This window comes from Phyllobates terribilis, unplaced genomic scaffold (genome assembly GCF_046119375.1).
Source record: "Phyllobates terribilis strain yellow unplaced genomic scaffold, ASM4611937v1 Scaffold_3__8_contigs__length_932513732, whole genome shotgun sequence".
NCBI classification, from domain to species: Eukaryota; Metazoa; Chordata; class Amphibia; order Anura; family Dendrobatidae; genus Phyllobates; species Phyllobates terribilis.
Genome location: NW_027362763.1, coordinates 59,502,549 through 59,574,637, shown reverse-complemented (window position 1 = coordinate 59,574,637; position 72,089 = coordinate 59,502,549). Strand labels below are relative to the sequence as shown.

At 44.2% G+C, this 72,089-nt stretch overlaps 1 protein-coding gene across 2 annotated transcripts; it reads right to left on the bottom strand.

Moving 5' to 3' along the window:
* Positions 1-14,963: 14,963 nt before the first annotated feature.
* On the bottom strand, positions 14,964-64,035 carry XKR5 (XK related 5). Of its 2 annotated transcripts, XM_073673905.1 has the most exons (7): positions 63,878-64,035; positions 51,824-52,007; positions 51,110-51,297; positions 26,348-26,557; positions 25,913-26,082; positions 22,341-22,452; positions 14,964-20,658 (listed from the first exon to the last, which is right to left on the bottom strand). In XM_073673905.1, the coding sequence occupies exons 1-7, from the start codon at positions 63,948-63,950 to the stop codon at positions 19,586-19,588; spliced, it is 2,010 nt and encodes a 669-aa protein (XP_073530006.1). In that variant the 5' UTR covers positions 63,951-64,035; the 3' UTR covers positions 14,964-19,585. The 2 variants fall into 2 exon arrangements, with proteins under 2 accessions (XP_073530006.1, XP_073530008.1); XM_073673907.1 differs by lacking the exon at positions 26,348-26,557.
* Positions 64,036-72,089: the final 8,054 nt, after the last annotated feature.

Here is a 72,089-nt window from a genome sequence, read left to right as displayed (position 1 = left end):
ATAATAATGCTGCTATGTACAAGAATATAACTACTATAATTCTTCCCCCTATGTACAAGAATATAACTACTATAATACTGCCCTATGTACAAGAATATAACTACTATAATACTGCTCCTATGTACAAGAATATAACTACTATAATACTGCTCCTATGTACAAGAATATAACTACTATAATACTGCTCCTATGTGCAAGAATATAACTACTATAATACTGCCCCCTATGTACAAGAATATAACTACTATAATACTGCCCCTATGTACAAGAATATAACTACTATAATACTGCCCCTATGAACAAGAATATAACTACTATAATACTGCTCCTATGTACAAGAATATAACTACTATAATGCTGCCCCCTATGTACAAGAATATAACTACTATAATACTGCTCCTATGTACAAGAATATAACTACTATAATACTGCTCCTATGTACAAGAATATGACTACTATAATACTGCTCCTATGTACAAGAATATAACTACTATAATACTGCCCCTATGTACAAGAATATAACTACTATAATACTGCCCCCTATATACAAGAATATAACTACTATAATACTGCCCCCTATGTACAAGAATATAACTACTATAATACTTCTCCTATGTACAAGAATATAACTACTATAATACTGTCCCCTATGTGCAAGAATATAACTACTATAATACTGCTCCTATGTACAAGAATATAACTACTATAATACTGTCCCCTATGTGCAAGAATATAACTACTATAATACTGCTCCTATGTACAAGAATATAACTACTATAATACTGCCCCCTATGTACAAGAATATAACTACTATAATACTGCTCCTATGTACAAGAATATAACTACTATAATACTGTCCCCTATGTGCAAGAATATAACTGCTATAATACTGCCCCTATGTACAAGAATATAACTGCTATAATACTGCCCATATGTACAGGAATATAACTGCTATAATACTGCCCCCTATGTACAAGAATATAACTACTATAATACTGCCCCCTATGTACAAGAATATAACTACTATAATAATGCTCCTATGTACAAGAATATAACTACTATAATACTTCCCCCTATGTACAAGAATATAACTATTATAATACTGCCCCTATGTACAAGAATATAACTACTATAATACTGCCCCCTATGTACAAGAATATAACTACTATAATAATGCTCCTATGTACAAGAATATAACTACTATAATACTTCCCCCTATGTACAAGAATATAACTACTATAATACTGCCCTATGTACAAGAATATAACTACTATAATACTGCTCCTATGTACAAGAATATAACTACTATAATACTGCTCCTATGTGCAAGAATATAACTACTACAATACTGCCCCCTATGTACAAGAATATAACTACTATAATACTGCTCCCTATGTACAAGAATATAACTACTATAATACTGCCCCTATGTACGAGAATATAACTACTATAATACTGCCCCTATGAACAAGAATATAACTACTATAATACTGCTCCTATGTACAAGAATATAACTACTATAATACTGCCCCCTATGTACAAGAATATAACTACTATAATACTGCTCCTATGTACAAGAATATAACTACTATAATACTGCTCCTATGTACAAGAATATAACTACTATAATACTGCTCCTATGTACAAGAATATAACTACTATAATACTGCCCCTATGTACAAGAATATAACTACTATAATACTGCCCCCTATATACAAGAATATAACTACTATAATACTGCCCCCTATGTACAAGAATATAACTACTATAATACTGTCCCCTATGTGCAAGAATATAACTACTATAATACTGCTCCTATGTACAAGAATATAACTACTATAATACTGTCCCCTATGTGCAAGAATATAACTACTATAATACTGCTCCTATGTACAAGAATATAACTACTATAATACTGCCCCCTATGTACAAGAATATAACTACTATAATACTGCTCCTATGTACAAGAATATAACTACTATAATACTGTCCCCTATGTGCAAGAATATAACTGCTATAATACTGCCCCTATGTACAAGAATATAACTGCTATAATACTGCCCCTATGTACAAGAATATAACTACTATAATACTGCCCATATGTACAGGAATATAACTGCTATAATACTGCCCATATGTACAGGAATATAACTGCTATAATACTGCTCCTATGTGCAAGAATATAACTGCTATAATACTGCCCCTATGTACAAGAATATAAGTGCTATAATACTGCCCCTATGTGCAAGAATATAACTACTATAATACTGCCTCCTATGTGCAAGAATATAACTACTATAATACTGCCCCTATGTACAAGAATATAACTACTATAATACTGCTCCTATGTGCAAGAATATAACTACTATAATACTGCCTCCTATGTACAAGAATATTACTACTATAATACTGCCCCCTATGTACAAAAATATAACTACTATAATACTGCCCCCTATGTACAAGAATATAACTACTATAATACTGCCCCTATGTACAAGAATATAACTACTATAATACTGCCCCCTATGTACAAGAATATAACTACTATTTTACTGCCCCTATGTACAGGAATATAACTACTATAATACTGCCCCTATGTGCAAGAATATAACTACTATAATACTGTTCCTATGTGCAAGAATATAACTACTATAATACTGCTCCTATGTACAAGAATATAACTACTATAATACTGCTCCTATGTACAAGAATTTAACTACTATAATACTGCCCCCTATGTACAAGAATATAACTACTATAATACTGCCCCCTATGTACAAGAATATAACTACTATAATACTGCTCCCTGTGTACAAGAATATAACTACTATAATACTGCTCCCTGTGTACAAGAATATAACTACTATAATACTGCCTCTATGTACAAGAATATAACTACTATAATACTGCCCCTATGAACAAGAATATAACTACTATAATACTGCTCCTATGTGCAAGAATATAACTACTATAAAACTGCCTCCTATGTACAAGAATATTACTACTATAATACTGCCCCCTATGTACAAGAATATAACTACTATAATACTGCCCCCTATGTACAAGAATATAACTACTATAATACTGCCCCTATGTACAAGAATATAACTACTATAATACTGCTCCTATTTACAAGAATATAACTACTATAATACTGCCTCCTATGTGCAAGATTATAATTACTATAATACTGCCCCTATGTACAAGAATATAACTACTATAATACTGCTCCTATGTGCAAGAATATAACTACTATAATACTGCCTCCTATGTACAAGAATATTACTACTATAATACTGCCCCCTATGTACAAGAATATAACTACTATAATACTGCCCCCTATGTACAAGAATATAACTACTATAATACTGCCCCTATGTACAAGAATATAACTACTATAATACTGCTCCTATTTACAAGAATATAACTACTATAATACTGCCCCCTATGTACAAGAATATAACTACTATAATACTGCCCCCTATGTACAAGAATATAACTACTATAATAATGCTGCTATGTACAAGAATATAACTACTATAATTCTTCCCCCTATGTACAAGAATATAACTACTATAATACTGCTCCTATGTACAAGAATATAACTACTATAATACTGCTCCTATGTACAAGAATATAACTACTATAATACTGCTCCTATGTGCAAGAATATAACTACTATAATACTGCCCCCTATGTACAAGAATATAACTACTATAATACTGCCCCTATGTACAAGAATATAACTACTATAATACTGCCCCTATGAACAAGAATATAACTACTATAATACTGCTCCTATGTACAAGAATATAACTACTATAATGCTGCCCCCTATGTACAAGAATATAACTACTATAATACTGCTCCTATGTACAAGAATATAACTACTATAATACTGCTCCTATGTACAAGAATATGACTACTATAATACTGCTCCTATGTACAAGAATATAACTACTATAATACTGCCCCTATGTACAAGAATATAACTACTATAATACTGCCCCTATATACAAGAATATAACTACTATAATACTGCCCCCTATGTACAAGAATATAACTACTATAATACTTCTCCTATGTACAAGAATATAACTACTATAATACTGTCCCCTATGTGCAAGAATATAACTACTATAATACTGCTCCTATGTACAAGAATATAACTACTATAATACTGTCCCCTATGTGCAAGAATATAACTACTATAATACTGCTCCTATGTACAAGAATATAACTACTATAATACTGCCCCCTATGTACAAGAATATAACTACTATAATACTGCTCCTATGTACAAGAATATAACTACTATAATACTGTCCCCTATGTGCAAGAATATAACTGCTATAATACTGCCCCTATGTACAAGAATATAACTGCTATAATACTGCCCATATGTACAGGAATATAACTGCTATAATACTGCCCCCTATGTACAAGAATATAACTACTATAATACTGCCCCCTATGTACAAGAATATAACTACTATAATAATGCTCCTATGTACAAGAATATAACTACTATAATACTTCCCCCTATGTACAAGAATATAACTATTATAATACTGCCCCTATGTACAAGAATATAACTACTATAATACTGCCCCCTATGTACAAGAATATAACTACTATAATAATGCTCCTATGTACAAGAATATAACTACTATAATACTTCCCCCTATGTACAAGAATATAACTACTATAATACTGCCCTATGTACAAGAATATAACTACTATAATACTGCTCCTATGTACAAGAATATAACTACTATAATACTGCTCCTATGTGCAAGAATATAACTACTACAATACTGCCCCCTATGTACAAGAATATAACTACTATAATACTGCTCCCTATGTACAAGAATATAACTACTATAATACTGCCCCTATGTACGAGAATATAACTACTATAATACTGCCCCTATGAACAAGAATATAACTACTATAATACTGCTCCTATGTACAAGAATATAACTACTATAATACTGCCCCCTATGTACAAGAATATAACTACTATAATACTGCTCCTATGTACAAGAATATAACTACTATAATACTGCTCCTATGTACAAGAATATAACTACTATAATACTGCTCCTATGTACAAGAATATAACTACTATAATACTGCCCCTATGTACAAGAATATAACTACTATAATACTGCCCCCTATATACAAGAATATAACTACTATAATACTGCCCCCTATGTACAAGAATATAACTACTATAATACTGCTCCTATGTACAAGAATATAACTACTATAATACTGTCCCCTATGTGCAAGAATATAACTACTATAATACTGCTCCTATGTACAAGAATATAACTACTATAATACTGTCCCCTATGTGCAAGAATATAACTACTATAATACTGCTCCTATGTACAAGAATATAACTACTATAATACTGCCCCCTATGTACAAGAATATAACTACTATAATACTGCTCCTATGTACAAGAATATAACTACTATAATACTGTCCCCTATGTGCAAGAATATAACTGCTATAATACTGCCCCTATGTACAAGAATATAACTGCTATAATACTGCCCCTATGTACAAGAATATAACTGCTATAATACTGCCCATATGTACAGGAATATAACTGCTATAATACTGCCCATATGTACAGGAATATAACTGCTATAATAATGCTCCTATGTGCAAGAATATAACTGCTATAATACTGCCCCTATGTACAAGAATATAAGTGCTATAATACTGCCCCTATGTGCAAGAATATAACTACTATAATACTGCCTCCTATGTGCAAGAATATAACTACTATAATACTGCCCCTATGTACAAGAATATAACTACTATAATACTGCTCCTATGTGCAAGAATATAACTACTATAATACTGCCTCCTATGTACAAGAATATTACTACTATAATACTGCCCCCTATGTACAAAAATATAACTACTATAATACTGCCCCCTATGTACAAGAATATAACTACTATAATACTGCCCCTATGTACAAGAATATAACTACTATAATACTGCCCCCTATGTACAAGAATATAACTACTATTTTACTGCCCCTATGTAGAGGAATATAACTACTATAATACTGCTCCTATTTACAAGAATATAACTACTATAATACTGCCCCCTATGTACAAGAATATAACTACTATAATACTGCCCCCTATGTACAAGAATATAACTACTATAATAATGCTCCTATGTACAAGAATATAACTACTATAATACTGCTCCTATGTGCAAGAATATAACTACTATAATACTGCCCCCTATGTACAAGAATATAACTACTATAATACTGCTCCCTATGTACAAGAATATAACTACTATAATACTGCCCCTATGTACAAGAATATAACTACTATAATACTGCCCCTATGAACAAGAATATAACTACTATAATACTGCTCCTATGTACAAGAATATAACTACTATAATGCTGCCCCCTATGTACAAGAATATAACTACTATAATACTGCTCCTATGTACAAGAATATAACTACTATAATACTGCTCCTATGTACAAGAATATAACTACTATAATGCTGCCCTCTATGTACAAGAATATAACTACTATAATACTGCTCCTATGTACAAGAATATAACTACTATAATACTGCTCCTATGTACAAGAATATAACTACTATAATACTGCTCCTATGTACAAGAATATAACTACTATAATACTGCCCCTATGTACAAGAATATAACTACTATAATACTGCCCCCTATATACAAGAATAAAACTACTATAATACTGCCCCCTATGTAGAAGAATATAACTACTATAATACTGCCCCTATGTACAAGAATATAACTACTATAATACTGTCCCCTATGTGCAAGAATATAACTACTATAATACTGCTCCTATGTACAAGAATATAACTACTATAATACTGTCCCCTATGTGCAAGAATATAACTACTATAATACTGCTCCTATGTACAAGAATATAACTACTATAATACTGCCCCCTATGTACAAGAATATAACTACTATAATACTGCTCCTATGTACAAGAATTTAACTACTATAATACTGTCCCCTATGTGCAAGAATATAACTGCTATAATACTGCCCCTATGTACAAGAATATAACTGCTATAATACTGCCCCTATGTACAAGAATATAACTACTATAATACTGCCCATATGTACAGGAATATAACTGCTATAATACTGCCCCCTATGTACAAGAATATAACTACTATAATACTGCCCCCTATGTACAAGAATATAACTACTATAATAATGCTCCTATGTAGAAGAATATAATTACTATAATACTTCCCCCTATGTACAAGAATATAACTACTATAATACTGCCCCCTATGTACAAGAATATAACTACTATAATACTGCCCCCTATGTACAAGAATATAACTACTATAATAATGCTCCTATGTACAAGAATATAACTACTATAATACTTCCCCCTATGTACAAGAATATAACTACTATAATACTGCCCTATGTACAAGAATATAACTACTATAATACTGCTCCTATGTACAAGAATATAACTACTATAATACTGCTCCTATGTGCAAGAATATAACTACTATAATACTGCCCCCTATGTACAAGAATATAACTACTATAATACTGCTCCCTATGTACAAGAATATAACTACTATAATACTGCCCCTATGTACAAGAATATAACTACTATAATACTGCCCCTATGAACAAGAATATAACTACTATAATACTGCTCCTATGTACAAGAATATAACTACTATAATACTGCTCCTATGTACAAGAATATAACTACTATAATACTGCCCCTATGTACAAGAATATAACTACTATAATACTGCCCCCTATATACAAGAATATAACTACTATAATACTGCCCCCTATGTACAAGAATATAACTACTATAATACTGCTCCTATGTACAAGAATATAACTACTATAATACTGTCCCCTATGTGCAAGAATATAACTACTATAATACTGCTCCTATGTACAAGAATATAACTACTATAATACTGTCCCCTATGTGCAAGAATATAACTACTATAATACTGCTCCTATGTACAAGAATATAACTACTATAATACTGCCCCCTATGTACAAGAATATAACTACTACAATACTGCTCCTATGTACAAGAATATAACTACTATAATACTGTCCCCTATGTGCAAGAATATAACTGCTATAATACTGCCCCTATGTACAAGAATATAACTGCTATAATACTGCCCCTATGTACAAGAATATAACTACTATAATACTGCCCATATGTACAGGAATATAACTGCTATAATACTGCTCCTATGTGCAAGAATATAACTGCTATAATACTGCCCCTATGTACAAGAATATAAGTGCTATAATACTGCCCCTATGTACAAGAATATAACTGCTATAATACTGCCTCCTATGTGCAAGAATATAACTACTATAATACTGCCTCCTATGTGCAAGAATATAACTACTATAATACTGCACCTATGTACAAGAATATAACTACTATAATACTGTCCCCTATGTGCAAGAATATAACTACTATAATACTGCTCCTATGTATAAGAATATAACTACTATAATACTGTCCCCTATGTGCAAGAATATAACTACTATAATACTGCTCCTATGTACAAGAATATAACTACTATAATACTGCCCCCTATGTACAAGAATATAACTACTATAATACTGCTCTTATGTACAAGAATATAACTACTATAATACTGCCCATATGTACAGGAATATAACTGCTATAATACTGCCCCCTATGTACAAGAATATAACTACTATAATACTGCCCCCTATGTACAAGAATATAACTACTATAATAATGCTCCTATGTAGAAGAATATAACTACTATAATACTTCCCCCTATGTACAAGAATATAACTACTATAATACTGCCCCCTATGTACAAGAATATAACTACTATAATACTGCCCCCTATGTACAAGAATATAACTACTATAATAATGCTCCTATGTACAAGAATATAACTACTATAATACTTCCCCCTATGTACAAGAATATAACTACTATAATACTGCCCTATGTACAAGAATATAACTACTATAATACTGCTCCTATGTACAAGAATATAACTACTATAATACTGCTCCTATGTGCAAGAATATAACTACTATAATACTGCCCCCTATGTACAAGAATATAACTACTATAATACTGCTCCCTATGTACAAGAATATAACTACTATAATACTGCCCCTATGTACAAGAATATAACTACTATAATACTGCCCCTATGAACAAGAATATAACTACTCTAATACTGCTCCTATGTACAAGAATATAATTACTATAATACTGCCCCTATGTACAAGAATATAACTACTATAATACTGCCCCCTATATACACGAATATAACTACTATAATACTGCCCCCTATGTACAAGAATATAACTACTATAATACTGCTCCTATGTACAAGAATATAACTACTATAATACTGTCCCCTATGTGCAAGAATATAACTACTATAATACTGCTCCTATGTACAAGAATATAACTACTATAATACTGCCCCCTATGTACAAGAATATAACTACTATAATACTGCTCCTATGTACAAGAATATAACTACTATAATACTGTCCCCTATGTGCAAGAATATAACTGCTATAATACTGCCCCTATGTACAAGAATATAACTGCTATAATACTGCCCCTATGTACAAGAATATAACTGCTATAATACTGCCCCTATGTACAAGAATATAACTACTATAATACTGCCCATATGTACAGGAATATAACTGCTATAATACTGCTCCTATGTGCAAGAATATAACTGCTATAATACTGCCCCTATGTACAAGAATATAAGTGCTATAATACTGCCCCTATGTACAAGAATATAACTGCTATAATACTGCCTCCTATGTGCAAGAATATAACTACTATAATACTGCCTCCTATGTGCAAGAATATAACTACTATAATACTGCCCCTATGTACAAGAATATAACTACTATAATACTGCTCCTATGTGCAAGAATATAGCTACTATAATACTGCCTCCTATGTACAAGAATATTACTACTATAATACTGCCCCCTATGTACAAGAATATAACTACTATAATACTGCCCCCTATGTACAAGAATATAACTACTATAATACTGCCCCTATGTACAAGAATATAACTACTATAATACTGCCCCCTATGTACAAGAATATAACTACTATTTTACTGCCCCTATGTACAGGAATATAACTACTATAATACTGCTCCTATGTAGAAGAATATAACTACTATAATACTGCTCCTATGTACAAGAATATAACTACTATAATACTGCTCCCTATGTACAAGAATATAACTACTATAATACTGCTCCTATGTTGAAGAATATAACTACTATAATACTGCTATGTACAAGAATATAACTACTATAATACTGCTCCTATGTACAAGAATATAACTACTATAATACTGCCCCCTATGTACAAGAATATAACAACTATGATACTGCTCCTATGTACAAGAATATAACTACTATAATACTGTCCCCTATGTGCAAGAATATAACTGCTATAATACTGCCCCTATGTACAAGAATATAACTGCTATAATACTGCCCCTATGTACAAGAATATAACTACTATAATACTGCCCATATGTACAGGAATATAACTGCTATAATACTGCTCCTATGTGCAAGAATATAACTGCTATAATACTGCCCCTATGTACAAGAATATAAGTGCTATAATATTGCCCCTATGTACAAGAATATATCTGCTATAATACTGCCTCCTATGTGCAAGAATATAACTACTATAATACTGCCTCCTATGTGCAAGAATATAACTACTATAATACTGCCCCTATGTACAAGAATATAACTACTATAATACTGCTCCTATGTGCAAGAATATAACTACTATAATACTGCCTCCTATGTACAAGAATATTACTACTATAATACTGCCCCCTATGTACAAGAATATTACTACTATAATACTGCCCCCTATGTACAAGAATATAACTACTATAATACTGCCCCCTATGTACAAGAATATAACTACTATAATACTGCCCCTATGTACAAGAATATAACTACTATAATACTGCCCCCTATGTACAAGAATATAACTACTATTTTACTGCCCCTATGTACAGGAATATAACTACTATAATACTGCTCCTATGTAGAAGAATATAACTACTATAATACTGCTCCTATGTACAAGAATATAACTACTATAATACTGCTCCCTATGTACAAGAATATAACTACTATAATACTGCTCCTATGTAGAAGAATATAACTACTATAATACTGCTCCTATGTACAAGAATATAACTACTATAATACTGCTCCTATGTACAAGAATATAACTACTATAATACTGCCCCCTATGTACAAGAATATAACAACTATGATAGTAGTAAAAAACAAAAGGCACCAAATGAGAAATTCAGATTGATCGACAACTTGTTGATGGTTTCCTGTTAGGAACATAAGTATTAGTAGAGAGTGGGGATACTATATATTATATTATGTAGATACTGAAGCCGGGGCTTTCACTTTAGTGCTGTTTTGTATTTTGACTTATAAGATACATGGCTCCTTCATCCCCCGGTATCAGTAATGTGCTGCTCATCACTCTTCGCTGGATGAATATCTGCTGAATCAATTTCCCGTCATCAGTTTTTGGGATTACAACAGGCGATCCGTAACATAAACAGGAATAAAATGACAACGTGTGATAAAGTACAATGTAATCCCGTCAGAACGGATCCCTGTATCAGCAGAATTACTTTTTTTTGGGGGCCGGATATCTGTGCTGGCCGGTGACGATCTGCGCAGTACTTACCTTTCTGGGAAAGCCATTTCCTTTACTCCCCCCCATATCAAATTTTCACAACTAATTGTACACAGAGGTGAGAGGGCTCCTCAGAGGTGAGAGGGTTCCTCATAGAGGTGAGAGGGCTCCTCAGAGGTGAGAGGGCTCCTCAGAGGTGAGAGGGCTCCTCATAGAGGTGAGAGGGCTCCTCATAGAGGTGAGAGGGCTCCTCAGAGGTGAGAGGGCTCCTCATAGAGGTGAGAGGGCGCCTCATAGAGGTGAGAGGGCTCCTCAGAGGTGAGAGGGCTCCTCATAGAGGTGAGAGGGCGCCTCATAGAGGTGAGAGGGCTCCTCAGAGGTGAGAGGGCTCCTCATAGAGGTGAGAGGGCTCCTCATAGAGGTGAGAGGGAGCCTCATAGAGGTGAGAGGGCTCCTCATAGTGGTGAGAGGGCTCCTCAGAGGTGAGAGGGCTCCTCAGAGGTGAGAGGGCTCCTCATAGAGGTGAGAGGGCTCCTCAGAGGTGAGAGGGCTCCTCATAGAGGTGAGAGGGCTCCTCAGAGGTGAGAGGGCTCCTCATAGAGGTGAGCGGGCTCCTCAGAGGTGAGAGGGCTCCTCATAGAGGTGAGAGGGCTCCTCATTAAAGCGTAACACTGGTTCTAGTTTTGGCAGCCCCCCTAACCACCTGGGTGCATATTTGATGCCATCCCATTTCCAGGATCCTTGCTTTAATCTCCAGCCCCTTGTTTGTAGGATAGGAGCAGAGCGGATCACCCATTGGTTGCCATCACCTATCAAAATAATGGATTGTACATCACTAATATTTGCATATATTTTTCCCAGGGGGCATTGCCAGGACTAGAAGTCTCCTGCTGAAAAAAGAAAAACGTCTGCAGGGGAGTGGTTTACCTTGAAGCCGTCCTACACCACCGGCCAGTCTCCGCTCTATTAGACAAGCATCCAACCTGTTCTGAGGGCCCAACAGATGGACAACCCTTTTAAAAATGCTACAGAGTGCTGAGAAGTGGAAGGTTTAGATATTTTGGGGTATAAAATTTTACCTGCTAATTCCTCAATGTGTCGCTATAGGGAGGTTTCCGCAATGGAGAAACATTATAGCGCTCAATGCCAGTCTGCTGCATCAAAAGCCAACCAGAAACTGCCTTGTATCCAACCTGGAGGAGAAAGGGTTTATTGTACTTTTCGATAAGGCACTGGCATGGCCGTCTTTTGGGTCTGCAGTTCAGTTCTGTAAAACCCCCATAAAAAAAAAAAAATGTATTTAAATGGGATTTTAAAATGTAACACCCCAAAGGTTTGACTGAAAGTAATAAATCACTCATTAATTCCAGTAGTTCCCAAGCTGCCTCACTGTTGATCCAAACCTAAGGCTACAATGATGACATCATGGATTCACGCAGGTGACCGCTGCAGCCCATCCGCGAGCTCTAACCTGACATGGTCGCTGTACCCAGTGATCCTGCTGGAGAAGGAGGTAAGTAATGACGACATAGATATTTTCAAGAGGGTCACATCTTCTGGATATTACATTTTTTGAAGCTGGAGACTTTCCCTTCAGAGACATATGGGGTTGCCATGATGTAATGAAGGATATAAAGTCAAATGAGAGGATGAAGACTGATAGAGGCAGTGCTACCAGCAGCACAGAGCGTTTCAGGTGTGTGCTGATCTTGTTGTGATTGGTCCATTCGTCTTATATCGCAGGCATTGGCCACAGCCGAGGATTTTAAGAGGTTTCCGGGATTAAAAAACAAACAAAACAAAACTGTATAAAAGCTGGAAATAAAATAACCATTTACATGTACAGGAGGGGGAGGAGGAGGTGAGCTGTGACATCACCTATTGCAAATGGTGGATCCTGGGTTATCTACTGTATATAGGAGGAGTTATCAATCATTGTACAGGAGGAGGTGAGCTGTGACATCACCTATTGTAAATGGTGGATCCTGGGTTATCTACTGTATATAGAGGAGTTATCAATCATTGTACAGGAGGAGGTGAGCTGTGACATCACCTATTGTGAATGGTGGATCCTGTTATCTACTGTATATAGAGGTGTTATCAGTCATTGTACAGGAGGAGGAGGTGAGCTGTGACATCACCTATTGTAAATGGTGGATCCTGGGTTATCTACTGTATATAGAGGAGTTATCAATCATTGTACAGGAGGAGGTGAGCTGTGACATCACCTATTGTGAATGGTGGATCCTGTTATCTACTGTATATAGAGGTGTTATCAGTCATTGTACAGGAGGAGGAGGTGAGCTGTGACATCACCTATTGTAAATGGTGGATCCTGGGTTATCTACTGTATATAGAGGAGTTATCAATCATTGTACAGGAGGAGGTGAGCTGTGACATCACCTATTGTGAATGGTGGATCCTGTGTTATCTACTGTATATAGCGGTTTTATCAGTCATGGTACAGGAGGAGGAGGTGAGCTGTGACATCACCTATTATGAATGGTGGATTCTGTGTTATCTACTGTATATAGAGGTGTTATCAATCATTGTACAGGAGGAGGAGGTGAGCTGTGACATCACCTATTGTGGATCCTGTGTTATCTACTGTATATAGAGGTGCTATCAGTCGTCATTGTACAGTAGGAGGAGGAGGTGATCTGTGACATCTATTGTGAATGGTGGATCCGGTGTCATCAGTGATTGTGGAGGTGACTAATTGTGACATCTTCTGCTGTCGATGGTGGATCCTGTGTATAGGTAGACAGTAATACAAAAATAGAACTTTAAGGAGTTGGTTGAGTTTTAAAGGAGAACCTTTTTAGTTTAGTAGCAGTGTGAGAAAGGAGAGGACACTTTCCTGTTAGTTTGATATGTTTCTCCAACATGGACCTTAAAAGGAATGTTCTAGGATTCATAAAACATCGCTGCTTTCCTTCAAACACAACGCCACACTAGTCTACAGGTTGTGTGTGGTACTGCAGCTCAGCCCACTTCTCTTCAGTGGAGCGCCACAGCCACTCAGGCATGACATTGTTTCTAGAGCAAAACAGCCATGTTTTATAATCCCGGACAATCCCCTTTCTATAAGAAAACCCTCGGACGACGTAATCAGAGCCGCACACGGTGTAACCATGATCTTTATTTCATATAGAAAGAGATACAAAAGTCTTATCATACCATATTAGTAACAGTCAAAAGATACATCCGGTCACTAAAATATTTAGAGCGGACCCTCCGTATCATACATATAAGAACATACATAGTCATGGCCAAAAGTGTCAGCACCCTTCAAATTGTTCCAGAAAATGAAGTATTTCGCCGAGAAAATTATTGTGATTGCACACGTTTATTTCCATTGTGTGTATTGGAACAACCCAAAACAAAGAACAGGACAAAACAAACAACTTAGTTTCAAGCATGTGATGCTCGTTCACACTCACCTGTGGCAAGTAACATATGTGGACAATATGAAAATCACACCAAAAAAACAGATAAAAAGAGAAGAAGTTGACTCAATCTTTGCATTGTGTCTGTGTGTGCCACACAAAGCATGGAGAACAGAGAGAGGAGAAGAGAACGGTCTGAGGACTTGAGAACCAAAATTGTTTAACAATATCAAGGTTACATTCAAGTCCATCTCAAGAGATCTTGATGTTTCTTTGTCCACGGCGCGCAACATAATCAAGAAGTTTACAACCCATGGCTCTGTAGTTAATCTCCCTGGTTGTGGACAGCAGAGAAACATTGATGAAAGGTTAGTCCAGATGGTGGATAAGCAGCCCCAATCAAGTTCCAAAGAAATTCAAGCTGTCCTGCAGGCTCAGGGTGCATCAATGTCAGCGCAAACTATCCATCAACATCTGAATGAAATGAAATGCTATGGCAGGAGACCGAAGAGGACCCCACTGCTGACAGAGAAACATGAAAAAGCTAGACTGCAGTTTGCCAAAATCTACGTAAGCCAAAATCCTTCTGGGAAAGCATCTTGTGGACGGATGAGACCAAGATAAAGCTTTTTGGTAAAGCACATCATTCTACTGTTTACCGAAAACAGAATGAAGCCTACAAAGAGAAGAACACAGTACCTTCAGTCAAATATGGTGGAGGTTCAAAGATGTTTTGGGGTTGTTTTGCTGCCACTGGCAGTGGGTGCCTTGACTGTGTGCAAGGCATCATGAAATCTGAAGAAAGGATTTCGGGTCACAATGTAGTGCCCAGTGTCAGAAAGCTGGGTTTGCGTCCTAGGTCATAAGTCTTCCAGCAGGACCATGACCCCAAACATACTTCAAGAAGCCCCCAGAAATGTGTGGAAACAAAGCGCTAGAGAAGTCTGAAATGGCAGTAATGAGTCCGGATCTAAATCCCATTGACACCTGTGGAGAGATCTTAACATTGCTGTGAAGAGAAGATGTCTTCAGATATGAGAGACCTGGAGCAGATTGTAAGAAGAGTCCAGGATTCCAGCTGAGAGGTGTAAGAAGCTGATGGTTATAGGAAGCGATTGATTGTAGATATTTATTCCAAAGGGCGCAACCAAATATTAAGCTGAGGGGGACAACAATTTTGTCCGGCCCATTTTTGGAGTTTTTTGTGAAATTATATCCAATTTGCCTTTTTCTCAGTTTTTTTTTTTTATGGTTGTTCCAATACACACAAAAGGAAATAAACATGTGTAGAACCAAACATGTATAAGTGCAATAATTTTCTGGGAGAAATACTTCATTTTCTGCAACAATTTCAAGGGTGCCAACACTTTCGGCCATGACTGTAACTAAGGCATTTCAGCAGCGTACTATCGGGACCCTTAAGACATATGTACATAAACCTTGTGCAGCGCAACCACCTTTTTAGAAGTGGTTCTCAGGTTTCTCCTAAGCTCAAGGACCCCAAACATACATGTATATAAATCTCATTTGAAGGTGGTCCTCAGGTGCCACCCCCTCTTTAGTGGTGGTTCTAAGGTTGTACCCAACATAGAGGAACTCCCCATTTAGGAGGTGGTCCTCGGGCGGAACTCCCCATTTAGGAGGTGGTCCTCGGGCGCCACTCCCCATTTAGGAGGTGGTCCTCGGGCGCCACTCCCCATTTAGGAGGTGGTCCTCGGGCGCCACTCCCCATTTAGGAGGTGGTCCTCGGGCGCCACTCCCCATTTAGGAGGTGGTCCTCGGGCGCCACTCCCCATTTAGGAGGTGGTCCTCGGGCGCCACTCCCCATTTAGGAGGTGGTCCTCGGGCGCCACTCCCCATTTAGGAGGTGGTCCTCGGGCGCCACTCCCCATTTAGGAGGTGGTCCTCGGGCGCCACTCCCCATTTAGGAGGTGGTCCTCGGGCGCCACTCCCCATTTAGGAGGTGGTCCTCGGGCGCCACTCCCCATTTAGGAGGTGGTCCTCGGGCGCCACTCCCCATTTAGGAGGTAATCCTCCTGTCTTCCCCAACATCCAGTGCTTCATGGAAGGTGGAGGTATTTACCATTGTGGACCCCCCATTATGTAATGTATACATTAGAGGGAACCTACTTAAAAAAAAAAATAATGGGGAAAATAAAATTGCTTGAGGACCATTTTCTTTTCAATACCGGGGGGTATTGCCCCCAAGCAACAGAATATGTTAAAAAGGAGTCATTTAAAGCAGGGCCTACCCCTTTAAACCTGCCCCCCCCTTAGTACCATCTCTAAGCATTATTGCGGCCGTACAGTCTGTATATTCGGTCACACACTGTATATTACGCTCAGAATACGACTACATGAACCGTGTATCAGTCGTACAAACATGAAGCACAAGTTCCTGCGGCACAGCAAAGCATCATGGGATGCGAGGAGACTTTAGTACCGCAGTGATATCATTCAATAAGAGGAAATGTGAGAACGCAGGGTTAAATAAATACTTGACATTAATATATAGAAATGTATATAAAAGCTATAGAGGCTACAAAATATATTAATAAATTATTAAGACCGCTATTAAATGTAATAAGCCGCAGATTCAGTTCCAGGCGTCGCCCTCCGTTCAGTATAACGTATGCATGAGATATACAGGAGAAGTCCAATAATCCAGCATGTAAGGGGCGGCCGGATTACTGGAAATAGATCAGATATATTTAGACCTATATATGACCTTAAGGTGGCGCCGACACCCATGAGCGGGATTTCCAAACTTTAGTTACTGTATATATTAAAGTCCAATAATCCGGCACGATTAATAAATGATCCGATTTTCCCTGATTATGAGAAGGATAAGACAGAACCGTTATTTTGGGAGCCCGGACTCATTTCTTCAGATAATAACCAATATAATAAATCAAAAATTCCAGATCGTAGGATGGTTCCGGATTAGGAGGCAGAAGATTCCGGTCTGAACTAGGGCAGAGGTTCATATATTTATTTATTTATTTTTTTTTTTTAACTTATTTCCATTCATTTGGAGCTAAAAAATGTTGTTGTTTTATTTTTGCATTAGACCTTTATTATAATAAATTATTATTAATATTTTGCAGTTTGGCTTTTCTGGGCTCTTTGTTTTCCTGCATATTCAACTTTGATGCGGACCGTGGTCATAAAATCAGCTAATAAAAAAAAAAAAATTATATATTTTTAAAGCTTTTACTCAAGACTAAAAGAAAGAGCTCACTGACTGATCCTCAGTTACCTCATTCTGCAAACACAGAGGCTGCAGAAAGAAAACGGTGCAACATTTTTAATGGAACCCAATTATAAAAATCATTTTTAGCCCCAAATACATGCATTTAAGAAAAAAAAAAAATATTGTCCCTTTAAAAAGGTGGACAACCCCTTTAAGTTGCATCTGTGGGACTCTGGGATGTTACATTGCCCCCTGAAGAAGTTGATAAAACATTTTGGGTTCTTCTTGTACCGTAACCGATAGAGAAGGGGTGGAGTCATCAACGTTCTACAGTTTAATCCAATGTTTCACACAAACAGTCCTTAAAGGGCCAGTCTTGAATTTGCAAAAAAATTGGTTTTCTCCAAAAAAAAAACAACATCACACCTGATTACAGGTTGTATGTGGTACTGCAGCTCAGGTCTTTACTAAGGGGCAGTATATTGAATAAACCCCCCAACTCAGAGTTCAGGTGGGCTTCCATCATCCTACTCTTGGGGTAGTTTACCCCCAATTCAGGAGCCCGTGTACCCCCCATTATTTTCGGGTCATCATATAGCTCTCCTATTTAAAGTGCAGCATCTGGTTTATCATGTATCAGTCTCATGGCCATGCCCACTTGAATGTTATGCAAAATTCCCTTTAACACCCTCTAAACCCAAAGAAATAACTATATAGAAGAACCATGGCCACTTTTTTTTTTTTCTTCCAAAACAGCACCACCCCTAAAATCAGGTTGTGTCAGGTATTGCAGCACAATTCTAAAATTAAATGGGGTTGAGCTGCACTACCACAAGCAACCTGTGGACAAGGGCGGCGCTGTTTTTTTTTTTTTTTTTTTTAAGAAGGAAGCCATGTTTTTCAATTTACGACATAGGATAGCAATGGGCATACACATATATCCCAACGTACGATCTTGTAAAAGGACTTATGTTGAGGAGGAGTTTGGTGGTGAGATGAAGAAACAACTTGGATGGGCGGGGGGCTACACCTCACATGGAAATCTTCAAATACTGATCTTGGTTAATGACGTGCCGGGGGACGCAGCGTTTACCGTCCATACTATCTATATTAATGGGTCTCCTTTGTTTCGGCGATGGGATCCATCAAGTACCATATAACGTACCCATCTCATATGGTCCCATCTAGAGACCACCATTTTCTCCAGAAGAGGTCACGTAGGACCTAAGTTCTTGAGATCACATGCTCGAGTCTTCTCCTGGCTTTGGTCTCTTCCCGTGGTCCTACATCTACTGCCGAAGCTTGAGGTTTCGGAGTTGACGTGAAGCAAGGTTGTTCTTCTTGGAAGAGTCTTCCCTTAACGGCAGGAGGCAGAACCCCGGTAGATAACAGATGGAAGCCTTTTGTTCTTGAAGGCTCGGTAATGCCAGAGTCATCGTTGGTCATCTCGGACTCTTCACACAGACTTCCCACGTCTTCTGCCACGCTCCGGTGGAAGTTACTATTGGTGGCCAGGCTGAGAATGGGGCTGACGCACATGACTTGGAGATCTTTGCTTTCCACCGGTTCTAGGTCTTTTATGGGGGTGTCCATCGGGGCTTTCATGGGGACCTCTAGAACGCACACTGTGCCGTTGCCGGATGGCATCATACCATCCGTATGGGCACTGAAGTACAATGTGCCGCTTCCAATCATGCCGTTGCTTGGAGAGCAAGCGTTGGCCACCTCTGAGGACTTGCCAGAGCCAACACCAGGAGGCTCATTACCAACCACACCATCATGAAGGCTATCATAAGTGGAAGATCCTTGAGGTCCATACTTGTGTCCTTGACCACCGTCTACCGGTGTTTTGCCCAAAGACCACGACTCAGACATCAAGAACCCGCTTTTGATGTGGCCTCCTGAAACACTTCCGCTCTTCACCAGAGGATGCTGGGCATCTCCTGCCCCTTGAAGACAGAAGAGGTCTCCGATGCCACCTTCACCAAAGGCCGCGTTGATTTTTGACAGGTTTCCGGTCTTCATGGCTAGCTTCAGGAGCAGGAGGCGATGCTGTTTTTCAGCGACCTTCCTCCACGGAAGATCTTCCTGATCGACCTTTTCCCGGTCTGTCAAGTTTTCTCCAGGAAATGCATCGTCCACCGCCTCTTTCTGAGAAGTCTTATGCCACCATTTGAAGGAGTAAGGAGACTCCTCGTCCCTGCAGTGGAGGCCAGATCCAGGTTTTTTGAAGCTCTGAGAGATTTCTGTCGATTTGGGGTGCAGAAGGGTGTAATAAATGATTAAGGCAGCACAGCCTGAAAAGCACAAGAGAGAGGAAATTACAACAAAATTAATAATAATAATAAAAAAATAAGTATCTAAATTGTCAGATTATCTGCAAACAACTGTGGTCCCCTTATCCCCAATAGTCACAGCAGTAACTTCCTACATTTCCTCAGTAATCACAGCAATGGAATAGTCACAGCAGTACCCAATTACCTTTCATCACTGCATACGGCAGGGCTTTCATTTACCCCCAGTAGTCACAGCAATGGAATCCCTTTTCCCTTGAGAACCCAATTTCCCCAGCAGTATCTTTTCACCTTCCATCACTACACACAATATTGCTTTCCTCTACCCACCCCCAGTAGTCACAGCAATGGAATCCTTTTTCCCCCTTCAGAGAACCCTACCCCCAGTAGTTACAGCAGAATCCCTTTACCTTCCACAGCAGGGCCTCCTTTTACCCCCAGTAGTCACAGCAATGGAATTATTTTTCCCTTAAGAGCTCCCTTATATCCAGTAGTTATAGCAGTACCCAATCACCTTGCATCACTGCATACAGCAGGGCTTTCCTTTACCCCCAGTAGTCACAGCAACGGAATCCCTTTTCCCTTGAGAGCCCAGTTCAACAGCAGTATCTTTTCACCTCCCATCACTGCATATAACCGTAGTTTCCTTTACCCACCCCCCAGTAGTCACAGCAATGGAATCCCTTTTCCCTCAGTATTCACAGCAGAATCCTTTCATCTACCATTGCTGCACACAGCAGGGCTTTCCTTTACCCCCAGTAGGCACAGCAATGGAATCATTTTTCCCCTTCAGAGCACCCTTCCCCCCCCCAGTAGTTAATGCAGAACCCCTTCACCCTCCTTCAATGTACACAGCAGGGCTTCCCTTTACCCCTAGTAGTCAAAGCAATGGAATCCTTTTTCCCTTCAGATCACCCTTCCCCCTCAGTAGTCACAGCAGAACCCCTTCAACTTCCAGCTATGCACACAGCAGGGCTTTCCTGTACCCCAGTAGGCACAGAAATGGAATCCCTTTTCCCTTCACCCCAGTAGTCACAGCGCAGGCATGTTGCACCCCCTAACTTGTGGACCATTAGCGCTCCCGGAGATCCTTCCATCAGTCCAGTATTGAGCCCCTTATTCCCCAATCACGTGTCGTCACAGCAATGGAAGCACCTTTCCCAGCAGAGCCCCCTTATTAGTCACAGCAGTCCCCCTTCATCTTCCATCCATCACTGCACACAGTAGGACCTCCCCTTACCCCCAGTAATCACAGCACAGCATCATTCCCCCACTAATCACAGCGGCACCCCGTCACTGAACACAGCGGAGCCTCCCCTTACCCCTAGTAGTCACAGCAGAGCATTACAGAGATCCGCCATTCTCTGTCTGCCAGGAGCTGGCACCACCCAATGGGAAATCCCTGCTCACAGCCAGACAATAAGAAGAGACAGCTGCTTGCTGATGGTTTCCCAGCACAATGAATGGGCCGAGCATAAAGCAGAGACGACTGCAGTAAATCCACGGCGGAACGTGAAAATGATCATTCGTCACGCCGCTGCCGCCATTAATTCTAGAAATTATCTACAATTACACAGTCAAGAAAAAGCATGAAACAAAGCTTTGTGCTCCCGTCTATGACCGGCGTCTATGGAGAGCAGGACCGCGATGGCGCGCGCCTCTGCCGAGCCCATCTACTCACTCACCGATGAGAAACCCGGACAGGACGGCCACCGACAGCTTCACCGTGCTCCACGCCGCCCCCTGCAGGAAGTCTGTGGCCAGCAGCAGCAGGATGCAGTTTTCCAACAACATGATCTATAGGGACGACACAAAGGACGGCGGCAATCATTTTTTGGTGATTTAAAAAGTTTTTTTTTTTTTTTTAATAATTTTTTAAAACTTTTAAAAATAATTTTTGCAATTGGGTTTCATTAAAAATGTTGCATCATTCCCCCTCCTATAGCCTCCATGCTGCACTCTCTATTGCTGGCTTCAGAATGAGGTAACTGAGAATAAGTCAGTGAGCTGGCTCTGAGGGAGAATTTTTAGCTTTTTTTTTTTCTTACTTTTCTGAGCCTCTGCTGCCATTTATGTAACCACGTCGAAAGTTCAGTGCAACTTTGTTACGGTTTGCGGCTATAAATCAGCCCAGAGGAGTTGAAGAAATAACCAAAACGGACTCACTGACAGATTCTCAGTTAACTCCTTTCTGCAACCAGCAATAGTCAATGCAACGCATAGGCTACAGAAAAGAAACGGTGCAACGTTTTTAATGAAACCCACTTGCAGAAGATTGTTTTTAAAGCTGAACGCACCCATTTAAGAGGAAAAAAAAAAGTCCTCGTCTTTCAAACAAGTTTAGTGGTTTTAGGACGGACGCTCAGGAGACTCCTTAGTACTTCAGCCAGAGGCCTAAAAATGGCCCCAGATCCACCAGGTACGGCAGCCGGTCAGGAAAATGACGGCAGGCAGGAATATTATACAGAGAAGAAGAGCAGAGGACGTGAGCCATCAGGGATCGCGTGATCAAGCCCCTAATAGTGTAACAATAAAAGGAAAATAATAAAAGGAAAACAAGAATATGCTTTGAAGCCACAAAGAAAAAAAAATGTACTAATGAGGTTAAAAAAAACACCCACTATAATATATATATATATATATATATATATATATAATAATTGCCTCCAAATATACAACTAAAATAGGATAAAAAAAAAAAAAAAAGGGTCAAATTTGTTTGTTGTTTTTGTCACCTCCCAAAAAAGAAAAGAAAAAAATGCAAAATAAAAAAAAACAAAAAGGGCATTAACTCCAAAATCGTATGGGTATCGGTATAATAAGAAAAACAAAAACATAAATCTGACATGGTGGTATCATCCTAACAGCAGAATAAGGGGAACTGTTATTTATGCAACAGAGTAAAAAAATAAAACATACAATTTTTTTAAATAAAATTGTTGCAAACCGGGCCCCATCCTTAACCCCTTCGCGACCTTGGGTTTTGTCGTTTTTGCTCCCCTTGTTCCCAGAGCCATAGCGTCTTTATTTTTTGGACAATATGGCCGTCTGAGGGCTTATTTTTTGCGGGACAAGTTGTACTTTTCAACGCCATTACTAGTTTTACCATATCGTGTACAGGAAAACGGGAAAAAAATTCCAAGTGCGGTAAAATTGCAAAAAAAGTGCAATACCACAGTTGTTTTTTATTTATTTTTTTACCACGTTCACTGAATGCTAAAACTGACTTGCCATTCTTATTCTCCAGGTCATTACAAGTTCGTAGACACCAAACATGTATAGGTTATTTTATATTTAAGTGGTGACATTTTTTTCCAAAATTTGGTAAAAAAAAAACCTAAAAAAAAAAATAGCGCCATTTTCTAAGACCTGTAGCGTCTCCATTTTTCGGGATCTGGGGCCGGGTGAGGGCTTATTTTTTGCGCGTCGGGCTTACGTTTTTATTGATAACATTTTGGGGTAGATCCGATGTTTTGATCGCCCGTTATTGCATTTTATTGCAATTTTGCGGCGACCAAAAAACGTAATTCTGGCATTTAGAATTTTTTTCTCGTTACGCCGTTTACCGATCGGATTAATTCTTTTTTTATATTGATAGATCGGGCGATTCTGAACGCGGCGATACCAAATATGTGTACGTGTTTTTTTTTTTTATATTTCATTTTGAATGGGGCGAAAGGAGGGGTGATTTAAACTTTTATATTTTTTTTATATTTTTAAAAACTTTTTTTTTTTCACTTACTGCATGCTTCTATAGTCTCCATAGGAGACTAGAAGCAGCAGTTGTCTGATCGTCTCTGCTACATACAGGGGATCAGCAGATCCCCTGCATATAGCAGAAATGGTCCTGTGCTATGAGCGCCGACCACTAGGTGGCACTCATAGCGACGAGATCATGACAACTACAGGCGTCTGCTGCAGACCCTGGGTTGTCATGCCCACCCATCGGTGACCCGCGATCACGTGACGGGGTCGCCGATGGGCGGGGCTTATGACGCGCAACCCGGAAGCGCGCGTTAAATGCCGCTGTCGAAGATTGACACCGGCATTTAACATGTTAACATCGCGATCCACCCGCGGCTGTTGTGGGCACATGTCAGTTGTAAGAATCAGCTGACATGTGCTCGGTTCAGTGCGGGCTCAGCGCCGGAGACCTCACTGAACCGGGGGTACGCAAATGTGCGTACTAATACGGCAAGGGTTGGAAAGGGGTTAGGCTGTGTGCCCACTATGCTTTTTTTAAGCGTTTCTGCAGCAGCAATTCCGCTGCAGAAACGCTTAAACGTATGGTAGAAGGCCTGCCTTGTTCCCCAATGATAATCCGCATGTGCTGTGCACATGCTGCGGAAATTTCCGCTGCGGATTATCATAGCGGAAAAAAACGCAGCACTACCAATTATTTTGCGGAAGTGCTGCGTCTTCGCCGCCATTGACTTGCATTAGACCGCATGGATTACGCATCACTGTATATGTAGATGCGGAATCCACGCGTTCTAATGTGCGGATGGTACCCGGGTGGAGAGGAGAGGAGAGTTTCATCCACACCCAGGTACCATTAAAAAATCTGTAAAAAAAGAATAAAATAAATATTATACTTACCTTCTGATGGCCCCCGGTGTCTTGATTCGCTCGTCTTCACTTGCCGGCAGATCGCGGTAGACTGAAGGACCTGCGCTGACGTCATTTAGTCATGTGACGGCAGGTCCTTCAGTCTACCGCGATCTGCCGGCAAGTGAAGACGAGCGAATCAAGACACCGGGGGCCATCAGAAGGTAAGTATAATATTTATTTTTTTTATCATTCTTTACGGTCACAGTATATAAATCCATGCCGGTTGCATGTGGAGAACACTCACATCCGCTTGTCCCTGGCAGGATGAACACATGCACAATCCGCATGCACAATCCGCATGCACAATCCGCATGTGTTTTTTCTGCCAGGGGAGATGCAGAAACGCTCAGGAAAAATCCGGAGCATTTCTGCATGGTGTGCACATAGTCTTAATGTTTTATAGTGCCCGTCCTCTCTGGATAACTGAGGAGGGGAATGGGTGAAGGTGTCGCCCACCCACAAGGTATATTATATGGATGGGGGTCTCCAGGTCCCTGCTCACTGACAGCAGAGATCTTACACACTAAATAATTAGAAAAGTAAACAAAAAAAAAAAAAAGTTATTAGAAAGTTTTGGAATTTTCATAAAACTTTCTCCATGAATCTGCTTTTCCGCAGACTCCGGGCAGAGATGACGGCTCCTCACCACGTAGAAGATGGCCACGCGATAGCGGGAGGGTCCGTCCCGGACGTTAATAAAGCAGAAGGTGTAGACCGCGCCGAGGAGGATATTGAAGAGTCTCCAATAACACGGCGTGGAGATAACGTCAGTCTGCTGAGCCACCAGCCAGAAGGACATCACCAGCCAGTGAGCGCCTGCCGGAGACAAGGAAGACATGACACACACAGAGACACTGCAGCACAGAGCATTTCAGGAGACGAGTGCGCAGCAGTGACGTGCTGTAAGGAGGGCAATGAGGACAAGCTGGAGATCAGCAGCGCAGAGGATTTCAGGAGAGGAGTCTACTGATCTGTCTCTCATCCTCTATTAATGTGATTTGGGTGGGGGTAGTGATACGAGGTGGGGACAGCAGCACAGAGTATTTTTTTTTTTTTATATATATATAAAATCAGCCCTCACCTCCTACAGCGAACACCCAGAAGTGATAAACTCTAGCAAACACGACGAGCGCCATCACCCGGGTGCCGATCATACCCATCCTCCACAGGAGCTGGCACAACACCGATGCCCAGGGTAAGCAGAGGTGCCCCGGCCTCAGGAGACAGAGGAAGTGACTGAAGGAGACCAGCGCCCAGGACAGGGACAGGAGGCACAGCAGGGCGCAGCTCACTGCAACACAAACACCAGCAACTATTACAACTTGTGTTTAGGAGTCCAGTAACCCAGTAATAACCTGCAGCTGAAGGTATACAGCTATATACAGCTTCTACTGAACTTAGTAACTCTGTATGCAGAAAGATCCCCCTAGTGGTGGAAGCTAGAATGGCAACATCAAAAGAAGGCACTATGGAGGGCTCCACCTAGTGGTAACAGCAATAATTGCATCATCTAGTGAAGGGAATATGGAGGGCTCCACCTAGTGGTGACAGCAACAATTGCATCATCTAGTGAATGGAATAAGGAGGGCTCCACCTAGTGGTGACAGCAATAATTGCATCATCTAAAGAAGGGAATATGGAGGGCTCCACCTAGTGGTGACAGCAACAATTGCATCATCTAGTGAATGGACTAAGGAGGGCTCCACCTAGTGGTGACAGCAATAATTGCATCATCTAAAGAAGGGAATATGGAGGGCTCCACCTAGTGGTGACACCAACAATTGCATCATCTAGTGAATGGACTAAGGAGGGCTCCACCTAGTGGTGACAGCAATAATTGCATCATCTAAAGAAGGGAATATGGAGGGCTCCACCTAGTGGTGACACCAACAATTGCATCATCTAGTGAATGGACTAAGGAGGGCTCCACCTAGTGGTGACAGCAATAATTGCATCATCTAAAGAAGGGAATATGGAGGGCTCCACCTAGTGGTGACACCAACAATTGCATCATCTAGGGAAGGAACTATGGAGGGCTCCACCTAGTGGTGACAGCAATAATTGCATCATCTAGTGAAGGGACTATGGAGGGCTCCACCTAGTGGTGACAGCAATAATTGTATCATCTAGTGAAGGGAATATGGAGGGCTCCACCTAGTGGTGACAGCAATAATTGCATCAACTAAAAAGGGAATATGGAGGGCTCCCCCTAGTGGTGACAGCAATAATTGCATCATCTAAAGAAGGGACTATGGAGGGCTCCACCTAGTGGTGACAGCAATAATTGTATCATCTAAACTAAAGAAGGGAATATGGAGGGCTCCACCTAGTGGTGACAGCAACAATTGCATCATCTAAAGAAGGGACTATGGAGGGCTCCACCTAGTGGTGACAGCAATAATTGCATCATCTAGTGAAAGGAATAAGGAGGGCTCCACCTAGTGGTGACAGCAATAATTGTATCATCTAGAGAAGGGAATATGGAGGGCTCCACCTAGTGGTGACAGCAATAATTGCATCATCTAGTGAAGGGAATAAGGAGGGCTCCACCTAGTGGTGACAGCAATAATTGTATCATCTAGAGAAGGGAATATGGAGGGCTCCACCTAGTTGTGACAGCAACAATTGCATCATCTAGAGCAGAGGTCCCCAACCGCCGGTCCGCGGACCAGGACCGGGCCGTTGGGGTTTTTCAGCCGGTCCGCGGGGAGAGGGGGCCCCTCCAGCCTCCAGCAGGGCCGCCATCAGGGCATGACTGCCCTGACTCCAGTATGGGGCCCGGTCGGTAGGAGCCCCCTCGGAGCCCCCCTCTTGTGCGTCTCTCTCCTCATGGGGCCCCCGGCCGCATGCTAAGCGCTGGGTCCGGGACATCTTAGCGCTGCGCTGCTGCGGCAGCACCTTCATGATTCCCCTGACTTCCGGTCATGTGACGGCGCCGTCACATGGCCGGAAGTCAGGAGAACCTGGTGTCAGCGATTTGGACGAGCGCCAGGATTCTGCAGGGATCGCATGGGGGTAAGTATAACAAGTTTTATTTTTTTTAAAATACAATTAACTAGGAGTGGGGGGAATGGGAGATGCACATGGGGGGAGGGGAGAGATGAGAGATGCACATGGGGGAGGGGAGAGATGAGAGATCCACATGGGGGGAGGGGAGAGATGAGAGATGCACATGGGGGGGAGGGGAGAGATGAGAGATCCACATGGGGGGGAGGGGAGAGATGAGAGATGCACATGGGGGGAGGGGAGAGATGAGAGATGCACATGGGGGGAGGGGAGAGATGAGAGATGCACGGGGGGTGGATGAGAGATGCACGGGGGGTGGGTGAGAGATGCACGGGGGGTGGATGAGAGATGCACGGGGGGTGGGTGAGAGATGCACGGGGGGGATGAGAGATGTACGGGGGGTGGATGAGAGATGCACGGGGGGGGGATGAGAGATGCACGGGGGGGGGATGAGAGATGCACGGGGGGTGGATGAGAGATGCACGGGGGGGGGAGGAGAGATGCACGGGGGTGAGCTGCACATGGGGGGGTGAGAGATGCACGGGGGGGATGAGAGATGCACGGGGGGTGGATGAGAGATGCACGGGGGGTGGATGAGAGATGCACGGGGGGGATGAGAGATGCACGGGGGGGGGATGAGAGATGCACGGGGGGGGGATGAGAGATGCACGGGGGGTGGATGAGAGATGCACGGGGGGGGGAGGAGAGATGCACGGGGGTGAGCTGCACATGGGGGGGTGAGAGATGCACGGGGGGGATGAGAGATGCACGGGGGGTGGATGAGAGATGCACGGGGGGTGGATGAGAGATGCACGGGGGGGATGAGAGATGCACGGGGGGGGGATGAGAGATGCACGGGGGGGGGATGAGAGATGCACGGGGGGTGGATGAGAGATGCACGGGGGGGGGAGGAGAGATGCACGGGGGTGAGCTGCACATGGGGGGGTGAGAGATGCACGGGGGGGATGAGAGATGCACGGGGGGTGGATGAGAGATGCACGGGGGGGATGAGAGATGCACGGGGGGGAGATGAGAGATGCACGGGGGGGAGATGAGAGATGCACGGGGGGGGGGATGAGAGATGCACGGGGGGGGGGATGAGAGATGCACGGGGGGGGTGAGAGATGCACGGGGGGGTGAGAGATGCACGGGGGGGATGAGAGATGCACGGGGGGTGGATGAGAGATGCACGGGGGGGGATGAGAGATGCACGGGGGGGGGATGAGAGATGCACGGGGGGGGGGAGGAGAGATGCACGGGGGTGAGCTGCACATGGGGGGGTGAGAGATGCACGGGGGGGATGAGAGATGCACGGGGGGTGGATGAGAGATGCACGGGGGGTGGATGAGAGATGCACGGGGGGGTGAGAGATGCACGGGGGGGGGATGAGAGATGCACGGGGGGGGGATGAGAGATGCACGGGGGGGGGGATGAGAGATGCACGGGGGGGGGATGAGAGATGCACGGGGGGGGGGATGAGAGATGCACGGGGGGGGATGAGAGATGCACGGGGGGGGGGGGTGAGAGATGCACGGGGGGGATGAGAGATGCACGGGGGGTGGATGAGAGATGCACAGGGGGTGGATGAGAGATGCACGGGGGGGGGATGAGAGATGCACGGGGGGGGGGATGAGAGATGCACGGGGGGGGGGGAGGAGAGATGCACGGGGGGTGGATGAGAGATGCACGGGGGGTGGATGAGAGATGCACGGGGGGTGGATGAGAGATGCACGGGGGGGGGGATGAGAGATGCACGGGGGGGGGGGATGAGAGATGCACGGGGGGGGGGGAGGAGAGATGCACGGGGGTGAGCTGCACATGGGGGGGTGAGAGATGCACGGGGGGGATGAGAGATGCACGGGGGGTGGATGAGAGATGCACGGGGGGTGGATGAGAGATGCACGGGGGGTGGATGAGAGATGCACGGGGGGTGGATGAGAGATGCACGGGGGGTGGATGAGAGATGCACGGGGGGGGGGATGAGAGATGCACGGGGGGGGGGATGAGAGATGCACGGGGGGGGGGATGAGAGATGCACGGGGGGGGGGGAGGAGAGATGCACGGGGGTGAGCTGCACATGGGGGGGTGAGAGATGCACGGGGGGGATGAGAGATGCACGGGGGGTGGATGAGAGATGCACGGGGGGTGGATGAGAGATGCACGGGGGGTGGATGAGAGATGCACGGGGGGGTGAGAGATGCACGGAGGGGGATGAGAGATGCACGGGGGGGGATGAGAGATGCACGGGGGGGGGGGATGAGAGATGCACGGGGGTGAGCTGCACATGGAGGGGTGAGAGATGCACATGGGGGGGTTATGTTTACATAACTTTGTTGCCTTATGAAGGGCGGGGGGGGGCCCCCAAAAATTTCTTGCACAGGGGCCCACTACAGTCTGTGTCCGCCCCTGGGATGAAGTAAATGCAGCTGAACAGCAGCTGTCAGGACAGCTGCCCTGTCCTGCTGCAGGGCGTGATGGGGCCTCAGTGATGCGGCTCCTGGCACAGCACATTATGTGGGGCTCCTGGCGGGGACCTGGTCTACACTATATGATAAGTATGCACTAAACTCCAAATCCCTCCATTACCCCGCCCCCATATGACCAAAGCCCCACCCACCCCACCCCCTCCTTGTTGGGCCATGGAAAAATGATCTTGCTTCAAGCCGGTCCCTGGTGCAAAAAAGGTTGGGGACCACTGATCTAGAGAAGGGAATATGGAGGGCTCCACCTAGTGGTGACAGCAATAATTGCATCATCTAAAAAGGGAATATGGAGGGCTCCCCCTAGTGGTGACAGCAATAATTGCATCATCTAAAGAAGGGACTATGGAGGGCTCCACCTAGTGGTGACAGCAATAATTGCATCACCTAGTGAAGGGAATATGGAGGGCTCCCCCTAGTGGTGACAGAAATAATTGTATCATCTAAAGAAGGGACTATGGAGGGCTCCACCTAGTGGTGACAGCAATAATTGCATCATCTAGAGAAGGGAATATAGAGGGCTCCCCCTAGTGGTGATAGCAATAATTGCATCATCTAAAAAGGGAATATGGAGGGCTCCCCCTAGTGGTGACAGCAATAATTGCATCATCTAGTGAAAGGAATTTGAAGGGCTCCCCCTAGTGGTGACAGAAATAATTGTATCATCTAAAGAAGGGACTATGGAGGGCTCCACCTAGTGGTGACAGCAATAATTGCATCATCTAGAGAAGGGAATATAGAGGGCTCCCCCTAGTGGTGACAGCAATAATTGCATCATCTAAAAAGGGAATATGGAGGGCTCCCCCTAGTGGTGACAGCAATAATTGCATCATCTAAAAAGGGAATATGGAGGGCTCCCCCTAGTGGTGACAGCAATAATTGCATCATCTAGTGAAGGGAATTTGAAGGGCTCCCCCTAGTGGTGACAGAAATAATTGTATCATCTAAAGAAGGGACTATGGAGGGCTCCACCTAGTGGTGACAGCAATAATTGCATCATCTAGAGAAGGGAATATAGAGGGCTCCCCCTAGTGGTGACAGCAATAATTGCATCATCTAAAGAAGGGACTATGGAGGGCTCCACCTAGTGGTGACAGCAATAATTGCATCATCTAGTGAAGGGAATTTGGAGGGCTCCCCCTAGTGGTGACAGAAATAATTATATCATCTAAAGAAGGGACTATGGAGAGCTCCACCTAGTGGTGACAGCAATAATTGTATCATCTAGAGAAGGGAATATAGAGGGCTCCCCCTAGTGGTGACAGCAATAATTGCATCATCTAGTGAAGGGAATATGGAGGGCTCCACCTAGTGGTGACAGCAATAATTGCATCATCTTGTGAAGGGACTATGGAGGGCTCCACCTAGTGGTGACAGCAATAATTGCATCATCTAGTGAAGGGACTATGGAGGACTCCACCTAGTGGTGACAGCAATAATTGCATCATCTAAAGAAGGGACTATGGAGGACTCCACCTAGTGGTGACAGCAATAATTGCATCATCTAAAGAAGGGATTATGGAGGGCTCCACCTAGTGGTGACAGCAATAATTGCATCATCTAGTGAAGGGACTATGGAGGGCTCCACCTAGTGGTGACAGCAATAATTGTATCATCTAGAGAAGGGAATATGGAGGGCTCCACCTAGTGGTGACAGCAATAATTGTATCTAGAGAAGGGAATATGGAGGGCTCCATCTAGTGGTGACAGCAACAATTGCATCATCTAAAGAAGGGACTATGGAGGGCTCCACCTAGTGGTGACAGCAACAATTTCATCATCTAGAGAAGGGAATATGGAGGGCTCCACCTAGTGGTGACAGCAATAATTGCATCATCTAGTGAAGGGAATAAGGAGGGCTCCACCTAGTGGTGACAGCAATAACTGCATCATCTAGTGAAGGGAGTACGGAGGGCTCCCCCTAATGGTGACAGAAATAATTGTATCATCTAAAGAAGGGACTATGGAGGGCTCCACCTAGTGGTGACAGCAACAATTGCATCATCTAGAGAAGGGAATATGGAGGGCTCCACCTAGTGGTGACAGCAATAATTACATCATCTAAAAAGGGAATATGGAGGGCTCCCCTAGTGGTGACAGCAATAATTGCATCATCTAGTGAAAGGAATATGGAGGGCTCCACCTAGTGGTGACACCAACAATTGCATCATCTAGGGAAGGGAATATGGAGGGCTCCACCTAGTGGTGACAGCAATAATTGCATCATCTAGTGAAGGGACTATGGAGGACTCCACCTAGTGGTGACAGCAATAATTGCATCATCTAAAGAAGGGACTATGGAGGACTCCACCTAGTGGTGACAGCAATAATTGCATCATCTAAAGAAGGGATTATGGAGGGCTCCACCTAGTGGTGACAGCAATAATTGCATCATCTAGTGAAGGGACTATGGAGGGCTCCACCTAGTGGTGACAGCAATAATTGTATCATCTAGAGAAGGGAATATGGAGGGCTCCACCTAGTGGTGACAGCAATAATTGTATCATCTAGAGAAGGGAATATGGAGGGCTCCACCTAGTGGTGACAGCAACAATTGCATCATCTAAAGAAGGGACTATGGAGGGCTCCACCTAGTGGTGACAGCAACAATTTCATCATCTAGAGAAGGGAATATGGAGGGCTCCACCTAGTGGTGACAGCAATAATTGTATCATCTAGAGAAGGGAATATGGAGGGCTCTACCTAGTCGTGACAGCAACAATTGAATCATCTAATGAAGGGACTATGGAGGGCTTCACCTAGTGGTGACAGCAATAATTGCATCATCTAGTGAAGGGAATATGAAAGGCTCCACCTAGTGGTGAAAGCAATAATTGTATCATCTAAAGAAGGGAATATGGAGGGCTCCACCTAGTGGTGACAGCAATAACTGCATCATCTAGTGAAGGGAGTACGGAGGGCTCCCCCTAGTGGTGACAGAAATAATTGTATCATCTAAAGAAGGGACTATGGAGGGCTCCACCTAGTGGTGACAGCAACAATTGCATCATCTAGAGAAGGGGATATGGAGGGCTCCACCTAGTGGTGACAGCAATAATTGCATCATCTAAAAAGGGAATATGGAGGGCTCCCCTAGTGGTGACAGCAATAATTGCATCATCTAGTGAAAGGAATATGGAGGGCTCCACCTAGTGGTGACACCAACAATTGCATCATCTAGGGAAGGGAATATGGAGGGCTCCACCTAGTGGTGACAGCAATAATTGCATCATCTAGTGAAGGGAATATGGAGGGCTCCACCTAGTGGTGACAGCAATAATTGCATCAACTAAAAAGGGAATATGGAGGGCTCCCCCTAGTGGTGACAGCAATAATTGCATCATCTAAAGAAGGGACTATGGAGGGCTCCACCTAGTGGTGACAGCAATAATTGTATCATCTAGTGAAGGGAATATGGAGGGCTCCACCTAGTGGTGACAGCAATAATTGCATCATCTAAAGAAGGGACTATGGAGGGCTCCACCTAGTGGTGACAGCAACAATTGCATCATCTAAAGAAGGGACTATGGAGGGCTCTAACTAGAATATGGAGGGATCCACCTAGTGGTGAAAGTAATAATTGTATCATCTGAAGAAGGGAATATGGAGGGCTCCACCTAGTGGTGACAGCAATAACTGCATCATCTAGTGAAGGGAGTACGGAGGGCTCCCCCTAGTGGTGACAGCAATAATTGTATCATCTAGAGAAGGGAATATGGAGGGCTCCACCTAGTGGTGACAGCAACAATTGCATCATCTAAAAAAGGGAATATGGAGGGCTCCACCTAGGGGTGACAGCAATAATTGCATCATCTAGAGAAGGGAATATGGAGGGCTACACCTACTGGTGACAGCAATAATTGCATCATCTAAAGAAGGGAATATGAAGGGCTCCAACTAGTGGTGACAGCAATAATTGCATCATCTAGTGAAGGGAATATGGAGGGCTCCAACTAGTGGTGAAAGCAATAATTGTATCATTTAGTGAAGGGAGTACGGAGGGCTCCCCCTAGTGGTGACAGAAACAATTGTATCATCTAAAGAAGGGACTATGGAGGGCTCGACCTAGTGGTGACAGCAACAATTTCATCATCTAGAGAAGGGAATATGGAGGGCTCCACCTAGTGGTGACAGCAATATTTGCATCATCTAAAAAGGGAATATGAAGGGCTCCCCCTAGTGGTGACAGCAATAATTTCATCATCTAAAGAAGGGACTATGGAGGGCTCCACCTAGTGGTGACAGCAATAATTGCATCATCTAGTGAAGGGAATATGGAGGGCTCCACCTAGTGGTGACAGCAATAATTGCATCATTTAGCGAAGGGAATATTGAGGGCTCCACCTAGTGGTGAAAGCAATAATTGTATCATCTAAAGAAGGGAACATGGAGGGCTCTAACTAGTGGTGACAGCAATAATTGCATCATCTAGAGAAGGGAATATGGAGGGCTCCACCTAGTGGTGACAGGAACAATTGCATCATCTAAAGAAGGGAATATGGAGGGCCCCACCTAGTGGTGACAGCAACAATTGCATCATCTAAAGAAGGGACTATGGAGGGCTCCACCTAGTGGTGACAGCAATAATTGCATCATCTAGTGAAGGGAATAAGGAGGGCTCCACCTAGTGGTGACAGCAATAATTGTATCATCTAGAGAAGGGAATATGGAGGGCTCCACCTAGTCGTGACAGCAACAATTGAATCATCTAATGAAGAGACTATGGAGGGCTTCACCTAGTGGTGACAGCAATAATTGCATCATCTAGTGAAGGGAATATGGAGGGCTCCACCTAGTGGTGAAAGCAATAATTGTATCATCTAAAGAAGGGAATATGGAGGGCTCCACCTAGTGGTGACAGCAACAATTGCATCATCTAAAGAAGGGACTATGGAGGGCTCCACCTAGTGGTGACAGCAATAATTGCATCATCTAGTGAAGTGAATAAGGAGGGCTCCACCTAGTGGTGACAGCAATAATTGTATCATCTAGAGAAGGGAATATGGAGGGCTCCACCTAGTTGTGACAGCAACAATTGCATCATCTAAAGAAGGGACTATGGAGGGCTACACCAAGTGGTGACAGCAACAATTGCATCATCTAGAGAAGGGAATATGGAGGGCTCCACCTAGTGGTGACAGCAATAATTGCATCATCTAAAAAGGGAATATGGAGGGCTCCCCCTAGTGGTGACAGCAATAATTGCATCATCTAAAGAAGGGACTATGGAGGGCTCCACCTAGTGGTGAGAGCAATAATTGCATCATCTAGTGAAGGGAATATGGAGGGCTCCCCCTAGTGGTGACAGAAATAATTGTATCATCTAAAGAAGGGACTATGGAGGGCTCCACCTAGTGGTGACAGCAATAATTGTATCATCTAGAGAAGGGAATATAGAGGGCTCCCCCTAGTGGTGACAGCAATAATTGCATCATCTAGTGAAGGGAATATGGAGGGCTCCACCTAGTGGTGACAGCAATAATTGCATCATCTAGTGAAGGGAATATGGAGGGCTCCACCTAGTGGTGACAGCAATAATTGTATCATCTAGAGAAGGGAATATGGAGGGCTCCCCCTAGTGGTGACATCAATAATTGCATCATCTTGTGAAGGGAATATGGAGGGCTCCACCTAGTGGTGACAACAATAATTGCATCATCTAGTGAAGGGACTATGGAGGACTCCACCTAGTGGTGACAGCAATAATTGCATCATCTAAAGAAGGGACTATGGAGGGCTCCACCTAGTGGTGACAGCAATAATTGTATCATCTAGAGAAGGGAATATGGAGGGCTCCACCTAGTGGTGACAGCAATAATTGCATCATCTAGTGAAGGGACTATGGAGGGCTCCACCTAGTAGTGACAGCAATAATTGTATCATCTAGAGAAGGGAATATGGAGGGCTCCACCTAGTGGTGACAGCAATAATTGTATCATCTAGAGAAGGGAATATGGAGGGCTCCACCTAGTGATGACAGCAACAATTGCATCATCTAAAGAAGGGACTATGGAGGGCTCCACCTAGTGGTGACAGCAACAATTTCATCATCTAGAGAAGGGAATATGGAGGGCTCCACCTAGTGGTGACAGCAATAATTGCATCATCTAGTGAAGGGAATAAGGAGGGCTCCACCTAGTGGTGACAGCAATAATTGTATCATCTAGAGAAGGGAATATGGAGGGCTCCACCTAGTCGTGACAGCAACAATTGAATCATCTAATGAAGGGACTATGGAGGGCTTCACCTAGTGGTGACAGCAATAATTGCATCATCTAGTGAAGGGAATATGGAGGGCTCCACCTAGTGGTGACAGCAATAACTGCATCATCTAGTGAAGGGAGTACGGAGGGCTCCCCCTAGTGGTGACAGAAATAATTGTATCATCTAAAGAAGGGACTATGGAGGGCTCCACCTAGTGGTGACAGCAACAATTGCATCATCTAGAGAAGGGAATATGGAGGGCTCCACCTAGTGGTGACAGCAATAATTGCATCATCTAAAAAGGGAATATGGAGGGCTTCCCTAGTGGTGACAGCAATAATTGCATCATCTAGTGAAAGGAATATGGAGGGCTCCACCTAGTGGTGACAGCAATAATTGCATCATCTAGTGAAGGGAATATGGAGGGCTCCACCTAGTGGTGACAGCAATAATTGCATCAACTAAAAAGGGAATATGGAGGGCTCCCCCTAGTGGTGACAGCAATAATTGCATCATCTAAAGAAGGGACTATGGAGGGCTCCACCTAGTGGTGATAGCAATAATTGTATTATCTAGTGAAGGGAATATGGAGGGCTCCACCTAGTGGTGACAGCAATAATTGCATCATCTAAAGAAGGGACTATGGAGGGCTCCACCTAGTGGTGACAGCAACAATTGCATCATCTAAAGAAGGGACTATGGAGGGCTCTAACTAGAATATGGAGGGATCCACCTAGTGGTGAAAGTAATAATTGTATCATCTGAAGAAGGGAATATGGAGGGCTCCACCTAGTGGTGACAGCAATAACTGCATCATCTAGTGAAGGGAGTACGGAGGGCTCCCCCTAGTGGTGACAGCAATAATTGTATCATCTAGAGAAAGGAATATGGAGGGATCCATCTAGTGGTGACAGCAACAATTGCATCATCTAAAAAAGGGAATATGGAGGGCTCCACCTAGGGGTGACAGCAATAATTGCATCATCTAGAGAAGGGAATATGGAGGGCTACACCTACTGGTGACAGCAATAATTGCATCATCTAAAGAAGGGAATATGAAGGGCTCCAACTAGTGGTGACAGGAATAATTGCATCATCTAGTGAAGGGAATATGGAGGGCTCCACCTAGTGGTGAAAGCAATAATTGTATCATCTAGTGAAGGGAGTATGGAGGGCTCGACCTAGTGGTGACAGCAACAATTTCATCATCTAGAGAAGGGAATATGGAGGGCTCCACCTAGTGGTGACAGCAATATTTGCATCATCTAAAAAGGGAATATGGAGGGCTCCCCCTAGTGGTGACAGCAATAATTGCATCATCTAAAGAAGGGACTATGGAGGGCTCCACCTAGTGGTGACAGCAAAAATTGCATCATCTAGTGAAAGGAATATGGAGGGCTCCACCTAGTGGTGACAGCTATAATTGCATCATCTAGTGAAGGGAATATGGAGGGCTCCACCTACTGGTGACAGCAATAATTGCATCATTTAGCGAAGGTAATATGGAGGGCTCCACCTAGTGGTGACAGGAACAATTGCATCATCTAAAGAAGGGAATATGGAGGGCTCCACCTAGTGGTGACAGCAATAATTGCATCATCTAAAGAAGGGAATATGGAGGGCTCTAACTAGTGGTGACAGCAATAATTGCATCATCTAGAGAAGGGAATATGGAGGGCTCCACCTAGTGGTGACAGGAACAATTGCATCATCTAAAGAAGGGAATATGGAGGGCTCCACCTAGTGGTGACAGCAATAATTGCATCATCTAAAAAGGGAATATGGAGGGCTCTAACTAGTGGTGACAGCAATAATTGCATCATCTAGAGAAGGGAATATGGAGGGCTCCACCTAGTGGTGACAGGAACAATTGCATCATCTAAAGAAGGGAATATGGAGGGCTCCACCTAGTGGTGACAGCAACAATTGCATCATCTAAAGAAGGGACTATGGAGGGCTCCACCTAGTGGTGACAGCAATAATTGCATCATCTAAAAAGGGAATATGGAGGGCTCCACCTAGTGGTGACAGCAACAATTGCATCATCTAGAGAAGGGAATATGGAGGGCTCCACCTAGTGGTGACAGCAATAATTGCATCATCTAAAGAAGGGAATATGGAGGGCTCTAACTAGTGGTGACAGCAATAATTGCATCATCTAGAGAAGGGAATATGGAGGGCTCCACCTAGTGGTGACAGGAACAATTGCATCATCTAAAGAAGGGAATATGGAGGGCTCCACCTAGTGGTGACAGCAACAATTGCATCATCTAAAGAAGGAACTATGGAGGGCTCCACCTAGTGGTGACAGCAATAATTGCATCATCTAAAAAGGGAATATGGAGGGCTCCACCTAGTGGTGACAGTAACAATTGCATCATCTAGAGAAGGGAATATGGAGGGCTCCACCTAATGGTGACAGCAATAATTGCATCATCTAAAAAGGGAATATGGAGGGCTCCACCTAGTGGTGACAGCAATAATTGCATCATCTAAAGAAGGGAATATGGAGGGCTCCAACTAGTGGTGACAGCAATAATTGCATCATCTAAAAAAGGGAATATGGAGGGCTCCACATAGTGGTGCCAGCAATAATTGTATCATCTAGAGAAGGGAATATGGAGGGCTCCCCCTAGTGGTGACATCAATAATTGCATCATCTTGTGAAGGGAATATGGAGGGCTCCCCCTAGTGGTGACAGCAATAATTGCATCATCTAAAGAAGGGACTATGGAGGGCTCCACCTAGTGGTGACAGCAATAATTGTATCATCTAGTGAAGGGAATATGGAGGGCTCCACCTAGTGGTGACAGCAACAATTGCATCATCTAAAGAAGGGACTATGGAGGGCTCCACCTAGTGGTGACAGCAATAATTGCATCATCTAGTGAAGGGAATAAGGAGGGCTCCACCTAGTGGTGACAGCAATAATTGTATCATCTAGAGAAGGGAATATGGAGGGCTCCACCTAGTTGTGACAGCAACAATTGCATCATCTAAAGAAGGGACTATGGAGGGCTTCACCAAGTGGTGACAGCAACAATTGCATCATCTAGAGAAGGGAATATGGAGGGCTCCACCTAGTGGTGACAGCAATAATTGCATCATCTAAAAAGGGAATATGGAGGGCTCCCCCTAGTGGTGACAGCAACAATTGCATCATCTAAAGAAGGGACTATGGAGGGCTCCACCTAGTGGTGACAGCAATAATTGCATCATCTAGTGAAGGGAATATGGAGGGCTCCCCCTAGTGGTGAGAGAAATAATTGTATCATCTAAAGAAGGGACTATGGAGGGCTCCACCTAGTGGTGACAGCAATAATTGTATCATCTAGAGAAGGGAATATAGAGGGCTCCCCCTAGTGGTGACAGCAATAATTGCATCATCTAGTGAAGGGAATATGGAGGGCTCCACCTAGTGGTGACAGCAATAATTGCATCATCTAGTGAAGGGAATATGGAGGGCTCCACCTAGTGGTGACAGCAGTAATTGTATCATCTAGAGAAGGGAATATGGAGGGCTCCCCCTAGTGGTGACATCAATAATTGCATCATCTTGTGAAGGGAATATGGAGGGCTCCACCTAGTGGTGACAGCAATAATTGCATCATCTAGTGAAGGGACTATGGAGGACTCCACCTAGTGGTGACAGCAATAATTGCATCATCTAAAGAAGGGACTATGGAGGGCTCCACCTAGTGGTGACAGCAATAATTGTATCATCTAGAGAAGGGAATATGGAGGGCTCCACCTAGTGGTGACAGCAATAATTGTATCATCTAGAGAAGGGAATATGGAGGGCTCCACCTAGTGGTGACAGCAATAATTGCATCATCTAGTGAAGGGACTATGGAGGGCTCCCCCTAGTGGTGACAGCAATAATTGCATCATCTAAAGAAGGGACTATGGAGGGCTCCACCTAGTGGTGACAGCAATAATTGTATCATCTAGTGAAGGGAATATGGAGGGCTCCACCTAGTGGTGACAGCAACAATTGCATCATCTAAAGAAGGGACTATGGAGGGCTCCACCTAGTGGTGACAGCAATAATTGCATCATCTAGTGAAGGGAATAAGGAGGGCTCCACCTAGTGGTGACAGCAATAATTGTATCATCTAGAGAAGGGAATATGGAGGGCTCCACATAGTTGTGACAGCAACAATTGCATCATCTAAAGAAGGGACTATGGAGGGCTTCACCAAGTGGTGACAGCAACAATTGCATCATCTAGAGAAGGGAATATGGAGGGCTCCACCTAGTGGTGACAGCAATAATTGCATCATCTAAAAAGGGAATATGGAGGGCTCCCCCTAGTGGTGACAGCAACAATTGCATCATCTAAAGAAGGGACTATGGAGGGCTCCACCTAGTGGTGACAGCAATAATTGCATCATCTAGTGAAGGGAATATGGAGGGCTCCCCCTAGTGGTGACAGAAATAATTGTATCATCTAAAGAAGGGACTATGGAGGGCTCCACCTAGTGGTGACAGCAATAATTGTATCATCTAGAGAAGGGAATATAGAGGGCTCCCCCTAGTGGTGACAGCAATAACTGCATCATCTAGTGAAGGGAATATGGAGGGCTCCACCTAGTGGTGACAGCAATAATTGCATCATCTAGTGAAGGGAATATGGAGGGCTCCACCTAGTGGTGACAGCAATAATTGTATCATCTAGAGAAGGGAATATGGAGGGCTCCCCCTAGTGGTGACATCAATAATTGCATCATCTTGTGAAGGGAATATGGAGGGCTCCACCTAGTGGTGACAGCAATAATTGCATCATCTAGTGAAGGGACTATGGAGGACTCCACCTAGTGGTGACAGCAATAATTGCATCATCTAAAGAAGGGACTATGGAGGGCTCCACCTAGTGGTGACAGCAATAATTGTATCATCTAGAGAAGGGAATATGGAGGGCTCCACCTAGTGGTGACAGCAATAATTGCATCATCTAGTGAAGGGACTATGGAGGGCTCCACCTAGTAGTGACAGCAATAATTGTATCATCTAGAGAAGGGAATATGGAGGGCTCCACCTAGTGGTGACAGCAATATTTGTATCATCTAGAGAAGGGAATATGGAGGGCTCCACCTAGTGATGACAGCAACAATTGCATCATCTAAAGAAGGGAATATGGAGGGCTCCACCAGTGGTGACAGCAATAATTGCATCATCTAGTGAAGGAAATAAGGAGGGCTCCACCTAGTGGTGACAGCAATAATTGTATCATCTAGAGAAGGGAATATGGAGGGCTCCACCTAGTCGTGACAGCAACAATTGAATCATCTAATGAAGGGACTATGGAGGGCTTCACCTAGTGGTGACAGCAATAATTGCATCATCTAGTGAAGGGAATATGGAGGGCTCCACCTAGTGGTGAAAGCAATAATTGTATCATCTAAAGAAGGGAATATGGAGGGCTCCACCTAGTGGTGACAGCAATAACTGCATCATCTAGTGAAGGGAGTACGGAGGGCTCCCCCTAGTGGTGACAGAAATAATTGTATCATCTAAAGAAGGGACTATGGAGGGCTCCCCTAGTGGTGACAGCAATAATTGCATCATCTAGTGAAAGGAATATGGAGGGCTCCACCTAGTGGTGACACCAACAATTGCATCATCTAGGGAAGGGAATATGGAGGGCTCCACCTAGTGGTGACAGCAATAATTGCATCATCTAGTGAAGGGAATATGGAGGGCTCCACCTAGTGGTGACAGCAATAATTGCATCAACTAAAAAGGGAATATGGAGGGCTCCCCCTAGTGGTGACAGCAATAATTGCATCATCTAAAGAAGGGACTATGGAGGGCTCCACCTAGTGGTGATAGCAATAATTGTATCATCTAGTGAAGGGAATATGGAGGGCTCCACCTAGTGGTGACAGCAATAATTGCATCATCTAAAGAAGGGACTATGGAGGGCTCCACCTAGTGGTGACAGCAACAATTGCATTATCTAAAGAAGGGACTATGGAGGGCTCCACCTAGTGGTGACAGCAACAATTGCATTATCTAAAGAAGGGACTATGGAGGGCTCTAACTAGAATATGGAGGGATCCACCTAGTGGTGAAAGTAATAATTGTATCATCTGAAGAAGGGAATATGGAGGGCTCCACCTAGTGGTGACAGCAATAACTGCATCATCTAGTGAAGGGAGTACGGAGGCTCCCCCTAGTGGTGACAGCAATAATTGTATCATCTAGAGAAGGGAATATGGAGGGCTCCATCTAGTGGTGACAGCAACAATTGCATCATCTAAAAAAGGGAATATGGAGGGCTCCACCTAGGGGTGACAGCAATAATTGCATCATCTAAAGAAGGGAATATGAAGGGCTCCAACTAGTGGTGACAGGAATAATTGCATCATCTAGTGAAGGGAATATGGAGGGCTCCACCTAGTGGTGAAAGCAATAATTGTATCATCTAGTGAAGGGAGTACGGAGGGCTCCCCCTAGTGGTGACAGAAATAATTGTATCATCTAAAGAAGGGACTATGGAGGGCTCGACCTAGTGGTGACAGCAACAATTTCATCATCTAGAGAAGGGAATAAGGAGGGCTCCACCTAGTGGTGACAGCAATATTTGCATCATCTAAAAAGGGAATATGGAGGGCTCCCCCTAGTGGTGACAGCAATAATTGCATCATCTAGGGAAAGGAATATGGAGGGCTCCACCTAGTGGTGACAGCTATAATTGCATCATCTAGTGAAGGGAATATGGAGGGCTCCACCTACTGTTGACAGCAATAATTGCATCATTTAGCGAAGGGAATATGGAGGGCTCCACCTAGTGGTGAAAGCAATAATTGTATCATCTAAAGAAGGGAATATGGAGGGCTCTAACTAGTGGTGACAGCAATAATTGCATCATCTAGAGAAGGGAATATGGAGGGCTCCACCTAGTGGTGACAGCAATAATTGCATCATCTAGTGAAGGAAATAAGGAGGGCTCCACCTAGTGGTGACAGCAATAATTGTATCATCTAGAGAAGGGAATATGGAGGGCTCCACCTAGTCGTGACAGCAACAATTGAATCATCTAATGAAGGGACTATGGAGGGCTCCACCTAGTGGTGACAGCAATAATTGCATCATCTAAAAAGGGAATATGGAGGGCTCCACCTAGTGGTGACAGCAACAATTGCATCATCTAGAGAAGGGAATATGGAGGGCTCCACCTAGTGGTGACAGCAATAATTGCATCATCTAAAAAGGGAATATGGAGGGCTCCACCTAGTGGTGACAGCAACAATTGCATCATCTAAAAAAGGGAATATGGAGGGCTCCACCTAGTGGTCACAGCAACAATTGCATCATCTAAAGAAGGGAATATGGAGGGCTCCAACTAGTGGTGACAGCAATAACTGCATCATCTAAAAAAGGGAATATGGAGGGCTCCACATAGTGGTGCCAGCAATAATTGTATCATCTAGAGAAGGGAATATGGAGGGCTCCCCCTAGTGGTGACACCAATAATTGCATCATCTTGTGAAGGGAATATGGAGGGCTCCCCCTAGTGGTGACAGCAATAATTGCATCATCTAAAGAAGGGACTATGGAGGGCTCCACCTAGTGGTGACAGCAATAATTGCATCATCTAGTGAAGGGAATATGGAGGGCTCCCCCTAGTGGTGACAGAAATAATTGTATCATCTAAAGAAGGGACTATGGAGGGCTCCACCTAGTGGTGACAGCAATAATTGTATCATCTAGAGAAGGGAATATAGAGGGCTCCCCCTAGTGGTGACAGCAATAATTGCATCATCTAGTGAAGGGAATATGGAGGGTTCCACCTAGTGGTGACAGCAATAATTGCATCATCTAGTGAAGGGAATATGGAGGGCTCCACCTAGTGGTGACATCAATAATTGTATCATCTAGAGAAGGGAATATGGAGGGCTCCCCCTAGTGGTGACATCAATAATTGCATCATCTTGTGAAGGGAATATGGAGGGCTCCACCTAGTGGTGACAGCAATAATTGCATCATCTAGTGAAGGGACTATGGAGGACTCCACCTAGTGGTGACAGCAATAATTGCATCATCTAAAGAAGGGACTATGGAGGGCTCCACCTAGTGGTGACAGCAATAATTGTATCATCTAGAGAAGGGAATATGGAGGGCTCCACCTAGTGGTGACAGCAATAATTGCATCATCTAGTGAAGGGACTATGGAGGGCTCCACCTAGTGGTGACAGCAATAATTGTATCATCTAGAGAAGGGAATATGGAGGGCTCCACCTAGTGGTGACAGCAATAATTGTATCATCTAGAGAAGGGAATATGGAGGGCTCCACCTAGTGGTGACAGCAACAATTGCATCATCTAGAGAAGGGAATATGGAGGGCTCCACCTAGTGGTGACAGCAATAATTGCATCATCTAAAAAGGGAATATGGAGGGCTCCACCTAGTGGTGACAGCAACAATTTCATCATCTAGAGAAGGGAATATGGAGGGCTCCACCTAGTGGTGACAGCAACAATTTCATCATCTAGTGAAGGGAATAAGGAGGGCTCCACCTAGTGGTGAAAGCAATAATTGTATCATCTAAAGAAGGGAATATGGAGGGCTCCACCTAGTGGTGACAGCAATAACTGCATCATCTAGTGAAGGTAGTACGGAGGGCTCCCCCTAGTGGTGACAGAAATAATTGTATCATCTAAAGAAGGGACTATGGAGGGCTCCACCTAGTGGTGACAGCAACAATTGCATCATCTAGAGAAGGGAATATGGAGGGCTCCCCCTAGTGGTGACAGCAATAATTGCATCATCTAAAGAAGGGACTATGGAGGGCTCCACCTAGTGGTGACAGCAATAATTGCATCATCTAGTGAAGGGAATATGGAGGGCTCCCCCTAGTGGTGACAGAAATAATTGTATCATCTAAAGAAGGGACTATGGAGGGCTCCACCTAGTGGTGACAGCAATAATTGTATCATCTAGAGAAGGGAATATAGAGGGCTCCCCCTAGTGGTGACAGCAATAATTGCATCATCTAGTGAAGGGAATATGGAGGGTTCCACCTAGTGGTGACAGCAATAATTGCATCATCTAGTGAAGGGAATATGGAGGGCTCCACCTAGTGGTGACATCAATAATTGTATCATCTAGAGAAGGGAATATGGAGGGCTCCCCCTAGTGGTGACATCAATAATTGCATCATCTTGTGAAGGGAATATGGAGGGCTCCACCTAGTGGTGACAGCAATAATTGCATCATCTAGTGAAGGGACTATGGAGGACTCCACCTAGTGGTGACAGCAATAATTGCATCATCTAAAGAAGGGACTATGGAGGGCTCCACCTAGTGGTGACAGCAATAATTGTATCATCTAGAGAAGGGAATATGGAGGGCTCCACCTAGTGGTGACAGCAATAATTGCATCATCTAGTGAAGGGACTATGGAGGGCTCCACCTAGTGGTGACAGCAATAATTGTATCATCTAGAGAAGGGAATATGGAGGGCTCCACCTAGTGGTGACAGCAATAATTGTATCATCTAGAGAAGGGAATATGGAGGGCTCCACCTAGTGGTGACAGCAACAATTGCATCATCTAGAGAAGGGAATATGGAGGGCTCCACCTAGTGGTGACAGCAATAATTGCATCATCTAAAAAGGGAATATGGAGGGCTCCACCTAGTGGTGACAGCAACAATTTCATCATCTAGAGAAGGGAATATGGAGGGCTCCACCTAGTGGTGACAGCAATAATTGCATCATCTAGTGAAGGGAATAAGGAGGGCTCCACCTAGTGGTGAAAGCAATAATTGTATCATCTAAAGAAGGGAATATGGAGGGCTCCACCTAGTGGTGACAGCAATAACTGCATCATCTAGTGAAGGTAGTACGGAGGGCTCCCCCTAGTGGTGACAGAAATAATTGTATCATCTAAAGAAGGGACTATGGAGGGCTCCACCTAGTGGTGACAGCAACAATTGCATCATCTAGAGAAGGGAATATGGAGGGCTCCACCTAGTGGTGACAGCAATAATTGCATCATCTAAAAAGGGAATATGGAGGGCTCCCCTAGTGATGACAGCAATAATTGCATCATCTAGTGAAAGGAATATGGAGGGCTCCACCTAGTGGTGACACCAACAATTGCATCATCTAGGGAAGGGAATATGGAGGGCTCCACCTAGTGGTGACAGCAATAATTGCATCATCTAGTGAAAGGAATATGGAGGGCTCCACCTAGTGGTGACACCAACAATTGCATCATCTAGGGAAGGGAATATGGAGGGCTCCACCTAGTGGTGACAGCAATAATTGCATCATCTAGTGAAGGGAATATGGAGGGCTCCACCTAGTGGTGACAGCAATAATTGCATCAACTAAAAAGGGAATATGGAGGGCTCCCCCTAGTGGTGACAGCAATAATTGCATCATCTAAAGAAGGGACTATGGAGGGCTCCACCTAGTGGTGACAGCAATAATTGTATCATCTAGTGAAGGGAATATGGAGGGCTCCACCTAGTGGTGACAGCAATAATTGCATCATCTAAAGAAGGGACTATGGAGGGCTCCACCTAGTGGTGACAGCAACAATTGCATCATCTAAAGAAGGGACTATGGAGGGCTCTAACTAGAATATGGAGGGATCCACCTAGTGGTGAAAGTAATAATTCTATCATCTGAAGAAGGGAATATGGAGGGCTCCACCTAGTGGTGACAGCAATAACTGCATCATCTAGTGAAGGGAGTACGGAGGGCTCCCCCTAGTGGTGACAGCAATAATTGTATCATCTAGAGAAGGGAATATGGAGGGCTCCATCTAGTGGTGACAGCAACAATTGCATCATCTAAAAAAGGGAATATGGAGGGCTCCACCTAGTGGTGAAAGCAATAATTGTATCATCTAGTGAAGGGAGTACGGAGGGCTCCCCCTAGTGGTGACAGAAATAATTGTATCATCTAAAGAAGGGACTATGGAGGGCTCGACCTAGTGGTGACAGCAACAATTTCATCATCTAGAGAAGGGAATATGGAGGGCTCCACCTAGTGGTGACAGCAATATTTGCATCATCTAAAAAGGGAATATGGAGGGCTCCCCCTAGTGGTGACAGCAATAATTGCATCATCTAAAGAAGGGACTATGGAGGGCTCCACCTAGTGGTGACAGCAATAATTGCATCATCTAGTGAAAGGAATATGGAGGGCTCCACCTAGTGGTGACAGCAATAATTGCATCATCTAGTGAAGGGAATATGGAGGGCTCCACCTACTGGTGACAGCAATAATTGCATCATTTAGCGAAGGGAATATGGAGGGCTCCACCTAGTGGTGAAAGCAATAATTGTATCATCTAAAGAAGGGAATATGGAGGGCTCTAACTAGTGGTGACAGCAATAATTGCATCATCTAGTGAAGGGAATATTGAGGGCTCCACCTAGTGGTCACAGCAACAATTGCATCATCTAAAGAAGGGACTATGGAGGGCTCCACCTAGTGGTGACAACAACAATTGCATCTCTAGAGAAGGGAATATGGAGGGCTCCACCTAGTGGTGACAGCAATAATTGCATCATCTAAAAAGGGAATATGGAGGGCTCCCCCTAGCGGTGACAGCAATAATTGCATCATCTAAAGAAGGACTATGGAGGGCTCCACCTAGTGGTGAGAGCAATAATTGCATCATCTAGTGAAAGGAATATGGAGGGCTCCACCTAGTGGTGACAGCAATAATTGTATCATCTAGAGAAGGGAATATGGAGGGCTCCACCTAGTGGTGACAGCAATAATTGCATCATCTAGTGAAGGGAATATGGAGGGCTCCACCTACTGGTGACAGCAATAATTGCATCATTTAGCGAAGGGAATATGGAGGGCTCCACCTAGTGGTGAAAGCAATAATTTTATCATCTAAAGAAGGGAATATGGAGGGCTCTAACTAGTGGTGACAGCAATAATTGCATCATTTAGCGAAGGGAATATGGAGGGCCCCACCTAGTGGTGAAAGCAATAATTGTATCATCTAAAGAAGGGAATATGGAGGGCTCTAACTAGTGGTGACAGGAACAATTGCATCATCTAAAGAAGGGAATATGGAGGGCTCCACCTAGTGGTGACAGCAACAATTGCATCATCTAGAGAAGGGAATATGGAGGGCGCCACCTAGTGGTGACAGCAACAATTGCATCATCTAAAAAAGGGAATATGGAGGGCTCCACCTAGTGGTCACAGCAACAATTGCATCATCTAAAGAAGGGAATATGGAGGGCTCCAACTAGTGGTGACAGCAATAATTGCATCATCTAAAAAAGGGAATATGGAGGGCTCCACATAGTGGTGCCAGCAATAATTGTATCATCTAGAGAAGGGAATATGGAGGGCTCCACATAGTGGTGACAGCAATAATTGCATCATATAGTGAAGGGAATATGGAGGGCTCCCCCTAGTGGTGACAGCAATAATTGTATCATCTAGAGAAGGGAATATGGAGGGCTCCACCTAGTGGTGACAGCAATAATTGCATCATCTAGTGAAGGGAATATGGAGGGCTCCCCCTAGTGGTGACAGCAACAATTGCATCATCTAGAGAAGGGAATATGGAGGCCCCCCCACTAGTGGTGACAGCAATAATTGCATCATCTAAAGAAGGGACTATGGAGGGCTCCACCTAGTGGTGACAGCAATAACTGCATCATCTAAAAAGGGACTATGGAGGGCTCCACCTAGTGGTGACAGCAATAATTGCATCATCTAAAAAAGGGAATATGGAGGGCTCCACCTAGGGGTGACAGCAATAATTGCATCATCTAAAGAAGGGACTCTAGAGGGCTCCACTTACTGGTGACAGCAATAATTGCATCATCTAAAGAAGGGAATATGAAGGGCTCCAACTAGTGGTGACAGCAATAATTGCATCATCTAGTGAAGGGAATATGGAGGGCTCCCCCTAGTGGTGACAGCAATAATTGCATCATCTAGTGAAGGGAATAAGGAGGGCTCCACCTAGTGGTGACAGCAATAATTGCATCATCTAAAGAAGGGACTATGGAGGGCTCCACCTACTGGTGACAGCAATAATTGCATCATCTAAAGAAGGGAATATGAAGGGCTCCAACTAGTGGTGACAGCAATTATTGCATCATCTAGTGAAGGGAATATGGAGGGCTCTACCTAGTGGTGACAGCAACAATTGCATCATCTAAAGAAGGAACTATGGAGGGCTCCACCTAGTGGTGACAGCAACAATTGCATCATCTAAAAAAGGGAATATGGAGGGCTCCACCTAGTGGTGACAGCAACAATTGCATCATCTAAAAAGGGAATATGGAGGGCTCCACCTAGTGGTGACAGCAACAATTGCATCATCTAAAAAAGGGAATATGGAGGGCTCCACCTAGTGGTGACAGCAACAATTGCATCATCTAAAAAGGGCACTATGGAGGGCTCCACCTAGTGGTGACAGCAATAATTGCATCATCTAAAGAAGGGACTATGGAGGGCTCCACCTACTGGTGACAGCAATAATTGCATCATCTAAAGAAGGGAATATGGAGGGCTCCACCTAGTGGTGACAGCAATAATTGCATCATGTAGAGAAGGGACTATGGAGGGCTCCACCTAGTGGTGACAGCAATAATTGCATCATGTAGAGAAGGGACTATGGAGGGCTCCACCTAGTGGCGACAGCAATAATTGCATCATCTAGAGAAGGGAATATGGAGGGCTGCTCCCCCTACAGATGGAAGCTAGAATGGCAACATCTAAAGAAGGGAATATGAGCCCCCCCCATCCCCAGTGGAAGTAGTAAGAACTGCATCTAAAAAAAGGGAATATGAAGTGCTCCACCTAGTGGTGACAGTTAGAATTGTATCATGTAAAGAAGGGATCAAGGAGGACTCCCCCTAGCGGTGGTAGCTAGAATGGCAACATCTAAAAAATGGAATATGAAGCCCCCCACCCTAGTGGAATCAGCAAGAATTGCATCTAAAGAGAGGGATATGAAGGGCTCCACCTAGTGGTGGCAGCTAGAATTGTATAATCGAAAGAAGGGAATATGAAGAACTCCCTTTAGTGGAAGCAACAAGAATTGTTTCATCTAAAAGAAGGGAATATGGAGGGCTCCCCCTAATGAAAGGAGCAAGAAAAGGATCACCTAAAAAATGGTCTATGAGGGGCTCCTCCAGGAGATCACTAACCTGCGTAGACGTCGGTGTGCTGCAGGGTCATGTAGATATACGTCTGTAGCAGCAGCAGGGGCAGCGCCTGTAGTAAGACTTCTAGCAGCCGGAGGAGCGACAGGTCTCCCTGCTTCACCACCAGATCCTGCTCCTCGTTTGCACTTTCACCTTTTTCCCTGAGAACAAGTCGAAGAGAATCCACGTGTCTGTAAGGAAAGAGAAGCTAATGAGGAGCGGAGACCCCGGACCCCCTACCCTTACAACGGCCGGAGATCCTACTTTCTAACAACAAACAACAATATTCTCACATCCATCACAATTTTCTACATTTTAACATTTATTTTTGTTCCACTATGCGATAAAACTACATCAACTATCCTACAATTCAGTATCAAAGTACCGCTGCCTGCAGTCACCACTAGAGGGAGCTCACTGTGTCTACAGCTCCGCACTCCACAAGGAATCTGTCTGCAGTGAGCTCCCCCTGGTGGTGGCTGCAGGCAGCCTGCAATATTACGTCTGTGTGAAGGAAAGCAGCAAATAAAAGAAATCCATGATTCTGGACAGGTGATATTTTAGCTCGTGCTGCATTTTTCCTGTCAGAAATTTGTATCGTCTCTGTGCTTCTATTTGGTTCCTCCGGAACATTTTTGGTGTCTCCTCCACTTTTACAGCCTCAGAACCCATCCAGCCCATGAGGACCCCGGCATCCAGCTCTAGCATCACAGATACCTTTTCAGGATCCCAAGCTGCAAGACGTGAGCAAGACCTAGGAGGAAGCAATGCTGGTGCCCATCAGCCCGAAACCAGAGCAAACTGATCGCCTGTATCACACATCCAGGAAGGAGCAAACCGAGCGTCCACCCCGACCACAGGAACTGCGCAGAGACGAAGTAGTGAGCAACCGCCGCACACTCTGCCGAGAAAACACAACATCCAACGTTAATACAGCCCCTATGTACAAGAATATAACTATTATGATACTGCTCCCTATGTACAAGAATATAACTACTATAATACTGCCCCTATGTACAAGAATATAACTACTATAATACTGCCCCTATGTACAAGAAAATAACTACTATAAAACTGCCCCTATGTACAAGAATATAACTGCTATAATACTGCCCCTATGTACAAGAAAATAACTACTATAATACTGCCCCTATGTACAAGAATATAACTACTATAATACTGCCCCTATGTACAAGAATATAACTACTATAATACTGCTCCCTATGTACAAGAATATAACTACTATAATACTGCTCCCTATGTACAAGAATATAACTACTATAATACTGCTCCCTATGTACAAGAATATAACTACTATAATACTGCTCCCTATGTACAAGAATATAACTACTATAATACTGCTCCCTATGTACAAGAATATAACTACTATAATACTGCTCCCTATGTACAAGAATATAACTACTATAATACTGCTCCTTATGTACAAGAATATAACTACTATAATACTGCCCCCTATGTACAAGAATATAACTACTATAATACTGCCCCCTATGTACAAGAATATAACTACTATAATACTGCACACTATGTACAAGAATATAACTACTATAATACTGCACACTATGTACAAGAATATAACTACTATAATACTGCTCCTATGTACAAGAATATAACTACTATAATACTGCTCCTATGTACAAGAATATAACTACTATAATACTGCCTCCTATGTACAAGAATATAACTACTATAATACTGCCCCTATGTACAAGAATATAACTATTATGATACTGCTCCCTATGTACAAGAATATAACTACTATAATACTGCCCCTATGTACAAGAATATAACTATTATAATACTGCCCCTATGTACAAGAATATAACTACTATAATACTGCCCCTATGTACAAGAATATAACTACTATAATACTGCCCCTATGTACAAGAATATAACTACTATAATACTGCCCCTGTGTACAAGAATATAACTACTATAATACTGCTCCTATGTACAAGAATATAACTACTATAATACTGCCCCTGTGTACAAGAATATAACTACTATAATACTGCTCCTATGTACAAGAATATAACTACTATAATACTGCCCCTATGTACAAGAAAATAACTACTATAATACTGCCCCTATGTACAAGAAAATAACTACTATAATACTGCTCCTATGTACAAGAATATAACTACTATAATACTGCTCCCTATGTGCAAGAATATAACTACTATAATACTGCTCCCTAGGTGCAAGAATATAACTACTATAATACTGCTCCCTATGTACAAGAATATAACTACTATAATACTGCTCCCTATGTACAAGAATATAACTACTATAACACTGCTCCCTATGTACAAGAATATAACTACTATAATACTGCTCCTATGTACAAGAATATAACTACTATAATACTGCTCCCTATGTACAAGAATATAACTACTATAATACTGCTCCCTATGTACAAGAATATAACTACTATAATACTGCTCCTAAGTAGAAGAATATAACTACTATAATACTGCCCCCTTTGTACAAGAATATAACTAGTATAATACTTCCCCCTGTGTACAAGAATAACTACTATAATACTGCTCCCTATGTACAAGAATATAAGTACTATAATACTGCCCCCTATGTACAAGAATATAACTACTATAATACTGCCCCCTATGTACAAGAATATAACTACTATAATACTGCCCCCTTTGTACAAGAATATAACTAGTATAATACTGCCCCCTATGTACAAGAATATAACTACTATAATACTGCCCCCTATGTACAAGAATATAACTACTATAATACTGCCCCCTATGTACAAGAATATAACTACTATAATACTGCCCCTATGTATAAGAATATAACTACTATAATACTGTTCCTATGTACAAGAATATAACTACTATAATACTGCTCCTATGTACAAGAATATAACTACTATAATACTGCCCTCTATGTACAAGAATATAACTACTATAATACTGCCCCTATGTACAAGAATATAACTACTATAATACTGCCCCTATGTACAAGAATATAACTACTATAATACTGCTCCTATGTACAAGAATATAACTACTATAATACTGCTCCTATGTGCAAGAATATAACTACTATAATACTGCTCCCTATGTACAAGAATATAACTACTATAATACTGCTCCCTATGTACAAGAATATAACTACTATAATACTGCTCCCTATGTACAAGAATATAACTACTATAATACTGCTCCTATGTACAAGAATATAACTACTATAATACTGCTCCCTATGTACAAGAATATAACTACTATAATACTGCTCCCTATGTACAAGAATATAACTACTATAATACTGCTCCTAAGTAGAAGAATATAACTACTATAATACTGCCCCCTTTGTACAAGAATATAACTAGTATAATACTTCCCCCTGTGTACAAGAATATAACTACTATAATACTGCTCCTATGTACAAGAATATAACTACTATAATACTGCTCCCTATGTACAAGAATATAACTAGTATAATACTTCCCCCTGTGTACAAGAATATAACTACTATAATACTGCTCCCTATGTACAAGAAGTACTATAATACTGCCCCCTATGTACAAGAATATAACTACTATAATACTGCCCCCTATGTACAAGAATATAACTACTATAATACTGCCCCCTATGTACAAGAATATAACTACTATAATACTGCCCCCTTTGTACAAGAATATAACTAGTATAATACTGCCCCCTATGTACAAGAATATAACTACTATAATACTGCCCCCTATGTACAAGAATATAACTACTATAATACTGCCCCTATGTATAAGACTATAACTACTATAATACTGTTCCTATGTACAAGAATATAACTACTATAATACTGCTCCTATGTACAAGAATATAACTACTATAATACTGCCCCTATGTACAAGAATATAACTACTATAATACTGCCCTCTATGTACAAGAATATAACTACTATAATACTGCTCCTATGTACAAGAGTATAACTGTAGCGTCGGCGTCCCTGCCTCCTGCTAGGCAGGGACGCTGTTCCCCTCACCTCTCCGTGCCCGGCGTCTTCCTCCCGCTCTGCTGGCAGCGCGCGCTCTTTCCCGGCTACTGTGCTTAGGGCGCGCGCGCTCCCCCTCTCTTAAAGGGGCCGCGCACGCCGTCCTAAGCAGTCCCAGGCCAATGGCCGGAGGATCTCTCCATATATAAGGCACCTCCTCCAAAATGGAGGTGCCCGAGCAATGTTGTTGCATAGCCTATCACTCTGCTTCAGCCCTCAGGTCCCGTTATCAGATACCTGCCAGTTACCTGTCAGTTTCTTGCTTGATACGTGTCTTTCTGCTGACATTCCTGCGGTCCGACAGTCTGGCCCCTACCTTTCAGAGACCCGTCACTTCTCCTGCTACTCCCCCGGCGCACTCACCCGAGCCTATGCAGTTCGACTAGACCAAGATGGTCAAATCCAGTCAAGAGTTACGCTGAGCCGAGGGGAGCTGCTTCTACTGTGGCAGTAAGGAGCACCGGATCCGTTCCTGCCCGGAGAGGTCGGGAAACGCCTGTGTCTAGGATCGCTCAGAGAGGTCGTCCTAGACAAGAGTAAACCCTCTCCATCTCTGTTGCTGTCGGTCTCTGTCATCTGCGGGGAGAACCGTTATTTTGAACTAGCCCAACTTGACTCTGGAGCTGCCGGAAATCTCATTTCTCAGTCCCTGGTAGAGAAATACCGCATTCCGACCAAACCTCTGGCTGTACCCTTATCTGTCGCTCCCGTGGATGGGGGCCTCTTACCACATCCCATCCAACTCATCACCAAATCCATAACTCTGCAGGTGGGAATGCTGCACTCAGAGAGCATCTTCTTTCATGTTCTGCCTGGACTCTCTCACGCCCTCTTGCTAGGCCTACCTTGGCTTCAGAGACATGCACCCGTGCTTGATTGGCAGACCTGAGAAGTCCTTCGCTGGGGACAGGACTGCCATAAGACTTGTTTAGTTCCCGTCCATCCTGTCCGTCCTTCTCCTACCCCAGCCAATCTACCTGGTCTTCCGGTTCCCTATTGGTCTTATGCGGACGTCTTTAATAAAAAGGAGGCAGAGACACTACCCCCTCATAGACCATACGACTGCCCAATCGACCTGATACCCGGCGCTACTCCTCCCCGTGGGCGTATTTACCCTTTATCCGCTGCTGAGACCCGGTCCATGTCAGAATATATTGAGGAGAATCTGGCCCGGGGATTTATCCGGAAATATACCTCCCCGGCGGGAGCAGGCTTCTTCTTTGTTAAAAAGAAGGACGGCTCACTCCGTCCCTGTATAGACTATAGAGGCCTTAACCAGATCAAGGTGAAGAATAAATACCCCCTTCCGCTCATTCCGGAATTATTTGACCGTCTCAGGGGGGCTAGGATCTTCACCAAGCTGGACTTCCGTGGGGCCTATAACCTGGTCCGTATCCGTCAGGGGAATGAATGGAAGACGGCATTCAACACCCGGGACAGCCACTATGAATACCTGGTAATGCCCTTCGGTCTCTGTAACGCTCCCGCCGTCTTTCAAGAGTTGGTCAATGACATCTTCCGGGACCTTCTCTACTCCTGCGTAGTGGTGTACCTGGACGACATCTTGGTCTTCTCTCCGGATCTTCTCACTCACCGGAGGGATGTTCGTCAGGTTCTGCTCAGGCTCAGGCAGAACCACCTCTACGCTAAATAAGAGAAGTGCCTCTTTGAGCAGACCTCGCTTCCGTTTTTGGGCTACATAATCTCTCAGACCGGCCTACGAATGGATCCTGAGAAACTGTCTGCCATCCAGAAGTGGCCTCGACCAGAGGGGTTGAAGGCTATTCAGCGGTTCCTGGGCTTCGCCAACTACTACCGCCTCTTCATACCGCACTTCTCTTCCCGGACTGCCCCAATCTCTGCGCTCACCCGTAAGGGTACTAATCCCAGAGAATGGCCGCCCGAAGCAGAGGAAGCCTTTCTTTCCTTAAAACAGGCTTTCTCTTCCGCCCCGGTGCTGCATCGTCCGGACGGCAACAAACAATTCTTCCTGGAAGTTGATGCCTCCTCCTCTGGAGCCGGAGCGGTACTTACCCAAAAGTTGCCTTCCGGAAGAATGGTAACTTGCGGCTTCTTCTCCAAACTCTTCTCCTCTTCTGAACGCAACTATTCTATAGGAGACCGAGAGTTATTGGCCATTAAGCTGGCACTGGAGGAGTGGCGTTACCTGCTCGAGGGGGCTCTTCACCCGGTAATAATTTACACGGACCACAAGAAGTTGGCTTACCTCCAGAGTGCCCAGAGACTTAACCCGCGCCAAGCCCGGTGGTCCTTGTTTTTTGCTCGCTTTGATTTCGTTCTTCATTTTCGCCCGGCAGACAAAAATATCAAAGCTGACGCCTTGTCCCGATCCTTCCTGGTGTCTGATCTAGAGGAGGAACCTAAGCACATCATTGATCCCGCCAGAGTAATGCAGGTGGCCCCCGTGAATCTAAATAGTCTCCCTCCCCGTAAGACGTTCGTAACTGTACCTGATCGGGAGAAGGTCCTACACTGGGGTCACTCGTCTAGGCTAGTTGGCCACGCCGGTCAGAAAAAGACCCTCCAGCTTATTACCCGGCACTACTGGTGGCCTACCCTGCACAAGGACGTAATAGACTTTGTTTCAGCCTGTGTGTCCTGAGCCCGCAACAAGGTTCCGAGACACCTGCCAGCCGGTCGCCTCCTTCCTCTTCCAGTACCTGCTGCCCAGTGGCAGCATATAGCTATGGACTTTATAACAGATCTCCCTGTCTCTGCCGGTTGTACGGTCATTTGGGTGGTCGCTGACCGCTTTTCCAAGATGGCTCACTTCATTCCCCTGCCGGGCCTCCCGTCTGCACCCGAGCTGGCTAAAGACTTTATCTGCCACATCTTCCGTCTCCATGGCCTGCCCCTCCACATTTTGTCGGATCGTGGGGTTCAGTTCACCTCACGCTTCTGGAGAGCCACATGTAAGCTGCTAGACGTCACCCTGGACTTCTCCTCCGCTTACCACCCACAGTCCAATGGTCAAGTGGAGCGGATCAATCAGATCCTGACCAGTTACCTCCGACACTTCGTTAATGCCCACCATTCAGACTGGGTGGATCTATTACCATGGGCCGAATTCTCTTACAATAACCACGAGAGCGAATCTTCCTCCAAATCCCCGTTTTTTGTAGTCTTCGGTCAGCATCCTCGGATCCCATTTCCCGTCTCCACCTCGGTGGACAATCCGGCTGCGCAATCTCTCGTTAGTGAATTTTCCTCCATTTGGGAGAGTACCCGATCCGCACTCCTTCAGTCGTCCGAGCGGATGAAAAAACACGCTGACAAAAAACGCCTGGATCCTCCACAATTCCGTCTAAGTATGTCCGGCTCAAGATTCCTTCCTACAAGTTAGGGCCTCGGTTCATCGGCCCACTGGAAGTTATCAAACAAATCAACCTGGTGGCCTATAAATTGAAACTCCCGGCCAACTTGCGGATCCCTAACTCCTTCCATGTATCTCTCCTCAAACCCGTGATACTTAACTCTTTTTCCAAGTCTACAGGTACGCCCCCTGCTCCGGTTTCTGCTGAAAACGAGTTTGAGGTAGAGAACATTCTGGCCACCAAAAGGGTAAGAGGAAAGACATTTTTTCTAGTAGATTGGAAGGGGTTTGGTCCTGAGGAGAGAACGTGGGAGCCCCGGGAGAACATCCATGCCCCTCTCATCCTTGATAAATTTCTGTCTGGCCTAAAAAAGGGGGGGCATAAAGGGGGGGGGGGGGTACTGTAGCGTCGGCGTCCCTGCCTCCGCTGTTCCCCTCACCTCTCCGCTCCGCGCCCGGCGACTTCCTCCCGCTCTGCTGGCGGCGCGCGCTCCTTCCCGGCCACTGTGCTTAGGGCGCGCGCTCCCCCTCTCTTAAAGGGGCCGCGCGCCGTCCTAAGGAGTCCCAGGCCAATGGCTGGAGGATCTCTACATATATAAGGCACCTCCTCCAAAATGGAGGTGCTCGAGCAATGTTGTTGCATAGCCTATCACTCTGCTTCAGCCCTCAGGTCCCGTTACCAGATACCTGCCAGTTACCTGTCAGTTTCCTGCTTGATACGTGTCTTTCTGCTGACATTCCTGCGGTCCGACAGTCTGCCTACCAGCCCTGCCAGTCTGTCTATGGACCTGTCTGCCCGCTCACCTGGGAGCGCTCACCTGCTACCTGCCTGCTAGCCTACCTGGAGGCCCTGCCGTCACGTGCTGTGACCACCTGCCTGTCCAGAGACTCTTACCCGCTCACCTGCCTGCTAGCCTACCTGGAGGCTCAGCCGTCACTTGCTGTGACCACCTGCCTGTCCAGAGACTCTTACCCGCTCACCTGCTACCTGCCTGCTAGCTTACCTGGAGGCTCAGCCATCACTTGCTGTGACCACCTGCCTGTCCAGAGACTCTTACCCGCTCACCTGGGAGCGTCCACCTGCTACCTGCCTGCTAGCCTACCTGGAGGCTCAGCCGTCACTTGCCGTGACCTCCTGCCCTCTTACCCAGAGACTGTCCCCGTCACTTGCCGTGACCTCCTGCCCTCTTACCCAGAGACTGTCCCCGTCACTAGCCGTGACTGCCTGCCCGCCTTCCCTGGGAGCCACCCACTTCCTTACAAGGACTGCCCTTTTGTATAGTTGCTCAGAGGTTCCACCTCCCAGACCCGTTACAATAACTACTATAATACTGCCCCCTATGTACAAGAATATAACTACTATAATACTGCCCCCTATGTACAAGAATATAACTGCTATAATACTGCCCCTATGTACAAGAATATAACTACTATAATACTGCCCCTATGTACAAGAATATAACTGCTATAATACTGCCCCTATGTACAAGAATATAACTACTATAATACTGCTCCTACGTACAAGAATATAACTACTATAATACTGCCTCCTATGTACAAGAATATAACTACTATAATACTGCCTCCTATGTACAAGAATATAACTACTATAATACTGCCTCCTATGTACAAGAATATAACTACTATAATACTGCCTCCTATGTACAAGAATATAACTACTATAATACTGCCTCCTATGTACAAGAATATAACTACTATAATACTGCCTCCTATGTACAAGAATATATCTACTATAATACTGCCCCTATGTACAAGAATATAACTACTATAATACTGCCCCCTATGTACAAGAATATAACTACTATAATACTGCCCCCTATGTACAAGAATATAACTACTATAATACTGCCCCCTATGTACAAGAATATAACTACTATAATACTGCCCCCTATGTACAAGAATATAACTACTATAATACTGCCCCCTATGTACAAGAATATAACTACTATAATACTGCCCCCTATGTACAAGAATATAACTACTATAATACTGCTCCCTATGTACAAGAATATAACTACTATAATACTGCTCCCTATGTACAAGAATATAACTACTATAATACTGCTCCCTATGTACAAGAATATAACTACTATAATACTGCTCCCTATGTACAAGAATATAACTACTATAATACTGCTCCCTATGTACAAGAATATAACTACTATAATACTGCTCCCTATGTACAAGAATATAACTACTATAATACTGCCCCTATGTACAAGAATATAACTACTATAATACTGTCCCTAGGTCAAGAATATAACTACTATAATACTGCTCCTATGTACAAGAATATAACTGCTATAATACTGCCCCTATGTACAAGAATATAACTACTATAATACTGCTCCTATGTACAAGAATATAACTACTATAATACTGCCTCCTACGTACAAGAATATAACTACTATAATACTGCCTCCTATGTACAAGAATATAACTACTATAATACTGCCTCCTATGTACAAGAATATAACTACTATAATACTGCCTCCTATGTACAAGAATATAACTACTATAATACTGCCTCCTATGTACAAGAATATAACTACTATAATACTGCCTCCTATGTACAAGAATATAACTACTATAATACTGCCTCCTATGTACAAGAATATAACTACTATAATACTGCCTCCTATGTACAAGAATATAACTACTATAATACTGCCTCCTATGTACAAGAATATAACTACTATAATACTGCCTCCTATGTACAAGAATATATCTACTATAATACTGCCCCTATGTACAAGAATATAACTACTATAATACTGCCCCCTATGTACAAGAATATAACTACTATAATACTGCCCCCTATGTACAAGAATATAACTACTATAATACTGCCCCCTATGTACAAGAATATAACTACTATAATACTGCCCCCTATGTACAAGAATATAACTACTATAATACTGCCCCCTATGTACAAGAATATAACTACTATAATACTGCCCCCTATGTACAAGAATATAACTACTATAATACTGCCCCCTATGTACAAGAATATAACTACTATAATACTGCCCCCTATGTACAAGAATATAACTACTATAATACTGCCCCCTATGTACAAGAATATAACTACTATAATACTGCCCCCTATATACAAGAATATAACTACTATGATACTGCCCCCTATATACAAGAATATAACTACTATGATACTGCCCCCTATATACAAGAATATAACTACTATAATACTGCCTCCTATGTACAAGAATATAACTACTATAATACTGCTCCCATGTACAAGAATATAACTACTATAATACTGCCCCCTATGTACAAGAATATAACTACTATAATACTGCCCCCTATGTACAAGAATATAACTACTATAATACTGCCCCCTATATACAAGAATATAACTACTATGATACTGCCCCCTATATACAAGAATATAACTACTATGATACTGCCCCCTATATACAAGAATATAACTACTATAATACTGCCTCCTATGTACAAGAATATAACTACTATAATACTGCTCCCATGTACAAGAATATAACTACTATAATACTGCCCCCTATGTACAAGAATATAACTACTATAATACTGCCCTCCTAGTATATTCCCTGTGAGTGCAGTGTCCCCGTCTGGTGACCTCAGGACGTGTCACTTTATCCCGGACCAGTAGATAATAAATCCGCTCTCATCTATTATGTATCAGACGTGTCTCCACAGAGAGGTCAGAACACCTGATCCGATGCTGCTGCTGGAGGCCATGAAAGAGGAGATGTGCCTGGAAACTGCTGTGTGCACTGAGCGCGGAGCAACAAGAAACCCTAAGTACTACAACTCCCATTATCCCCAGTGATTGGGGCCCTTCACTTTCCTGCTGATTTTACATTGTATTAAACACTTTTTTATTGGCTACATCTGCACTTGGAAGAGCCAGTCACACCCCTGCACTGACACTGGGGGGTCCAGGAGAGCTGGGTCACACCCCTGCACTGACACTGGGGGGGGGTCCAGGAGAGCTGGGTCACACCCCTGCACTGACACTGGGGGGGGGGGGTCCAGGAGAGCTGGGTCACACCCCTGCACTGACACTGGGGGGGGGTCCAGGAGAGCTGGGTCACACCCCTGCACTGACACTGGGGGGGGTCCAGGAGAGCTGGGTCACACCCCTGCACTGACACTGGGGGGGGGGGGTCCAGGAGAGCTGGGTCACACCCCTGCACTGACACTGGGGGGGGGGGGTCCAGGAGAGCTGGGTCACACCCCTGCACTGACACTGGAGGGGGGGTCCAGGAGAGCTGGGTCACACCCCTGCACTGACACTGGGGGGGGGGTCCAGGAGAGCTGGGTCACACCCCTGCACTGACACTGGGGGGGGGTCCAGGAGAGCTGGGTCACACCCCTGCACTGACACTGGGGGGGGTCCAGGAGAGCTGGGTCACACCCCTGCACTGACACTGGGGGTCCAGGAGAGCTGGGTCACAGCCCTACACTGATACTCGGGGTCCAGGAGAGCTGGGTCACAGCCCTACACTGATACTCGGGGTCTAGGAGAGCTGGGTCACAGTCCTACACTGATACTGGGGGTCCAGGAGAGCTGGGTCACAGCCCTACACTGATACTGGGGGTCCAGGAGAGCTGGGTCACAGCCCTACACTGATACTGGGGGTCCAGGAGAGCTGGGTCACAGCCCTACACTGATACTGGGGGTCCAGGAGAGCTGGGTCACAGCCCTACACTGATACTGGGGGTCCAGGAGAGCTGGGTCACAGCCCTACACTGATACTGGGGGTCCAGGAGAGCTGGGTCACAGCCCTACACTGATACTGGGGGTCCAGGAGAGCTGGGTCACAGCCCTACACTGATACTGGGGGTCCAGGAGAGCTGGGTCACAGCCCTACACTGATACTGGGGGTCCAGGAGAGCTGGGTCACAGCCCTACACTGATACTGGGGGTCCAGGAGAGCTGGGTCACAGCCCTACACTGATACTGGGGGTCCAGGAGAGCTGGGTCACAGCCCTACACTGATACTGGGGGTCCAGGAGAGCTGGGTCACAGCCCTACACTGATACTGGGGGTCCAGGAGAGCTGGGTCACAGCCCTACACTGATACTGGGGGTCCAGGAGAGCTGGGTCACAGGCCTACACTGATACTGGGGGGTCCAGGAGAGGTTTCCATTCACTGACAGCAGCAGAGGTCTTATAAACAAACGGCAGAAATAGATTTTGCACCAATCAGTGATCAGCTCGGACATTATCATTACTACAGGGGTCCTGAGACCCCCCCAACTGCAGAGGACCCCTTCATTTAAAGGGATATTCCATGCAAAACTAAGTTGTGCACGAGTCGTCCCCAGTCCTCCACTCCGCTCAGTGAGTGCCGGGAGCAGCGGCGCTGAATCACACTCACCCGCCGCCCGCTCCGCCAGGTACAGCACCAGGGACACCGCCGCCAGCCAGCCGATCCCCCCGGCGGCCGCCATCCTGCTCCGCCGGCCCTACCCCGGGATCCGTATTTACCGCTTTCCCGCTATCCCGCCACTCACGATGCTGACTCCGCCCACACCAAGTGTCACTCACCATACTGACCACGCCTCTACGCTAAGAGTTAGCGCTCACTTTACTTCAGTGACAAAGCTCGGGGTGGATAAAACCACCAAAACACCACGCCCATAACATAATATATTAAGGAATAATCCCGCCCCCCAAAATTGTCCCCATACTCCCCGCCTGCCTGCCCTCCCGATAAAGGCCCCGCCCAGTTTCTTGACCACGCCTCTCATATATAGCTCCCGCCTCTACCCTTCAGTCTTTCTATACACACTGGAATGGCCAAGCTTGGTCACGTGATAAATTACGCACCGCCCCCCAGGCTGGTCTATCCATTGACTACACAGGGAGTCAGGCTCCTCCCAGTACACCCAGACCAACCAATCCATGGAAAGCCTCCGCCGGCGGCCATCTTACTCCACCCAGCTTTGTCCTTGGATCTGATTTCGGTACATGTTTGGAAAGGAAAAAAATATGGACTGTAGAAATAGGGAAGAGGGAAAAGGCTGGCGGCCATTATATAGGGAATTAATGTGAACATAGCCATCAGGTTTTGCAGCGTTTTTAGTGAAAAACAGCAAGTACAGCAGTATGTGAAAAAAAAATTATTTTTGAGATTTTCTCGTTTACCATCTTGTCTTGGTCACCAATGGCACTTACTTTCACACTTTGGTCCGCCATTGCATTGCTCAGGCATTGTTAGATTTCACACCTTTGTCTGCCACAGTTTGGATTATTACAGTTTAATTAGTGATGCGTAGAGGGTAAACATTGGCTGACCACCTATTGTTCATTCTGACACCTTGGTCAGCCAATGTTTATTTTGTACTTGTACGTGACTCGCCCCCTGGGCCATGGGGCACCCAGAACCGGGCTTCTGTGCGATGCTGGGAGTAGTAGTGGCAACCCGATCCCGTGGCTCAGGGTGGTCAGACCAAATGCTATGCTAGTCTATTTATAGATTTGTGAATGTCCGACTACGCCACCCGTGGATTGCGGTCAGGGATGACCGCTGCTGCGAGGCAGACCGCTGAGGCTGGTGTTGGTGTGCAGCACAGGGATAGGATAACTCCCCACGGGATGAGTGTAGCCTCAGGGCAGTGTAGGTGAATGCTGGGGGTGATAGTGCAGGCCACAATAGTAAGAGTTCAGAGTCCGCTTCAAACAGTCCAGGGTCTTTATTGCAGATGTTATTACTGACCCAAAAGGAGTACCGGTTAGGAGTGGGCCTGGGTGTCTGAGAGCATTCGGGTGAGCCCCATTGGTCAGGGTGAGTGTGAAGCCCTCCGTTCTCTCTCTATGCTCTTGCTGACTATCCCCCTTTTCGTGGTGTAATAGCCCACGTCCCTGAGCTGGCCGTGTACTTTGCCTGTATGGCTTGCGACTCGGGCCTTAGGTACCTGTAGCTTTTCCTTGCTGTACTGGTCCCTCTGTGTGGCGGAGCCTCCAGGCTTCTTAGGCCAAGGGACCTGAAATCCCTCACGGGTTGGTTCTCTGCTGCTGGGCTTGCAACCCTGACAGCCTCGGACCCCAATGTCCGGTTGTGTGTTTCTCTCAGCCAGGACTGGCTCTCGTCGCCTCTGTCCCTGGCTTGTAGTCTCTCCTCTGCTTCACGGACTCCTCAGCTGCTGCTGACCGTATCCCTTCCTCTAAAGAACCCTTCTGGTCACTTCAGAAGTGGGTTCTGGTCTCTCTAACCCTGCCCCAGTTCCAGCTTTTATAGGGGCAGCCTGCTCCCCCTACTGGCCTGGGACAGGAGGTGCTGCATGCTAATGGTCCCTGACCAGGGAACCTCCCTCCTGCTCTCAGACACAGCCTTTAATATTTGTGGAATCCAGGCCTGGGGTGACACATATGCATCACTAAATTAATTAAACTGTACTAATCCAAACTGTGGCTGACAAAGGTGTGTTCCCTTCTGGCTTGTTCAGCCCACATGGAGGTTCAACGGGATCCCGCTGTTGCCCTGCCTTGACTGATATCGGCATGAGAAGATTTTTGGAAGGGTGAGGTGGTAGCGATTAACTTGCAGGTGGGACAGGACTTGCAATATCTTAGGATTTCCCAGTGATATCTTGGCTAATGGTACCTCCGCATGACCCGTTCTTGAGTTTTGTCCACCCCCAGATGGTCACCTGTGAATGGGCTCTATCCAACACCCTTTGTCTATAGGGTGCTGGTACCAGTAATTGCTCCACTATCTCCTCCCCACCTTATTAACCTGGTACAATAAGTCCCCACTCAACATGAAATAGGGAAACATGGTGTCAGCCCCCGACTCATGTGCTATGCCGTTTATCACTGTTACCTTACTGAATGCTTCTTTTAGAGATAGGTCCCTATGTTGGGAGAACCCAAAATTTTCTCTGGTCACCCCTATCTCAGAAATGTCTACCTCAGGGAATACTACTTTCTCCTATTTTCCCATTACACAGAAGGAAAACCCGTCAGACTCTGCAGATGGTGAGACTTTTTTAAGGCCAACCTGTTTCTTACCCGAGCAATCAAGGTCTCTGCCCCTTCCCTACAAGTCGCAAAGCAACACAAAATTCTGGCCTATGATAGTTGGGTGCCATAAATCCGGGACCACGCTGACCTTATGGGACTCAATACCTCGGGCCGTCTCAATGACCACTCTGGCCACCGGATAGTCTTTAGCATCCCTGTGAATGCAGGAGACGCCCATCTTCTTCCAGGGATCAATTGGAGAGGGAGGTTGGCCCTCTCGAAGGTCACCAAACTTCCTGAGTCTATGAGTCTAGTAGTCCAGTCATTTGCAGGCCATTCACTTTGACAGGACAAGCTTGGCGCCCCTTGCTGGGTGGACAGTCCATACTGCAAGCTGGATATACGTAGAACGAACACCGGCGTCCCATGCTACAGTCCATTTGCTCGGTGGACCTGAGACTATGGGCTGCTATATGACCTGGACCGTCACATCTCCAAGAAATTTCAGCCCCCGATGAGGGCCTTGGCATGGCCTCTGCTGTCCCCTTGGACTTTGGACTTCCCACTCCCTTTTTAACATCCACCCCCAATATGGAGTGGGTTGCCTTCCCAAGGACCCGTTGACCCCCTGATACCTTTCGACCAGTCTGACCAAGTCATCGGTGTTCCGCAGATCTCCCTGGACAACCCAAGTCTGCATCGGGCTCGGAAGGGAGTGCACGAACTGGTCCATTACAACTTGCTCCACCATCCGCGCTGGGGTAGAGGACTCCGGATTTTACCACTTTTGGATAAGCTGCAATAGATCAAACATTTGGGAGCGGGGGGATTTGTCACGGTGATATGCCCACCGATGGACCCGTTGTGCCCTGACAGACATTGTCACCCCAAGCGCGCCAAAATTTCTGTTTTCAGTTTTTCATATTTTTTGGCATCCTGTAAGGCCAAATCATAGTAGGCCTTTTGTGGCTCCTCCGTTAAGTATGGCGCCAGAACTTCCGCCCACTGCTCTGGCGGGAGTTTCTAACTATTGGCGACCCTTTCAAAAACAGTTAAAAAGGCCTCTATTTCATCACCTGGGGTCATCTTCTGCAAGGGTCTCTGCACTGCCTTCAACAGCTGACATTGGGGTCAGAGCTGCTGCCGTGCCACGATCCGCCTCTGAGTAAATCAATCTGTTGCTGCTGTTGTCGTTTCTGTTGCATCAGCAGCTTACTTGTCTCCTGCTGTGCCAGCTGTTGCTTAACCCAATGCTGCTGCAGCTGTTGCAGGTGCTGTTGGTGCTGCTGGTGTTGGCTTTGGAACAGGTGCTTGATCAGCGCCTCCATTTTGTCTGACCGCTGTTCCATCCTCACAGCCACCTTCACCCAGGACATGCAGTCTGTTCACAGCTGTGACGCGTCCTGGGGATCTTGCCTGCAATATATAATTTTATACAGAAGATGCCCAGGTTATACCAGCTGTACATATATAATTATATACAGGAGATACCCAGGTTATACCAGCTGTACATATATAATTATATACAGGAGATGCCCAGGTTATACCAGCTGTACATATATAATTATATACAGGAGATATCCAGGTTATACCAGCTGTACATATATAATTATATACAGGAGATATCCAGGTTATACCAACTGTACATATATAATTCTATAAAGAAGATGTCCTGGTTATACCAGCTGTACATATATAATTATATACAGGAGATACCCAGGTTATACCGGCTGTACATATTGTGGTAAAGCGGCTTGCTCGACTATACACGGAGGTAGATAAGGAACACTGTCTCTTTAAGCTTCAGATTGGTTTATTAAAACATCATAAACCAGAGTTCAAAAAGTAAACACAGCCCATTCGGCAAAACAAAATACAAAGATTCTGCACAGTCCGTATATCAGCCTGGGTACAGCCACTCAGGGTTAACCACACACGGTTCAGCACAACACATGCAAGTGCCTCTCTGGAGCAAGTCTCTCCAGATACTGATCCTCTAATGCCTCAGCAGGCCATGTATTTAAACCCTAGACCATACCCTGAGATGGAGATATGTAGAACAACCTCCCACCCACTCTATAGTTGTTCTCATAAACATGCCCTTTTAAATATGGCTGATAAACCCTCTCTGCACCTACCATGCATGAGAAGACTTCCGTGTTTCACATCACTGAAGCTAATAGCCTCAATGAAACATGTCTCTCCTCCAGCACTCTGCCAGTGACTTTGTCACATATCCTCCCCCCTCTGCCCAAAGCCGGGGGTTTTGGCATCTTCACTTGCTAAACATGGAAGTCTGGACAGGGCATTTATGTTGCCAAGTAGTTTCCCTGGCCTGTGCTCCACCGAAAAACTAAAGTCCTGGAGCATTAGAAACCACCTAGTCACCCGGGCATTCTTCCCCATCCTTTCCCTCATCCATCTCAGGGGTGCATGGTCTGACACTAACCTGAACTTCCGGCCTAATAGGTAGTACCTCAGGGTGTCAACTGCTCATTTTATGGCCAAGCACTTTTTTTCCACAATAGCATAGTTTTTTTCACAGACAGAAAAATTTTCTGCTTAGATATAGAATCGGATGTTCCTCCCCGTTTACTTCTTGAGACAACACGTCTCCTACTCTGATCTCCAAGGCGTCCGTCTGGACTATGAACTCCTTATTGAAGTCAGTTGCAATCAAAACCGGCTGCTTACACAGAGCGAGCTTCAATTAATTGAACGCCATTTCCGCCTCAGAAGACAATTTGACCATTGCCGTCTTCTTACCTTTAAGCAGGTTGGTCAGGGGTGCGGCTATCATGGAGAAATTTGGGATAAATCACCTATAATATCCCACAAGTCCTAGAAATGCTCGAATCTGTTTTTCGGAGGCCAGTTGCGGACAACTTTCACCTTCTTCACTTGCGGCTTTATTTCGCCCCTTCCGACAATGTAACCCAAGTATTTTGCCTTGTCTTTTCCAATAGCGCGCTACTTCGGATTTATGGTAAAGCCAGCCTTCCTCAGCGTATCCAGAACCGCCTGGACCTTCTGTAGGTGACTTTCCCAATCTGGGCTGAAGATCACGATGTCGTCTAGATAAGCGGCAGCGTACTTCTTGTGCAAGGCTAGAATCCGGTCCATGGCCCTCTGGAAGGTAGCTGGGGCCCCCTGCCGACCGAACGGCACCCTGGTGTACTGAAAAAAACTGTTGGGTGTAGAGAAGGCAGTCTTCTCCTTGGCACTTGGAGACAGGAGAATTTGCCAGTACCCTTTTGTTAGGTCCAGGATGGTGATTTGACTAGAGATGAGTGGTGTTCGAATCGAACTGTTCGCCAATCTCAAATTCGAGCTGTTTTGGGCGGTGTTCGAGCTGTTCGATGAACCCGAACGATTTGAAAAAAATCCGGCTGTTCAAGGTTATGTTCGATAACTGTGCTTGCACCAAAATCGTAACTGGATTTTTTCACAGTAATGATGAAAATTAATGTTAATACGCAGTTTGAGTGTACAGCGGGGTGGGGGGAGGGGCAGGGGATGGATCTCTGCAGGAATAATGAAGATCTCCATTTTTTTTTCTCTTTCCCGCATTTACAGTGGGGAGGTGCAATATGTCAGCCTATCAGCAGCGCACACACGGAGCGAACTGCTTTTTTTCACACAAGCAAGGGCATGTGTCATTGGCAGTGTATGTCACATGTCCTTGCCCTATAAGACCCAGCCATTTTCCCCGTCGCCACCATTTTCTCACTGGTGCAGCTGAGTGTTAGACGGCACCGCTGCTGCTGTGTGCGCGCTATACAGTATAACTGTGTGAATTGCAAGCTAATTTTATCTGAAATAGACAGCTTGGGAGTAGGGACTAGTTCTAATTGCAGCCCTTTTGAGGGCTAGGTTACAGCATTTCCTACGACTTTTAGCTGGCAGGTCTGTGCTCTTAAATAGACAGATAGGTTGGGAGTAGGGACTAGTTGTAATTGCAGCCCTTTTGAGGGCTAGGTTACAGCAGTTCCTAGCACTTTTAGCAGGCAGGTCTGTGCTCTTAAATCGACAGATAGGTTGGGAGTAGTGACTAGTTGTAATTGCAGCCCTTTTGAGGGCTAGGTTACATCAGTTCCTATCACTTTTTGCCAGGCAGGTCTGTTTTAGTGCTGTGCAAGTGTTTTTCACAGCATTTGGCTAAATCTAGCTAAGCAAATCCTTTTGGGCCTCTTGCAGTGTGTGTTAGTGGAGTAGCCTATCTGTGTTGCAAGCTACACCACCTGTGTATGTAATACAAATTTTTTACTGCACCTTGCCAAGTAAAACCTTTTGGGCATATTAGCAGTGTGTGGTACTCATTCTATTAGGCCATCTATACTAAGCTCCACCAGCTTTCAGATTACTAATAATTTTTAGCTGCCTCTTGCCTGTAAAATAATTTTGGGCATATTAGCAGTGTGTGGTACTCATTCTATTAGGCCATCTATACTAAGCTCCACCAGCTTTCAAATTACTAATAATTTTTAGCTGCATCTTGCCTGGAAAATAATTTTTGGCATAGTAGCAGTGTGTGGTACTCATTCTATTACGCCATCTATACTAAGCTCCACCAGCTTTCAAATTACTAATAATTTTTAGCTGCATCTTGCCTGTAAAATAATTTTGGGCATATTAGCAGTGTGTGGTACTCATTTTTTTAGGCCATCTATACTAAGCTCCACCAGCTTTCAAATTACTAATAATTTTTAGCTGCATCTTGCCTGGAAAATAATTTTGGGCATATTAGCAGTGTGTGCTACTCATTCTATTAGGCCATCTATACTAAGCTCCACCAGCTTTCAAATTACTAATAATTTTTAGCTGCATCTTGCCTGGAAAATAATTTTGGGCATAGTAGCAGTGTGTGGTACTCATTCCATTAGGCCATCTATACTAAGCTCCACCAGCTTTCAAAATACTAATAATTTTTAGCTGCATCTTGCCTGGAAAATAATTTTGGGCCTGTAGCAGTGTGTGGTACTCATTCTATTAGGCCATCTATACTAAGCTCCACCAGCTTTCAAATTACTAATAATTTTTAGCTGCATCTTGCCTGGAAAATAATTTTGGGCCTGTAGCAGTGTGTGGAACTCATTCTATTAGGCCATCTATACTAAGCTCCACCAGCTTTCAAATTACTAACCATTTTTAGCTGCATCTTGCCTGGAAAATAATTTTGGGCTTAGTAGCAGTGTGTGGTACTCATTCTATTAGGCCATCTATACTAAGCTCCACCAGCTTTCAAATTAATAATAATTTTTGTTCTCTCTGAACTTGTGTTCAGCGCTGCTGGTGGTGTGCTGACAGATAAGCGCACGCGGCTGTCCACTGACAATGTAGACAGACTCACGTTCATAAAGATGAACAAATCATGGATCCGCAAGGACGTTTCTACCCCTGTGTCATCCTGGGGAGAGTAAAAGCTTGAGGATTTGTTAAAATCACCTCACCAACCTTTTTAAGCAACTCTGGGGCAATTGATGCCACTTAAGTGGTGTCTGTGCCACAATTTTGGGAAAAAATGGAGACTCTTTTTGGAGTCCCCTTGCTGTGTTTTACATGACGTTGCCATCGTCAATTCCAGATGGGTCGGGTCTCTCCCCCCCTTTTAACCGTGAGAAACT

Bases quoted from the DNA above. Each gene is read 5' to 3' on its own strand.
- XKR5 (XM_073673905.1), bottom strand. From the start codon at position 63,950: ATGGCGGCCGCCGGGGGGATCGGCTGGCTGGCGGCGGTGTCCCTGGTG. The intron at 26,558-51,109 runs GTTAGTGATCTC...TTTGTGTTGCAG, and splicing joins GCACACCGACGTCTACGCAG to TGAGCTGCGCCCTGCTGTGC. The intron at 20,659-22,340 runs GTGAGTGAGTAG...TGTGCTTTTCAG, and splicing joins CCTGTCCGGGTTTCTCATCG to GCTGTGCTGCCTTAATCATT.